Source organism: Impatiens glandulifera, chromosome 7 (assembly GCF_907164915.1).
Source record: "Impatiens glandulifera chromosome 7, dImpGla2.1, whole genome shotgun sequence".
In the NCBI taxonomy this organism is placed as follows: domain Eukaryota; kingdom Viridiplantae; phylum Streptophyta; class Magnoliopsida; order Ericales; family Balsaminaceae; genus Impatiens; species Impatiens glandulifera.
The window spans coordinates 48902400-48956511 of NC_061868.1; the positions used below are offsets into that span (position 1 = coordinate 48902400).

Sequence of the window (54112 nt, forward strand, 5' to 3'; positions counted from 1 at the left end):
TTAAAATATTAGATATATATATTTTTTAAAACTAAAATTTTAAAATAATTTATATATTATTTTAAAAATAATAATAATGAATTATCCGTGTGAATAAAAGAATAAATAATTTTTTATTAACAAATAAAAATAAAATCAATATTTATTTTTTTAATTGTATCAAATGATGTGACTGTTAAAGTTTCAAAAGAAATTCATTGCCTCCTTCACTAGTTAACAGACCTGAAAGAGAGAGAAAGATGGCGACAACAACGAGGAGACATTCTCGCCGGCATTTTCTAAGCGATGACGAAGAAGAAAACGAAGAAAGCTTGCCTCAACCGCAGTTAGTGCGTACGCAGAAGCCAGAACACCATGGGAGGAGGAAAAAATTGAAGCTCGTAGACGAGGATGACGAAGAGGAAGAAGTGGGAGATAAGAAGAAAAGTAAGCAAATAGAACCGTCAACGTGTGGAATCACTGGAGATGATGATCAGGAAGAACATTTGGAGGACACCAAGCCTATAGGAGAACCGATTAGGGTTTCTGGAAATGACCGTACAAAGCGAGATCACTTCAAGTCTTTCCAGCATGAAGGAATCATCTTCGAGCTTGTGAGTCTGTTTTCTATTAACTGTTTGGTGGAATGTGGTATGGTACACATATAAGAACTTCTATATGACTTATTATCTTCATTTTTTCAGTTGAGGCTTATTGGTTAGTATTGTGTTGTGTTTTTCTCTTAAAAATAATATTATTTTTTCCCTTGCAGGAAGATCATGTGCTTATAACTCCTGATTCGGAATTTGAAAACCCTGGTGTGGCAATCATTAAGGTAAGTACTAATAGAAGTGCTTCTTCATCATCTCAAGATGGTAACATATTTTTGTTTCTACTTCTGTTGGTTAAAATATATATGTTAATATTATGGGACTTCAGATCAACGTTCATTTCTTTTGTGGCTAGCTTGTCTATTTAAACCGTATACATTCCTGATTTTGATTTTCACTGCACACTTGCACAGGATATTTTTCAAACTGTAGATGGGAGTATTATGATTAACAGGCAATGGTTTTATCGCCCCAAGCAAGCAGAAAAAGATGCAGATAAAAGTTGGAAATCATGTGACAGGAGGGAGCTGTTCTTCAGTTTTCACATTGAAGAGATCCCTGTTGAATCGGTTATGCACAAGTGCATAGTGCACTTTATCCCTAATAACAAGCCGATACCACCACGTAAACAACATCCCGGGTTTATTGTGCACAATGTGTATGATACGAAGGAAAAAAATATATTCGAGCTCATTGATAAACATCATGAAGTATCGAAACAGCATGAAATTGATCTTCTTGTTCTGAAAACAATGTCTCGGTTTGGGGAACCTCCTGATACTGAGATGCAAAAAAGGGTTTGTGAACATGAAGAGCGGAACAAAAGGCTTCTTGTGGAGAGAAATGTGGCACCACATGCTGTTTCAGGGGATGATAAAAGGAAAACTGCATATGATCTACGTTTAAAATCAGAAACTTCGGGAAGTGTTAGAAGCAATGAATCAGAGTACTACGATATTTTGTTGAAGTTTAAAGCCCTGACTGGTGAAACACAACGTGACAAATGGTTAGTGAAGCATCTTCAAGGAATTCAGTTTATCTGTAGTCCAAAGGACAATGGAGGCATCGATGCAGAAAATGATAATAGGTTAAATGTAAGCAACTAGCAGTGTGAATTATGTTTGCCTAATTTGAATTTTTAGTCATTCTGGCCATTAACAAATGTTGGTTTCTAAGTTTCAAGGCTGAGCAGTATCTGATTAAGAGTTGCTACTTTTTATTTCGCAGAATGCTGTAACTTTCCTGTGGCCTGATGCTGCTGTTTCGGCTGTGACTGCGCTTGAGAGGGCTGCACATGAGACATTTTCTTCAAATTTCTTGAAGTATAACCAGAAGATGAGGCAGCTTTCGTTTAATATGAAGGTCAGATGTCTGTTTTCCTCTGTGTATTTGTTTGTGTTGTCTGTGGTTGACAAGGTGCACGTTTCATATGGTAAAGTATGCCCATGATTTATTCATGGATGACTTTTTAGATAAAGTATGAATTTTAGTCTTCATGTTATGTAGTTTATCTGTTTTTTTTTTATCTAAGTTCTGGAGAATGTATTCAAATATTGTAGCTTGTTTGATATTATATATATATATATATATATATATATTTGAAATAGTCTGATTATTTGAAAGAATAAACCTTGTTTGATGCAAGAATTGGATTATATGGGTTAAATGAGTAAAATATCTTTTGCATTTTTTTTAAATGTTATAAAAAATAATGTAAGGGTAATTTAGTATTTCGGTCGATGATTTGATTGTGAAGTGATTGATTATGAGATAAAATCCTTCATCAAATAAGGGCTTAATTTTTTTATTGTGTAGTATTTACTGACCTTTTATGCTCCTACTGTATGATCTTATGCCAACTCTATGGTCTGAGCACTTTATTTAAACACTGCCTTGTGTGATTTTTACCCTTCATTTTTTCTCATTTATCCAGAAAACTGTGTAAATGCTTCTAAAAAACTTTGATCATTGTCAGATCTAGCTAAAAGTCAATTTGTTGTTGTTTCCGTCCAATAAATAAGACTATTTTTCTTGTATCAGTTCATCCATTATTTGTTAATTTAAAATGTGCTAACATTGCTTTATTTCCAAATCTGTCTGACAGGACAATACCATGCTAGCCCAGCGTATGCTAAAGGGAGAGTTAGAACCTTCAAAGATACTGAAAATGAAATCAGATGAATTGAAGGTATGTTTTTTCATCACCATCAAATATTATTCATGTTTTTTTGCCACATGAAAGACAAATCTCCACTTATTAAATTAAGTTTGTATCTTCTCATTTTAGGCGATGACTCGTTTTAGATTTTATCAATAATATGGGTTAATGCCTATGTTGCAGTATGATTGTGATTTCAAGGTTATTTAACTCCTTCAAGACTTAAAACAATGGGCTATTTATCTAATAACTCTTTGTAATTTCAGTAGTTACAGTTGTCCGATGCTCCAACCTTGTTTGATGAAGGCCAAATAACCCCTTAGCTCTTAATGAATCAAATCATCAACTAAAAATACTACTTACTATATTTTGTATTACATTTTAAAATATTAAATACAAAAGATATTTTAGTCATGTAACCCAATGATCCCAATTAATCCACTTTCTCATCAAACAATGTCATTTCAAAAAAATGAATTATTGCATAAAAATCCTACATCAAACAAGCTCTAAGTTATGCAATCTGAGTTTAAGGTATCGTTTGTGGGACAGGTAACTGACTGTTCAATTTTAGTCTTGCTTATGGATTATAGGAGTAATACTTTTGTTAGCCTCTGAAGTAGAGAAGCTTTTACTTCACTGGTATAAATTTGGAATTTTAACATTATTTTATTTTTTTGAGAATTATTTTTTGAACATTATTTGGAGTATCAAGATTTACATTACAACTATTATTTGAAGGAAAAGTGTGCCAGCTGCTTGATAAATCATATGCTAACTATTGTATTTCAGAAAGGTTTATTAACATCTGAAGAATTTGCAAGCAAGGAGCCTGAAAAGCCAGAACATTTGCGGGTACACTTAAAATTTTCTTTGGATTATGTGGTTTAAGAGAAACTTAAGAGTTGTTTTTGACAGTTTGAACATTTGCGGGTACACTTAAAATTTTCTTTGGATTATGTGGTTTAAGAGAAACTTAAGAGTTGTTTTTGACAGTTTGGTCGCTACTAATAGTAAAAGTTGAGATTTTCAAATTTGAATAGTAAAGATTGAGATTTTGGTTCCCACGCTTGTCAAACAACAGATGACTGAAGCCCGCTGCAGGAGATGCAAGGAGAAACAAGTAGCTATTAGAGATGTAATGAAATCTCAACGTGGTGAACGTTATCAGGTATACAAACATACATGTTTTGTTTATGAGATTAATTTATAATATGACAAATGTGATTAGCCTATTTATATATATATATATATATATATATATATATTTGAAAAATGTCAACTTTTATAAAAATAACGCAAGATGCGTTAATATATATATAATCAGATTTTGTTTTTAGGAAAAAACCTTGTTTGATGAAAAAAGTTGATTATGCGGTTTAACTAAAATATTTTAGTTGATGATTTGATTGGAGTAACTTAGAGCTTGTTTGATGTGGGTTATTTGAGGCCTTGTTCATTTTGGATTACTTGTCCGATATAAGTTATTGAAAAATGAGCTATTTTGGTAAAAATAACATTATGGGTATAAATATATTTTTAAGAAGAAAGAAATTTTAAGTAAATTTGGTTTATGATTTGAATGATGTATTTGATGATGAGGTAATTATTTCCAAATAACCCACTATCCAATAATCAATTACATCATTCAAATCTTAAACAAAAAATACTCTCTATTTATAAATTAAAAATATATATTATCATTATATATTTAACCCTTAATATCTTTTTACTCAAATAACTCTAAATAACATGGTTTTGTTAAAACAAAAATTCAAATAACTTAGTTTTTCATTACCTACATGAAACTGTGGCTACTATTCAAATAACCCCAGATGAAACAAGGGCTTATGTATTTGCTCTTATATTTAGGCCAGATATATTGTTACTCACAACTAATGTGTTATTTAGCTAAATGGTTATTTTTTTTGTTTAATAACAAACACCACGCAGTTTGAATGCATTGTTTGTGGGAATACATGGTATGGTTCTTGGGACGAGGCAACTTCAATGAGTATAGATACGGAGGCAACACAACCAGGTACTGTAGGCACTGTTCCACTAGCAACAGCCAAGTTTGAAGATGTTGAGAAGGCTGCCAATAAGTCTGCTGGCGACATTTTCAGAAATTCAACTAAAGCGTACATGCCAGTCATAGATCCACAAAAAATATCAGTTCCCAGAACTAGAACCGGAGGAGGAGACAATGGTCCAACCACTACCAGATATGCAAAGAAGTAGTTTTGCACATTTTAGCACACATTTTCTCTCTAAGATTAGAAGGTATGTTTTGTGCTGCATATATTTTCTGGTTCTATAGACTATAGTGGGGGAGATTACAGATGATTGACTTGACTTGACTGATTGGTAGTGTCTTTTGTGGTAAGGAGCCAAATATTACAAACTTCCATTAGTGGCAAAAAATGCTCTATAAGCCTAAACTTAAGTGCTATTCATACTGTTTGTTTGTTTGTGTTTTATTAACTTCCTAGGCTCCAGCCTTTCTTGCTCCCCCACCAATTTTAGATTTTTTGTTTACGCTAAGATAAAGCCCTTTTTATCGTTTTTTAAGTTAAATAGTTATGAAGTATCTATCGAACCCACAACCTTGTGTACCCTAGCTTTACAAATCCTTCAATTTGTTATTATTTTGTTTCTATAACCTTTTTTCAACTATAGGATTTTGATACATCTCTGATTCTCTATTTCAAGTAAATCTCTAAACTTTTTAATATTTTAAAATATTATTGTTTGTGTTTTATTAACTTCCTAGGCTCCTGCCTTTCTTGCTCCCCCAATTTTAGATTTTTTGTTTATGCTAAGATAAAGTCCTTTTTATCGTTTTTTAAGTCAAATAGTTATGAAGTATGAATCGAACCCACCACCTTGTGTGCCCTTAGCTCTACAAATACAAATCCTTCAATTTGTTATTATTTTGTTTCTATAACCTTTTTCAACCATAGGATTTTGATACATCTCTAAACTTTTTAATATTTCAAAATATTATTGTTTATGGAAAGAGCCAATTATTTATAACTTGACATTAGTGAAAGGGAAAATCTTTATAAGCGTTGAAATGCTTTTTACTTATCTGTTTGTTTGCCCTTTATTAACTTTTTCCATTGAATCCATCTTTCTTTCAGACAAGTTTTATATATTAAATCAAATAAAATTTTAGTATATTTGTTTATATAACCTTTTTCTTCAACCATTTGAAGTTTATCACTAGACTAGACGGGTTTAGTGTTTAACAATATTTGTTTGTTTAGAATCAATTTTATAAGGTTAGTTTGAAGTAATTTATTATTATTTTGTTTAATATATAAAACTACTAATATGGAAGGAAGGAGCAAACAAAAGTAATTTTATTTCAATTTTGTAGTTCAAATAAAAATATAAGATTTAGAGGGGAATTTGATTAGATGACACTAAAGAATGGGTTATTTGTAAAAAAAAAATTGGTGACACTTATAATTCTTTCCGGACGATTTTGCCCATGTCGCGAGACGTCCACAATCGCGAGATGTAATCGATATTCGTGAGACGATTTTTTTTTAAAAAAAGTGTCGCGAATGCCGGTTGCGTCTCCCAACGGGGGCATTTTCGTCCAAGAAAAATAAAAAGTGTCACCAACAATTTTTTTTATGCGCCGATACTTTTTTCAAATACACTAATCTTTAGTGTTATTTGCTTCAATTTCCCTTTTTAAATGGTTTTTAAAAAAAGATTCCTTAATGAAATTTGGATCTCGTTGTTAGGGGTGTTCAATATTTGGTCTGAACCGAATATCCGACCGAATTCGAATAAACTGAATTCGAATTTCATTTTCGGTTTTCGAATCGAATTTCAAACCAATTCGAATTCAAATACGGTTTTCGAATTGGTTTTCGAGTTTGGGTTTCAACTCGAAAACCAAACCGAAAACCGAATTCATTTTTTATTATTTATTATTTATTCTTCCAAAGTTAACTTAAAAATAAGTTCAAAATAATCAAACTAGAATATTTTCAATTAAGATTTATAATAAAAGAAACAAAAACACTAACTAGAATATTTTCAATTAAGATTTATAATAAAAGAAACAAAAACACTAATGGTCTAGTGGTAAATAGTACCTTACCATGGTATAGACCCTGGGTTTAATTCTTAGTTGATACATTTTATTTTGAGTTTAAAATAAAAGAAAATTGAATTCAGTTTGAATTCGAAGTTCGAACCGAATATAAAATTCGAATTCGGTTCGGTTTTCGAATTGACGAAAAAAAATAAAAAATTCGAAGAAACCGAATTGAGGAACTCGAATAACTCGAAACCGAACCGATGAACATCCCTACTCGTTGTATTCAATAAATAACTTTATTTTCCTAAAAATAAAAGGTATAACTAAATTCGAATTCGGTTCGGTTTTCGAATTGACGAAAAAAAATAAAAAATTCGAAGAAACCAAATTGAGGAACTCGAATAATTCGAAACCGAACCGATGAACATCCCTACTCGTTGTATTCAATAAATAACTTTATTTTCCTAAAAATAAAATGTATAACTTTTACCGTAAATATTTAAAAAACGAAATTGAACCTGAGTCACCCGGCGTTATAAGTAGAAATACTTACCACTATATTCCAATGACAATTTGAAAATAATAATTATTTATTTAAATAGAATAAAGATAATATACTTTTAGTTTTTAATTGGAAAAGGGCATTAATTCGATTTACTGCTTTCCGAACAATAGATTGGAAGTTATGGAAGCCGATGAAGAGACGAAAGTAGCGTCGTCGGCATCACCGCACGGTGGAGCTCGAGTCGGCGATGGTGATGGCGATGGAAGAGTTGATGGACTTGCGGATGCTGCGAGGACGACGGTTTTGTCGGATCAAAATGGGATTTTAAAAGCGCTTCAAGTCATAGAGAAAGATTCCTTTGCAATCGCCGAAAGCTATACCTCTCTCTTCACTTCTCTCCGTCTCGCACTCTCTGAGGTTAGTCATTCTGCTTCATAATCATCTTAATTTCAACAATTTGTTCGTTTAGCTACTGTAATTCTCTCAATTAAGCTTAATGTTTGTTTAGGATCTTCTGATTCTTAATTTTTAGGGTTTTCCGTCAACATATATATATACCCCGTAGATTCTGATGATCACTGACTGTAGAATTCATAGTAAATTAATAAAGTGATGATGTTTGCTCGAGAAATTTCAGAATCTCTTATCAAGCTGATCATATGCAGTGAATTTTTTCAGATAACTGGAAGTTCAGCTGATCATATGCAGTGTTTTGTTGATGCTGCAGGGCGTGTTCAGGAATGTGGTTAGTTTTCTTCTGATGTTTTTTAGTTTTATTTCTAGGGTTGTTGTTTGAACTAGTAACAATTCTTTATTTGGGTCTGAGCTTTTACTATATAAATAAGATCTGAAGATAGAATAAGAAGAAAAGAAGACGAACTTTCTTGAAATGATTGATTTTTCCAATGTAAGAACTAAAGCCTAAACCGATTTTCAATATTTTGGTTCAGCACTTGATGCAGCAACAAAGGGAAATCGGCACATAAATTCCTGTCTCAGGTAATCATTGCGAGTAAGCTTATCCGATAATGAATCCAAATTTCAATCTTCAATCCTTTTTTGGGTATTTTACTTGCAGATTGAACGAAGAAATGAAAGGCATCGACCCTTTAGCAAATCAATTGTATCCTTTTGGATATATATAAAAACGAGTTAGTTAGTTAGTTAGTGTTGACAGTTTAAAAACATTTTGAGCCAGTGTTTCTGTTTTGCTCCTTTTATACATCAAATCTTATAGGTTCTACTCTACCTTCTTCTACCTTGTGTTTAATACCTTAATAAATACCTGTCTTAGAAAGGTATTGAAGAGGAATGTGGATGTTCTAGACTCCGCTGTCAATAAGCTCCTTCGACTGCCATGATCCATTAATAGAGCACCCGAGAGAAATCTTGTTAATCGTATTGGATATTGAATCTGTCGTGAATTAACTATATGTTGGAAATGAACAATCATTTGGAGCGCATTTCTGGTAAAATATCATTCATTGTTATTATGCTGTTTTAATTTGATATTTATACAAGTTAAATTAATATAACATGGTTCTTACGCATCTTGATTAAATCATGATATATAATGTATAATGTAACCAGAAGAGTCCTTATGGTCAAATCTGCAATTTTTTTGCTGCCATCTATCATCTTATCAACAAGGGTTTCAGCTTTCTTGACATCTCCCTCCCTACAATAATAATATCCACACAAAAGTGCTGTATATGTAACAGTATCTGGTTCCAGACCTCTCTCAATTATCATATCATCAAATAAGGAAATAGCATCCCGAAGATTGACCATTTTACACTTATTGTTAATCAATACAGTATAAGAAACAACATCTAGTTTCATTTTCTCCTTCTCTATTTCCTTTAGAATACCTGCATCTGGAGGGGTAGGTAACCTTTTCTTAGCCTTGCCGATTCCATCAAGCAATACTGTATAAGATAATAATATCAGGTCTAATACCATTTTTCTTCATATCTTTGAAGAGATCAAACGCATCCTTCAAACAATACACCTTACAGTATCCATGAATAATAATTGTGTACTAAGCATGGCATCAAAAACCCTTTGGGCATTTTTCATTTGACCAGACCTAGAGAAAGTAGCTATCAGTTTGTGATACATTATCTCACATATATTATGGATCTAGCTGATTTGCACCATTTCATATTCCTAAGGTTTTTTCTGGTTGTACATTGTTTGATCACAGAAGAGTGAGTTCAGAAGAAGGCTTGAATTCTAGATCCAACATGTTTTATGTGCATGGTTGGAAAGGAAATAGTTAGGAGAATATTGAATGGCAAATAGACCTATAAGAGGTCTCTTTCCTCGTTCTGCACAGTTGTGTCAATGCAATATTTTGATAAGAGTTCAAACTCTAGGGTTTAAACAATTTAAGAAATGAAAGTAAAAATTTAAGGCGAGAAGTATGAAGTCCTTTCGTAATGGTATTGAATAATTACCAAGTGAAGTCCTCTAATCCTAATCTTAATCCTAATCTAAATCTAAATAAAATATAATTATAATTATAATTCTAACACATAATCACTATAATGCTAATCATAGTTTTCCTAATCAACTAATGCAAATAAATAATAATAATAAAATATATTTAACACTATTAATTTGTCCATCTGGTTCTTCGTTTTCGTTTCCTTGCGTAAGGTAAATTAAATTTTCTTACATTTAATCTCTTTGTTCTACGCTTGTTATTGTTGATCCTTCTGGTTCTTCGCTTATTTGCGTAAGGTAAATTAAATTTTCTTATCTTCAATCTCTTTGTTCTAAGCTTGTTGTTGTTGATCCATCTGGTTCTTCGTTTTTCGCTTCTTTGTCTAAGGTAAATTAAATTTTCTTATCTTCAATCTTTTTGTTCTACGCTTGTTGATCCATTTGGTTCTTCGCTTCTTTGCATAAGGTAAATTATATATATAATGATTAAAGATAATACATATAAATTATTTTTAAACTTTGTTTTATATATATATAAAAAAGTAAATAATATATATATATATAATATTTAATAATTTTATAAATATAAAAATTAATAATAAAAGATATATATATATATATAATATTATATATAATATTATATATAATTATAAAATATAAGATTAAAGATAATATATAAAAAAAATATTTTAAGTTTAAGCACCTCTCTAAAAGTTAAAGGACAAATTATTTCAAAAATTAATTTGAGGGCTAAAAGTGAACGATCAGAGTAATTTGAGAGCCACCCAAGTAATTTGCCCTTTTTAATATAAGATCATTTCCAACCTAAGTGCAAACTCATCTTTAGCACTCCAACGCAACTTCAAACTTCTGGAACGCACTTTCAAACTTAACTGCATTTTGAGTTTTTCTGCAAATTCTCTCCTCCAAAGGACACTATTCACATACTTAAAAGTTTTTAAAACTTTCATTTCAGTCATTTTAGTTTAGTTTGTTTTTAATTAATTTACATAACTTATTTATATTTTAATTTGTTTACATATTTTATTTATTTATATTAATTTATATTTAAATTTATTTATATTTATATTTTATATTTTTTAAGTATTATAAATTTATAATAATAAACAATATTGATAAAAAAATATAATAAATAATAAAAACAATTTTAATAAAATAAAACACGTAGAAAAACCGAAAAAAAACAATAATGTATTACATAACTAAGAAATTGAAAAAGACATTTAAAAAGACATTCCGAAAATTGATAAATTGTCTATTTTATGGGTGGAAAGTATGTTTTAATAAAGTTTGTTTGTTGTATTTTTTTGTTTGTGAAATATAATTTGTGTTTGTTTAATAATGTTTAATTTGTTTTATGCAGTTGTATAAATAATTGATTTATAGTTAGAATTTAATTATGATCCATAATTAGAATTTAATTATGATCCATAGTTAGAAGAATTTAAAAGTAATTAATAAGTTTTTATAAAGTTATAGATTTTAAATAAATATATGGATAATATTGAAAAAATTAAAAATTATTATAAAAATGAATATTCTAAACATATTCTTTTTAATTTGAGTTTGGGATTTAGGTTAAAAAATAATATTGAAATAGGTATTTGGGCCTAATTAAAAAAAAAAATTATTTGAAAAAAATAGCTTCTAAAGTAAATTAAGAGAAAATTTTAGAAAAAGAAAAAGGAATTTTTTTCCAAATAATATATTTAAAATGAAAATATTTTCCAAATAAAAAACAATAATATATTTAAAGTTTTTTTATTTGGTAAATATTTTTATTTTCTTATTTTTATTTTCAAATAAATAAATAAGAAAATATTTTTCAAATAATATATTTAAAAATAAAATATTGAAATAAATAAAATTCAAAATAATTATTATTTTTTTATTTAGAAAATATTTTCAAAATAAAAAAAATTCAAATATATTATTGTTTTTTTATTTGGAAAATATTTTTCAAATAAAAAAACTTTAAATATATTATTGATTTTTTATTTGAAAAATATTTTCTTATTTTTATTTTCAAATATAATTTTTTTTCTAAATAATATATTTAAAAAGATAATATATTTGAAGTTTTTTTATTTTGAAAATATTTTTTTTAAATATATTTTTTAAAAAATATTTATTTATTTATTTATTTAAAAATAAAATTAAAAAATCCTGTAATGTTACCTATCACCATCTACACTAAACTCCTGCAATGCAATGTTATTTATTTATTTATTTATTTATTTATTTATTATTTATTATTTATTTTTTATTTTGAATATTTTTGTAAATATTATTTTATTTTTTTTATTTTTATTTTCAAACATTTTATTTTTAAAATATGGATGCAATTCTCATAATCATGAAATGTGAATGGTTTAAAAACCATTTTTATTATTGATGTTTTGTAAATATTATTTTGTTTTTATTTTTAAATATTTTTTATTTTTATTTTCAAATATTTTATTTTTAAATATATTTAAAATAATATTTGAAAATAAAAATAAGATTTTTTTTTTCAAATAATATATTTAGAAAGAAAATATTCCATATAAAAAAACTGGAAAACTGGAGAATGAAATTTTTATTAATTGATAAAATATTTTTTATATAAATATTTTAAAAAGAAAATATTTGAAAATAAAAAAAATATTTTTCAAATAATATATTTAAAATGAAAATATATATATATTTTTTTTATGTTAACCGTTGTTATAAATATTAATACAAGAAGACTGGTACGTGTAGTTAACTAATCATATATTAATATTTTTTTTTTTTTTCAAATATTTTTTTTTCAATTATATTTAAAAACAAATCTTTTAATATATATATATATATATATATATATTTATATATATATATATATATATTTTCTAAGTAATATATTTAAAAAGAAAATATTTTCTGAATAAAAAACAATAATATATTTGAAGTTAAAAAAAAAATTTCTATTTAAAAATATTATTTTAAAAAAAATATTTTTAAATATATTTAAAAAGAATATATTTAAAAATAAATACAAAATAAATTGAAAATAAAAGTAAGAAAATATTTTCAAAATAAAAAAACAATAATATATTTAAAATATATATATTTAAAAATAAAAATAAAAAATATTTTAAAATGGAAAATATTTTTCAAACAAAAAACAATAATTTGAAAAATATTTTCTTTATAAATTTTTTATTTAGAAAATATTTTTCTTATTTTTATTTTCAAATATTTTCTTATTTTTATTTTAAATATTTGTTTAGCTTCTGTAATTCTCTCAATTAAACTTAAAGTTTGTCAATTAAACTTAAAGTTTGTTTAGCATCTTCTGATTTTTTATTTTTAGGGTTTTCCAGCAATATATATATATATATCACCGTAGATTCTGATTATCAGTAGAATTCATAGTAAATAATAAAGTGTTGATGTTTGCTTTTATTGTGAAATTTCAGAATCTCTTATCAAGCTGATTATATGTAGTGAATTTTTCAGATAACTGGAAGTTCAGCTGATCATATACAACGTTTTGTTGATGCTGCAGGGCGTGTTCAGGAATGTGGTTAGTTTTCTTCTGATGTTTTTTAGTTTATTTCTAGGGTTGTTGTTTGAACTAGTAAAAATTCCTTATTTGGGTGTGAGCTTTTACTATATAAATAAGATATGAAGATAGAATAAGAAGAAAAGAAGATGAACTTTCTTGAAATAAGTGATTTTTCCAATGTAAGAACTGATGCCTAACCGATTTTCAATATTTTGGTTCAGCAGTTGATGCAGCAACAAAGGGAAATCGGCACATAAATTCCTGTCTCAGGTAATCATTGCGAGTAAGCTTATCCAATAATGAATTCAAATTTCAATCTTCAATATTTTTTTGGGTGTTTTACTTGCAGATTGGACGAAGAAATGAAAGGCATCGACCCTTTAGCAAATCAATTGTATCCTTTTAAAAATGAGATTTTGATATATATATATTACTAGTTAGTGTTGACAGTTTAAAAACATCTTGAGTCAATGTTTCTCGTTGCTCCTTTTATACATCAAATCTTATAGGTTTTACTCTATACCGGAAAGAATTGTGTCCTTTAATTTGATGTGCAATGACTAAATTTACATAGGACAAATTAACAGATATAATTTATTCCGATTATTTTAGAAGTCGTAGTGCTTTGCTAGAAGCCAACTACGATTAATGGGGTTAAACCTATAACTATTATAATCGGGTCATATGAGGTCACACACTTAGAGTTGACCGACTAGATAAACGAGAAAGATGGTTAATTATTAATACATATTAGATATTATTAATAATAAGAAATATTATTTATTTGTGAAATAAAATAATATATATAATTAATACATACTAGCATTTAGCCCGTGCATTTGCACGAGTAATAATATAAAAAACCGTGAAAAAAATTACGGATAACATTTTTAAAATGAGGAATATATATGAGGAAATAAAATGAGATATTTCTGGAACTGTTGAAGAAAGGTTGAGGAGAAAGATGAATGTCAAGCTTATTGCAAACATAGCCGAAATGATGAAAGAAATAAAAATTTCTTGAATTTGCAAGAAGTGAGAGAAATGGAGGAAAGTGTTCAGAAAGTGAAAAGAAGAAGATTAAGAAAAGAATGTATACATTTATTTTTGGGAAGAATGTCAATTTTATTTACAAAGTTGGATGGAGGTGTCAAATTTATTTATTAAGTTGTAAAATTATATTTATGCATACTAACTCGTAAAAAATGTCAAATTTATTTAACTTAACATAAATCTCTAACTGTATTTAAAATGTAGTCCAGTTGTGCTTATCAAATCATATATACCTGTATTATATATATATATATATATATAAATTTTATAGCCAAAATTCTTATTTCAAATTGACCTTATAATTAAATAACAAAACTAAGTAAAATTAAAAAACTAAGTAAAATTAAATTAAACTAGCATTTAGCCCGTGCATTTGCACGAGTAATAATATAAAAAACTGTGAAAAAAATTACGGATAACATTTTTAATTTTATTTTTAACCGTTTTAAATTTATGGGTGGGTCAACACATAATCCGACCCAAGTATTCATTTACTCAACATCATTATATATATTAGTTAGTTAAAAAGTTGAACTTATATTAATATTAAAACGTCCCGCATTTATCAAATTTGGTGTTTGAGTTTAATATATAAAGTCTTTGTACCCTAGTTGGTTAAAGAGTTGTACTTGTTTTGTTAGGTTGCAAGTTCGAAACATACCTCTAGCATTTTTAATTTTATTTTTAACCGTTTTAAATTTAAAAACGGGTAAACCCACAATCCGACCCAAGTATCCAAATTAACCACAGCTCTCGACCCGGCAATCCGGACACTTTAAAAATTAAGCATCATTATATATATATAGATTAGTTAGTTAAAAAGTTGAACTTATATTAATATTAAAACGTCCCGCATTTATCAAATTTGGTGTTTGAATTTAATATATAAAGTCTTTGTACCCTAGTTGGTTAAAGAGTTGTACTTGTTTTGTTAGGTTGCAAGTTCGAAACATACCTCTAGCATTTTTAATTTTATTTTTAACCGTTTTAAATTTAAAAACGGGTAAACCCACAATCCGACCCAAGTATCCAAATTAACCACAGCTCTCGACCCGGCAATCCGGACACTTTAAAAATTAAGCATCATTATATATATATAGATTAGATATTATTAATAATAAGAAATATTATTTATTTTTGAAATAAAATAATATATAATTAATGGTTAATTATGAAGTTAAGATTGTGAAATAAAATAATATACAATTAATGATTAATTATGGAGTTAAAATTGTGAAATAAAATAATATATAATTAATACATATTAAATATTATTAATAATAAGAAATATTATTTATTTGTGAAATAAAATAATATATAATTAATGGTTAATTATGGAATTTTATTTAATACAAAAGAATTCACTTATTTGCAAGAAAAAGGAAGTGAAGAGAGAGAATTGTTCCTCTTTTAAAACGGCTTTTGCTATATTACGGTGAGAACTCTAAGAGGAAGAAATCATCTTTTAATCTAGCAATTGGATTGCTTCCCCTTTGTCTTTTTTTCGTCCTAGCAGTCGAAAGTAAAGAGATCTAGTCGGGCTCGTGTGGACCAAGTAGAGGAGCAACATGTGGGGCTCTCGACTATTCATTACTACCAGATCTGATCCGGTTCACGCATCAAAGGTATATATATTTCTATAAACTATATACCATGATTCTATCAATTATGCATGATCATATGATTAGATGTTTAGATTAGATCTATAAATTATTCCGCTGCGAACATCTAATTAACCAACAGTGGTATCAGAGCGCAATGTTGCATATATTGAAAGGATAAATAAATTAACTGTTAATTTTGATGCGGATCTATATCGATGATATAATTTTACATAGATTAAGATGTAAAACTATCTTTAAAAAAATAAAAGAAATATTTATTTTAATTGGATTATATAAATATTTGGATCAAATAAATATGATATATTTGTTTTCTAAAAGTTAGGAAATCCCACTTATTAAAGATTAATATTTTTCTAGTATGGCCCAGAAATACGATCTGAGCATCGTTATATTTTCTTATAACACGATCTACGTATCGTTATGTATTTTGTAATTTATTTTGATAATTAGATTATTATAAATAATTATGTAATACAAATAAGAACCATGAAGTTCAAGGATGGAGATCCATGAAGGGTGCAAGCATGGAGACCAAAGAAGTCTATATCATCAAATAAGACATTAAGAGACAAAGGTATCTTATATTGCACATTAAGAGTGCAACCTTGCGCTCTGATACCAATGTTGGTTAATTAGATGTTCGCAGCGGAATAATTTATAGATCTAATTTAAACATCTAATCATATGATCATGCATAATTGATAGAATCATGATATATAGTTTATAGAAATATATATACCTTTGATGCGTGAACCGGATCAGATCTGGTAGTAATGAATAGTCGAGAGCCCCATGTGTTGCTCCTCTACTTGGTCCACACGAGCTCGACTAGATCTCTTTACTTTCGACTGCTATGTCGAAAAAGACAAAGGGGAAGCAATCCAATTACTAGATTAAAAGATGATTTCTTCCTATTGGAGTTCTCACCGTAATATAGCAAAAGTCGTTTTAAAAGAGGAACAATTCTCTCTCTCTTCACTTCTGTTTTCTTGCAAATAAGTGAATCCTTTTGTATTAAATAAAATTCCATAATTAACCATTAATTATATATTATTTTATTTCACAAATAAATAATATTTCTTATTATTAATAATATTTAATATGTATTAATTATATATTATTTTATTTCACAATCTTAACTCCATAATTAACCATTAATTATATATTATTTTATTTCACAATCTTAACTCCATAATTAACCATTAATTATATATTATTTTATTTCACAAATAAATAATATTTCTTATTATTAATAATATCTAATATGTATTAATTATATATATTATTTTATTTCACAAATAAATAATATTTCTTATTATTAATAATATCTAATATGTATTAATAATTAACCATCTTTCTCGTTTATCTAGTCGGTGAACTCTAAGTGTGTGACCTCATAGGACCCGATTATAATAGTTATAGGTTTAACCTCATTAATCGTAGTTGGCTTCTAGCAAAGCACTACGACTCCTAAAATAATCGGATTAAATTATATCTGTTAATTTGTCTTATCCAAGTTTAGTCATTGCACATTAAATTAAAGGACACAATTCTTTCAATCTCCCACTTGTCCTTAAACAAGTGTGCAATATAAGATACCTTTGTCTCTTAATGTCTTATTTGTCGATTGGGTCACATTAGTGCGAATCTATATGATTCGATGTTTGAAAATCAAGTATGGGACTTGATAGATTTGCCAGATGGGTAAAACCCATAGGAAGCAAATGGATTTTCAAACTCAAAAATGACAATGATGGAAATGCATATGTTTACAAGGCAAGACTAGTTGCAAAAGGTTTTAGACAAATTCATGGTATAGACTATGACGAGACATTTTCACCAGTTGTCATGATTAGATCCATTAGGATAATCCTAGTTATTGCTGCATATTATGACTATGAGATATGGCAAATGGATGTCAAAACTGCTTTTCTAAATGGTTTTTTTGGAAGAGGATGTGTACATGACACAACCTGAAGGTTTTGAAGATCCAAATCATGCTGGGAAGGTATGCAAGCTTAAGAAGTCCATTTATGGACTTAAGCAAGCATCCAAGAGTTGGAACTTTCGATTTGATGAAAAGATCAAAGAGTTTGAATTCATTAGATGCGAAGAGGATCCTTGTGTTTACAAGAAGTTTAGTGGGAGTAAGGCAGCCTTCTTAGTCTTGTATGTGGATGACATACTACTTATTGGGAATGACATTCCGATGCTAGAGTCCGTAAAAGAATGACTGAATAAATGTTTCTCAATGAAAGATCTAAAGAGATCTAAAGAGATGTTTAGATTAGATCTATAAATTATTCTGCTGCGAACATCTAATTAACCAACAATACCTTCTACCTTGTGTTTAATACCTTAATGGCTTAATAGTACCGTTCTTAGAAAGGTATTGAAGAGGAATGTGGATGTTATAGACTCCGCAGTCAATGAGCTCCTTCGACTGCCATGATCAATGAATAGAGCACCCGAGAGAGATCTTGTTAATCGTATTGGATATTGAATCTGTCGTGAATTGACTATATGTTGGAAATGAACAATCATTTGGAGCATATTTCTGGTAAAATATCATTAGTTGTTATTATGGTGTTTTAGTTTGATATTTATACAAGTTAAATTAATATAACATTGTTCTTGCGCATCACTCAATTAAATCCTACTATGTATTTCTCTTGCCAACTTTATGCTGTCTTATAATGTGGGAGCTAAATACTTAACAAACCCTAAACCATACATACTAAAGGACATGAATATACACTATATTTCTGCCTTCCATGCTCAATCTTTTATAAAAATTTATTATATAAAATAATATATATATATATATATATATATATTCTTCTGAGTATTGATTATGATCTATTAATAAAATCAAATTTTAGATATTAAATAATATAATTTATTTGTAATAACTAAAATTTTAAAAGATAATTTCTAATAATTTTGCGAAATTTGATTATTCAGTTAGAAAGAGACATACACAACTCAAGAAATGTAAAACCTTTCAATAATCTGTTTTAATAACTTTAAAAATGAAAAATATTCTAAGTTCAATAACTTCATTTATTTTGTTGCTAAGAAAGAGACATATACACACTCTAAAAATATCATCAACACAATAAAAGGTATGAACAAAAATCGACTCATCAATTGATGAAAAAAGTTTATGATTATAAAAATACAAAATGAAAAATTCGATCCAACAGATATCGTATCGAACAAAACACAACACAAACTCAAATTTGAATGATGGAAAAATAAGACACCATTCCACACTAAAAAAAAGTCACGAGAATAGAATGACTTTACAACTTCTCTATGAGGTTTTTGTAGAGAGCAAAACATTCACCGGTTGACCAGGAAGAATATTTGCGTTTTTTTCTCAAATAATAATGACACTTAAATATATAATATTACTAATAAAATTATTTATTTTTTATATTTTATAAAAAAATTAAAAAAAATTTAGTATAATAATATTAGTTTGTAAACAATTTGTTTTCTTTACAAAACTATTCTCCTTAAACGACAAAGCTTGGACGTCTCTTATGCTACATAACGACACTATTCATCACTTAGATTCTCACCTAACAAATGGTAAATATAACCATTAAATTGGGAGAGGATCTGCTCTTGCTGTCTCATTTATCAAAAACGATCTAATTTAATAAAAAATTATATATAGAAAATAAATCATCAATCCTAAATTCTAAACTTTAAATCATAAATTCTAAACCCTAAACCTTAAATTTTAAACCCTAAAAAATTATATATATAACATTTTATTTTAATATTTAATTTTTTCTTTCTTCTCTCCTCTCTATTCTCTCCTAAAAAACAGCAAATGGGACATTATCTTTAGGACAGCATATCCGAATTCCATTAAATTGAACACAGTTTTAGAAATGTTTGGGACATGCGGTTTCCCTGTTTTGCATTAACTAGGGTATTAGCATATTAATTTTATATGGGTATTAGTGAATAACAATACTATTCAGTTAGAGATAATTTTGTTTATTTGGATTTATTTTTAGGGTGGATACAGCTCATAACCTTCTTTAAATCATTTTTTTTAGTGAAAAAAACTTATATAAAATCTTGAAAGATGGGTTGTCACATAAATGATATTTTTATTTTTTATAACCAAAGAAAAGGAATGAAAACCGGACATTGTGGGTTGAGTGGGGAATTAGGATGGTGGTTTCCCTTTTTTTTCTTTCTTCTTTTTAGGTTTTCGATGTTGCAAATGTGGTGGTAGCTTACAACTTTTCACATGGCCTTCTTATCAAAAATAAATAAAATAAAATAAAATAAAAAAAAAACACATGGTCTATGAATGAATGGCTAGTGACTGCTGTCATGTGATTGTGTCACGAGACATGCATATGATCTTGTACTTGAATAAAAAAAAATGTCCCAAAAATGTTAAGACTTGTTTGGATTGAATTTTCTTATTTAAATAATACAATTCTCCTTTGGTGGTCAAATGAATATAAACATATTTTCTTTTGAGACAAATTCAAACTATGGTGATCATTTTGTGTTAGTTGTTATAATTTTGTTTAATGATTAAGTTTTTTTTTTCAATAGATTAAGTTAGTTTTTTTTTTTAAATAAACGAGAACATAACACAACTATAGTCATGACCCTTCAAAATCATTATAATCATATTAATTTTAGATATTTTTAATGAATAAAACCTAATAAAATATCTTACTTATTGAGATTTGATTTTGGAAGAAATGTATAATGTAAAATATATATTCATCATCAATATTTATAATTCATTTGAAAGAAGAAGAAAAAGAAAATATATATATATATATATATATATATATATATATATATATATATATATATATATATATATATATATGGGACCATCTTTCCAATCATTATTTGGATTGTGATAAAAATAATGGAGCATGCATGCGCAGCATCATTTAGTGATTGACATTTTGGATTTTTTAGTCTTTTTGTGAAGTTTAGAATTTGTCACATATGCTCTATAATGTAAATGTAAGGGTAACATACAAAATTAATCTATGTAATGTTATTATTAAATAAAAATTTAATTTATAATGGATTTTAATAATATCACTTTTATTTCTCATATGAATACATATTTATATTAGATTTTCATTAAAAATAATTGTGTCAATTGTTTTTAATTAAATAAATGACAGGATTCCTCTCACAAAATTTCCAAAGAGAAATGGACAACATCATCATTGAAGTTGATATCTGTAAATAGAAATATATAACACGTGATTTTTTTTTCTCCCATGTAAAGTGGAAATACAGCATCTATAATAAGAAATTAAACCCTTTTCTTCATACAGGATCGTGCAGTTTTTTTTTGCTTAATAAATTATTTGAATTTTTTTTTGTGACATAGTTTATTTTTGGGTGGAACTCCACTCCCTTTAAATCATTAATTGCAATCAAACCTCAAATAATTGATCCTCTTAAGTGATTTGGACATTTCTAAGATTTTACTACAAAAGAGAAGTAATTAAATTAAGGATGACAATGATAGAATACTACTAATCGGGTAGTATTGTACCCGATCCGGTATCCAAGTTCAATGTTTTGGGGCCGGTTATAAACTATTATCATTCCCGAATTTGAAACCCGACAGTTTACTCTCAGTCATTGATTGGAACTTGATAGACTACATCAGATACCAGCTAGTATTAAATTTTTGGGTGATGATTGTCAACCCTAAATTAAACACTTCTCTATTACTACAATTATAGAGAAAGTATATTTCTTTCTAAAAAAAAATACAAGATATTGCATTTATATCTTTGGGTTGAAGACTACATTGTCATGTCACATGTGCTAAATTGAAAATAAATTGTATTCATACATCTTCAATGATGGAATATAATTAGGGATTTCGAAAAAGAAATGAGTAATCACCAATGATAATTTTAAATAGTTCTATATTATTTGTATTTTGGTGTTGAGTGAATTTATAAGTGTGACTCTCTTCATTCTTTAAATCTTTAGATAATCTTATAATTAAGATTATCTGAGTTTCAAATCAATCATAATAGTTTAATGTTCAATTCACACTAAAAATGTTCTAACTAATGAGCATTATTAAGAAAAGTTTTTTTTCGTACTTTTGTTAGGTCTCATGTTATTTGTTCGTAACATTATTAGTCAATTCAAATCAGAAGGGATCTAGGAACTGAAATTGAAAATGATTTGAAAATAATTTGAGGATCGAGTTTTAATTTTTGTTTGAAAAAATTATGAATAAAACGAATAAGTAATTATGTTTTTAATTACTTTAAATAAATAAATAAAAATAAATATATATAAATAAAAACAAACGGAATAGTAATTTTTTTTACATTTTTTTTTTCATTGTTTTTGTGATTGTATATCTACCCTAAGACTGTTAGGTAGTAATATTATATATAGGACAAACACATAGCCTTCACACCCATCAATGCTCTTTGGACTGGTATATTCTGAAATATTTATTTATTCAGATTTTTTTTTATATCTGTATTATTTAATTTTTTTAATTTAATCCAAAATTAGAACACATATTCAGCCAATTTTTTAAAAAAAATGGGGTTTCACTTCATTTATTTTTAAAAACCTATAAATTTTCATTTAAAGTGAAAAAAGGTGATATATAATTGATTTTTAGTATTAATAAAAAAAACTATTATATAATATTATAACAAATGTAACAATGTTCGTAAATCAGTTATAACTTATAAATCGATGTTAAAATACATAAAGAAAATAACATTTTAAAAATAGAATCATATATATTAATACTACACTCAATCCAAATTGATGTCTTTTATAAAAGAATTTATCTTGCATTTTTTTTAAAAAATAATTAAGTAATTATAGATTAATATAACATATAACCAACTAAACTACAGTTACTTTGTTAAAAAATAATATAAATTTATTATATTTATTTAATAGAACACAAAATATAACTATTAAATTGAAAAAAATATTTCTTTTTCCGCTTCTATGTGCCGCTAATGATTTAGATTGAGACCCATAAATTTAATTTATTTTTTTAATAATAACAAGTATACATATCAAACCTATAAATAACTATAATTAAGAATGAACTAGAAAACTAAATTATTTGTAAGAAATTAGTGGTTTTGGATATTAAAGAGAATCTCTATGAAAAAGACTTATCAACTAATTATGTAGGAAACAATAACATGTTTTAACCCTGAAGTTTTTCAAATAGTTCAAATTAGCTTTTAAATAACAAATATTGATTTTATTTTTATTTGAAATAAAATAAAATAATAATTTATAAAATATAAAAAGGACATGATTGGAGACCGGATGGTAACCGCCATGCATGGGCGCTGACTGATCGATCACTGTCTCCTCGAACTAACCGCCTTCTACATTTGACTGGTAAGTAGATGAAGAAGAAGAAGTATCCAATTCTCTTTTTTTCATAATATTAATAATAATAATAATAAAAATCATTTCAAGAGGCCAATCATAACGAAACGCTACAAAAAAATAATAACAAAAGCTAAAGACCAAACCACAATGCGTCAACAAAGACTACGACGTCGTAGTACCCACCCTTCTTTTACAAATAAAAAATTTAATTATACAAATACATAAATTATCTTACATTAAACTTATTTATTGTCCAAGTGTATCTTGCAAATTTTCTTTATTAATATAATATATGAGAAGTAAATTATTGTAACTGATGACGAATTCAATAATTATGAGTAGGGCAGGCTTAAAAAATAAATTAAGCCACATTTAAAAATTTACAAGAAAAAATATGTATAAAATAAGTAGATGAACGTGAGTTTAAATTAAAATAATAAACATGAAATTTACATATATTCAACCAAAAAATATTAACTTACATTGTAAGGAGTTTGACAATTTATAAAATTTTGAAACTAATATTGTAAATTGATAGGAACAGACTAGCTTATAAATACTAAAATAGTTACACCTTTAGATAAGACAGTAGATATTTAAATTAATTAATAGGTAGCAGTTTATATTTAAGTCACGTGACTTTACCAAAAATTGTGAAGTTATTAAATATACCACGAGTAAGTATATATTATATATATTATCAATGATAATAAGTAATCAAAAGATATTCCACGTCATTCTTTAACTACTAATGTCTAGAATTACAAATTTTGCAGTATTGTACAAAATTAATATAATTAATAATAAAAAACAGAAGAAGAGGATGAATGATATTAATAAAAAAATAGAAGATTTGGAGACAAAAAGATACCTTGCGGACATATGTAAATTAAATCAGTCTATATTTTAAAAGTGGGCAAATTATAAATATTTAATTATTTGCTTGATTGTGATTAATAATCAACTAATGAAATATTTAATAACACACAAGGCCTACAGTCAAGAGATTTGTGTATAACTAATTAATTAATCTAATAAACTTAATATATTAATTAATTAGTCTCAATCAATATATATATATATATATATATATATATATATATATATAGGAATAAATACAACAAGTTGAAATAAAAGTTCATTTTAATTTATTTAATATAACAGAAAGACCAATACAAAAAATTTAAGAATCTTAGTAGACTTAATTAGGCTATAATTAAGGAAGAAAACTTGATTTAATAAAGCTACGTACTTTTAAAGCAGAGAGAGAGATATAGTCACCCACATAAAAGTTAATCTTTGATTAATATGTTATACACTATTTATAAATATATATACTTATTATAAACCTAAATCCATTATAGGAATAAATACATAAATTTTAAATAAATTAACTAATTCAAATGATACAAACACCGATAAATATAGCTCCAAGGTTATTGATGCATCCAAATTAAAAGTGAACAAAAATATTAATAACAAAAATAAGATCATAAAATAAAATTCATATATCTATCAAAATAAATTGTTAGCTAGAGCCTAACATAGGTAGAGGACCATTTATTGTATATACAATCACCATGCAATAAAGCCAAATTAATAAAAAAAAAAAAATTAGAAAATATTAATAAAGTTAATTATCATTAATTGAAAGAGGAGTTATATTTAATAATGGGATATAATTTCTAAAAAATCAAAACGTTAAATGATAATCTAGACATTAAATAATATATAAAATTACAATGAAGACGATCAAATAATATTTCAATTTTTAAGGGTGACTTCAAACACAAACTCATTTAAGTTTCATAAGAATGATTGAGAAAGTAGAGCAAGTCGAACAAAACAATTTAGTAGTGTCGAAAGAATCTCTACCAAATATTATGGGCGGTAGTGAAAATTGTCTTTGCCCGTGGGTTGGTAAATAACCTTGAAAATGGTTCTATTAAGTGATAACTGATTATCTACATATATGGTTAAAATAATGAAAAGTCTATAAAAAAACATGTGAGGATAACTCATTATTGAAAAAAAAAATGAGAAATAACTTTAGATCTGACAGCTTCATCATCTTTGTTGCTGAAAAGGATGAAGATAAACTCGAGAAAATATGAATATAACAATCGGCATATATGAGCAGTAAATGATCCACAAAAAATTGTAAGTATTATTTAAATTATAAAAATTCAAAACGACAAATTTAATTCAGCTAAACAAACCAAATATAACACTAACTCATGTACAAGTGTTCGATACCAAAAATGCCACCGGAGAGAACAAGAAGATAAAATGGTTTTTCACCTCTTTTAGATTTTGTTTTTTTTTATCGAGAGTTATTTGCTTGATGTTATAAAAAAAACTTTAATTAGAAATATATATATATATATAGGGGCGGAGCCACCCATGGGCTAGAGTGGGCTCCAGTCCCACCTAAATTAAATTCCTAAAAGAAAGTTTTTTATATATTTGTTTCACATGTGAGCCTTAGCCCAGTTGGTTATGTTACCTCATGTGAATATGAGGTCAGGTGATCAAACCCTGGCCTCACCCTTTAATTTATTATATTTTATATATAAAATTTTGTAAATAATATAAAAATAATAATAGTGTTTTATATTTCTTAATTTTAAACTATTTTAAAATTTTATAAGAAAATATAAATTAATATTAATAAACAAGTTAAAATAAAGAATTTGATATCTCTACTCAAGAATTTAACAAATCTTCTAGAATTGATGTTGATGTAAATTCTCTTAAACTTGATCCAACATTACGTATTCCGATATGAAAATATCCTTTTAATCAAAGGGATGAAATTAGACGAGCTTATATCAAGATGAGGTCATATCAACATATTAAGGATGAGTACCCGCCGACCAAATTTGGAAATCAAAATCGACGAGTCCAAAGTCATTGGTTTAAAATTTTACTTGGTTAGAATACTCTTATTTGAAAGATGCTGCTTTTTGTTTCCCATGTTTCTTGTTTTAACATAAGCAACCCCAAAAACCTACATTTACAATAGATGGATTTAAATATTGAAAGCGAGTTAATGATGAGGATAGATGCTCTTTTGTTATGCATATAGGATATAATATTTCACCACATAATATGGTAGTTGAATATCTTGATAATCTAATGAATATTCTTGTCATATTGACATAGTACTAAATGCACAGTCTTCAGATGAAAAACAAAATAACAGACTACGGCTTACAACAACTATTGAAAGCACTCGGTGGCTCACTTTGCAAGCGTGTGCATTGAGAGAGCATGACGCGTTTCCATCTTCTAATAATCGTGGAAATTTTATGGAAAAAAAACGGAACATAGAAAGTTAAATCTGAGATGCAAGTTGGAGTCAACCCCATATATATATATATATATATATATATATATATATATATATATATATATAATAATGGCATTTGACTCTTTGGTGACGTGGTTCACCGTGGACGACTAGTAATTTTGTCGTGATGTTTATTGATGTTTTAAATGCGCAATTATTTCATCATTAGAAACTTAATTGCGTGCAAATTAAGTGTCATCAACTTAATTAATAATTTAAATATATATAATTATTCCACAGAAAACCAAGCTCAACTATTTGAATAATTTCAACTTGACAACTTGACCTATTTTTTAGATTTGTACGAGGCAATGGTATTTATTTATTTTATTTTGACTGTTAATATTATTTTTTTATAAATATATTACTTGTCTCTTATAAATTAATTTTTTTTGTCAATTAAGTTTTCTCTTGTAATTATTTAACTTTTAAAACGTTCAGTTTGAATTATTTAAATAACACCAACTAATTAAAATCATTTCACTGTCTCTTTTATATTCATTGTCACTCAAATAATTATAAAAATATTAAAATACATCTATTTTAAATTATTATTTTTTCTTTTTTCTTTTTTCTTTTCCTTTCTTAAACTATTAGAATTAAATGGTTTGAAATATATTTATAATTATCTTGAACACATATATTAATGTCATCCAAAAGTATAACATTAAGGAGACAAGAACATCATCCCACCGACTAGCTTTAATATCTTCACTGAAGTCTGAATAAATAGAGAGTAAAATCAACCATGAAAAGACTCACCAACAAATATTAATCATTATTTCTATATGAGTGCGGAAAATAAATGAAATAAAATAATAGAAAATATCCCATGCAAATTATTATATTATTGTGTATATTTTTTGCACCCAAAAAGGCATGCAATTATATCGATGATTGTATGAAATCTATGTGATTTAAATATGGATAAGATATTGCTAGCTAGTTCTCTATTAATATATCAAAATAAATAAATAATAATAATTGCCCATTACTTTCAAACAAGATCAATAACTAGTCTAGCTTTTATTATATCGATTAAGACACATTTCTTATCACTTACAGCTAAGTGGTCCTTTTTGTTCTGATTTTATTTTTCCATGATATTCATGATTTACTTACAGTTTGTTAATGGACCATTTACTTTTGCATGCATCACGGGAAAAATGTATATTTGATCTTGTAATTAGATGTTATCTAATTAATTCACTATCTACTCATCAGATAACTAAAATATTAAAACTTTTTTGTTTTAAAAAATATATATTATTATATATTAATATTTATTATAAAATTCACTTTATCAAAATTAACACTTATCAAATTATTTTACGAGCTCCATAACCTATTGACTAATATTTTTTATTTTATAGTTTTTTTTTTTATGTTATGTTTTTGTCGTTGTGTTCAAACGATTTTCATCATTTTTAATATACATAAAACTTTTTTTAAAATAAATAAAAAACACTTATCAAATTATTTTAATAAAAAAATAAAACAAATTCTTATATTAAATCTTACTTCTTCTCATAAATTCAACCACTTGTTCTTTTGTAACTAATGTTGATTGAGGATGATTTGATTCTAAAGTTTTTTTTTTTTTTTTTTTGGTATTAAAAGGACTTAAAATATGGATAATTTATTTTTAATATATAATAATAAATATATATTTTTTTAAGTGAAAAATATTTTAGTATTCTAGTTATAGATTGAGTGATGTTTGATCTTAGCTAAATAAAAAACAAAAACAAAAAGTACTATAAGAACTTGTTAGTATATATAACAACAATCAAACATCATTCTATCATTTTCTAATTAATTACGTTATTTAATTCATTAACTATAATACTAATATTTTATATTTAATTTCTTATTTTTTAATTATATATAAAGATAAATTATAAGGGAAAAGAAAAACATTGAATAAAAAATGGTAGAAAATGATGTGACATAGATTGATAATTTAAGAAGGGAGATTTTCAATCCTCTCAAATCATCTATGCCAAATCATTCTTACACTTTTCTTGTAAATATTTTTCAACATATCCTTTTCTTATATTAATATTTTGAAGTTTTTGAAAAAAAAAATAGACACATCCTCAAAATCAACATTGTTTATAAACTATTTTTTGCTTTTTAAAAGTTACAAAACAAAACTCTTCTACGGTTGGATTTTTTCATATAATCAAACATAATTTAATAACGTCACTTTAATTCATTAAATAGAATACTAAAATACACTCTATTTGATTTTTTATTTTATCATTATATATTAATATAATAATAAGAGACCAAATATCACTGCTTAATTCCCACTAAAAACATTTTAAATAAAAATAAAAATTATAGTTATAAAGAATCACACTAGTTTATAATATTAGAAAATATATATATTATTACTTTTTAAGTTTAATTTAAAAATATTTATCATTTCAAACACAAGATCAATCAGCATTATTTTTTAAAAATCCTATAAAAACTCACAAATAACCCAAATCAAAGAAGCCCCAAGATAATGAGAGAAGGAATCTTATCATTTGATCATTTTATTAATTACCCATGTTTCCTCTCCTCCATTTCCGTGTTTTTACGTCACTGGAATTGTATTTATTCTGTATTTATTCTATTTCAATTTAATATATATATATATATATATATTTTTAATCGGTGGAGTCATCTAATTAAATACCCGAGCACGTTTCCCATGAATATTTTAAATAAAAATTAGTTAAAAAGTTTTTGCTAAGAGTTTAATGATCTGATCTAATGTAATGAAATCTCAACCTTGTCTGACTTCTGTTTTTGTTGGTTTTGCACATCAACTGTTCGACAAAAGTCTTTCAAAAAATGGATCATCAATTTTAATTTCTTGCAGTGGTAAGTGGTAGGTCCTATTATTGATTTCAATCAAAGCCTGTCTTCATTCATAGCAACAAGACAAATTTTCATTTAATTTTCCTTTCTCATCGATCATCATCATCATCATCATCAGTACGGTCTCTCTCCAACATGTATGAAAGATAATTGATTTGTTTTTGATTCATTTGGCTGAATGTTTTCCTATACTTTCTTGGTAAACGGTAAACGATACAAACACCCAGCTAAAGAATTCGGTCTGTTTTAGTGAAAGCAATCTGTTCATATTTACAAGTACATAAAGGAGCAATTAATTGTTTCAGTTTTTTCCTCATTTCATTCATTAGTTGATCTTACAGTCATCATAAATCATTACTCTATCTCTTTCATCATTCCACCATTAATTTCAAAAAGATTGTAGTAGTAGAAGAAGACCCATTAATTTTAACACAGTGTCAGCTGAAAAAATGGAAACTTTTTCCCTTCTTCTTCTTTTGGTCTGAACTTATTAAGTTGTGGGTTTTTTCACCTGTCTTAAAAACAGAATCTTACTACTAATGGCTGCCGGAGATGATATCCGGGAAGGAATGTTGCCGGAGAATCTTAAAACACAGCTTGCTATAGCTGTTAGAAGCATTCGGTGGAGCTATGCTATTTTCTGGTCGATTTCGCCGTCTTCAAACAACGAAGGGTATTATTCAAATTCAACATCATTGATTAAGATTTCAGTTCTGTTTTGGGGATCTTTTTATAGATGTGTTTGTTTATAATGACAGAGTATTAGAATGGAGAGAAGGGTATTACAATGGAGACATTAAAACGAGGAAAACAGTTCAAGCTGTAGACTTTAACACAGATCATATGGGTTTATTGAGAAGTGAACAATTGAAAGAACTTTTCCAATCTCTATCAGCAAATGAGACCAACCCACAAACCAAAAGACCGACAGCCGCCTTATCACCTGAAGATCTCACCGATACAGAGTGGTATTACCTCGTTTGCATGTCCTTCGTCTTCAACATCGGTCAAGAGTACGATTTCTTAATCTTCCTTCTTTTTTCTTTTCTTTTTACTTGTTTTGTTCTGACCGTTAATTCTTCCCAGGTTGCCGGGAAGTACATTTGCCAACGGTCAGCCCATTTGGCTGTGCAATGCTCATTCTGCTGACAGCAAAATATTCGGTCGATCTCTGTTGGCTAAGGTAGCTAAATATGCAATCTTTCGTTTATAATTTTAATATCTTGTACCATCTTTAATCTGAAGTTCTGAACCTTTTTTGATTTTTCGATCTTTGGCAGAGTGCGTCTATTCAGGTATGTATATATACGAGATCTTGAATTCATCCTAATCCTAATTTCATGCGACAAATGACAGACAATATTCATGATTGTTTTAAACATGTTTTGAATGTGTATAGACTGTGGTGTGTTTTCCATATTTGGGAGGTGTCATTGAGCTGGGCGTAACCGAGATGGTAAGAGCAAGTTCTTTGAACTAGATTCCTTGTAATTAGTCGAGTTCTTCATCTGGGTATTTTTTTTTTTTAATAATTTTGTAGGTTCAAGAAGATTCCAGTCTGATTGAACATGTTAAAACAGCCTTCTTGAACAATTATCCTTCTAGAAATGTTGGAAGAAATGAAGACATGATGATGATAGTTGATAGCGATGGATTTCCATCGGACTGCTGTGATCTAGCAATGGACCGCTCGTTCATAGTTGAAGAAGAAATCAGCAATTGCATGCACAACGTTACGAGTTCGAGCGAGTGCATATCTCACGGTTTGAAGAACACAAACGACTTCAGTTGTTATTCAATCAACGAAATCGACGAACTAGATCTTATCGAAACTCGCCAAGATAACCACTACAAAGGTGTCGTTGCGTCCTTGTTGAATAGCTCTCGTCGTTTTAGAAAACTTAAAAATCAAGAATCTAGTTTCGTCGGATGGAACAAACTACTCCAGCCAGATCATATACCTCGAACCGGAGTTTCCCAAAGAGTATTGAAGAAAATTCTAATGGACGTGCCACAAATGTCGTCGAAGAAAAACAATGAAAACAATTCTAGCCATACATTATCCGAAAGGAGAAGAAGAGAAAGAATAAACGAAAGATTCTCTGTTCTTGAATCATTGATCCCATCTACAAGCAAAGTTGACAAAGTTTCTATACTCGATAACACTATCGGGTATCTAAAAGAACTCGAGAAAAGGGTGGAGGGATTAGAATCTAGGACAAAAAGGAAGCACAGTGAAACCTCAGAGAATACATCCGACAACTACGAAAACAACAAAAGGAAACTCGGGGCTATAACAGAAACAACGTTTGAAAATTGTTCAAGCGATAAAGTAAAGGTAACCGTGGAAGAGGAGAAGAAGGATGTGGTGATTGAGATAAGATGCGTGTGGAGGGAATCTTTGTTCGTCGAGATTATGGATGCGATGGGGCGTCTCCATTTGGATTCTCGTTCAGTTCAATCTAGTAATACCGACGGTTTATTGTCCATGACCATCATTTCCAAGGTTTGTTTACTTGTTACTATTAACATAACTTCATTGTTATCCATGTTTGAAATTCGAACAATTTTTCGTGTTTTTTGTTTGTAGTTTAAAGGATCTATGGCTGGTTCAGCAGGAATGGTGACAGAAGTACTTCAGAGAGTTGTATGGAAGAGATGAAGATCATCACTAGCTAATTACAACTCTTAGATTTGTTTATCTTGTTAGTTACCTTCTGCATGTAATTCCTTGTTACAATAATAATGTTGAGCTTTTTCTACTAAATAAACCCTAGTTAGGAGAGATTAATAATTTAGTGTTTTTGACTAAAAATGGATCTATTTGTGTGTTACACTATTGTGAATAAACCCTAATCCCTAATACTAATGCATTTAAGAGCTCAATGTAAAAATAGAAATAAATATACACTTCCAAGATAGTGGGCTTCTTTTGTCTTAGACAAATTATCCAAATTTAGGTTTAAAGCAAAAAAAAAATTATAGTTAAATTTGGACTAAAATAATTGCAACCCAAATCAATAAGTGGGATAATGAGATTTTGTCCTTTGTTTATTTTGTCTATTGAAAAGTTGGACATTTGAAAAGAAAATAAAAGTTATTGTTAAAATTAAATAATAAAAATTTGTTTTATTGAAAGAGCTGGAATTATTTGACCCAATTTCAGATTGAGAAAGATGCATTGAATTTGACAATGATTTTGCATAATTTAGAAAGGCGAAAGCTACATTGGCTATGACAATGATATTTCATATTTTTTCTAGAAGTTGAAAGTTATAGATAGACTAAACAAGTATCATATTTTAAAATTTTAATTCATTAGGTACTTCAATTAAAATTCAAATGAAAATAATCTAACTCAAGAAATCTAAACTTCAAAAGGTTCAATTCTCACCAATAATGTTATGAATAAAGAACATAATCATGGTCAAATAAAAGCATGCATCATTCCCACTCAATAGTGGATGGAGGCTTTGAAGTAATATCTTGCACGACCCGATTAACTCCACGAACGCTATTGCATATCTTTCTCGAAACATTATCCAGGAACTTGTGCTCAAAGTTATACCTGGAGAAGAAGAAATAGCAGTTATTTTCCATATTGAAAAATACAAATTCTTGCCAATAAACAATTACCAGTCTGCAGTCATTCCATCTTGACTTGTAACTGCTCTCAGAGCCACCACATGAGAATGTGTCCTTTGATCTCCTTGCACCCCAACTGATCTTATTGGTAAGAAAACCGCAAAAGCTTGCCATATCGAATCATAAAGCCCTGCTTCTTTTATAGACTGAATAAATATCTCATCCACCTGAAAAAAAGACAATCCATATTATCATTAGATTCATCCCGAAATCCAACAAACAAACAAACCATGATTCACCTGTCTTAGTATTTCCAAAGCATTCCCTTCAGTTACATCGCCAAGAACTCTTACTGCTAATCCAGGTCCGGGAAATGGGTGTCGCTTCAAAAATGCCTCTGGAACATTCAAAATCTTCCCCAATGAACGGACCTTCAACAAGAAAAGAAAAACACGTTTACATAAAGTTAAGAAAAGCAAGAAAGCACTAGTTTAAGCAAACACCTCATCCTTAAACAAGAGCTTAAGCGGTTCAATCAGCTTTAGTTTCATATCCTTGGGTAACCCTCCAACATTATGATGGCTCTTGATCATATGAGAATGAGTTTTTCCGCTTCCTGGAGGTGGGCACGATTCAATCACATCTGGGTATAATGTTCCTTGAACTAAATAAGCCGGTCTTCTTCCCAACTTCTGCTCAAGATCCTTTGCAAATTCATCAAATGTGACGATGAATTCTCTTCCTATTATTTTCCTCTTCGCCTCTGGATCAACCACGCCTTTCAGATGACTTAGGAATTGCTCGGTTGCATCGACGCAGGTTACAGGCAAATGAAGATCGGTTTGGAAAGTTTCCATCACACGCTCTTGCTCCTTATACCTCAATAAACCATTGTCTACAAATATGCAGTGAAGCCTATCTCCAATGGCTTTATGAACAAGAGTAGCAGCTACAGTTGAATCCACACCACCAGATAAAGCGCAAATAACATGATCTTCTGGACCAAGCATGTCATTGATAATCTTTATTTCTTCTTCTAGAATATCTTCCATTTTCCAATCTGCAGCCACTCCACAAACATCAAAAAGGAAGTATTTCAATGTTTCCATTCCTTCAGGCGAATGAGTCACCTGCAGAAACATTGATGTCATTATATAGGACACATCACATGCAATCATCTTTACAGATTGTAAACAGAAGAGCATCTAATTAATTACCTCAGGATGATACTGAAGTCCATAAAATTTCCTTGCCGGATTCTCCACGGCTGCAACAGATCCCTGCAAGCTTCTTGCCACGACTTCAAACCCATCTGGCAATCTAACAGCCTCATCGCCATGGCTCATCCAAACAACCTGCTTATCACCAATACTTTTAGAACCAAACAGGCTGCTTGATCTCTCAACCTTAATTTCCATCCTCCCATACTCTTGCTTCTCCCCAACTTTAACCTCTCCACCCAGCTTCTGAACAATCAACTGAAGGCCGTAGCATATACCCAGAACAAATATGCCATTAGACTCCACGTATTCGACGAACCCTTCAGGAAAGCAGGGAGCTTTTGAGGTGTGGACGGAATGAGGGCCGCCGGAGAGAATGATTACACGAGGATTGAGGTCGGTTATGGCTTTAAGAGAGGAGGTGCCGGAAATGCAGAGAGAAAATACAGATAGGCTTCTAATCCGGCGAGTAATGAGGTGGGTGTACTGTGAACCGAAGTCTAGAATTAGGACTAAGTTCGATTTCACGGCCTGGGCATCCATTTTTTGGGTGGCGTCGCGGTCGAGAGAAAGAGGTGCGATATGAATACAAGAGAATTAGGGCTTTTGAGGCGTTTGGCGGGAATATATCGCCGGTTCTAACACGGTCGGCGACTCCCAAGAATACAAAATAAAATAAAATAAAATAAAGGCAACCAGCCGAATTTGACCATATCAGTTAGCGGCCCAATATTTTAATAACTTTTGAAAAACTTTTAGCTTACAAGATTAAATAAATATAAGCCCATGATCACATAAACTCGAAAAATTTGATAAAATGACTCTAATAATTACAATTATTATTATTATTATTTTTAAAATGAAGTCTGGATAAAGTTATAAAAATGATTTTTTCGATTTGTTTAAAGATGAAAATACTCCTTTGCGTCACGAGATGCATGCGAGGACATATTTACAAGCATTATCGGGCAGTCATTTCGCGTCCCGTAAAGGGGTATTTTCGTCCGAAATAATCATTTTTGCAAATTTTATCAAATTTGGATCATTTTCCAAAATAATGTCATTATTAATGTATATATAATAATGTTTAAAATCAACAAGCACTACATTAATCTACATCGTCATGTGTTTTTTCTCCTCTCTCCTACTCTCTCTTTTTTAATTAAATTTTGTTTTCCATTATCATATTTATATATATATATAATATATTTCCTTACCATATATCATATAAAAAAGTATCTATATTAATTCAAGATATAAATTTTATTTTATTGAGTTATAAATGCAATTACCTTCATAATTTTTTATATTTATTTTATTTATATATATATATATATTTTATTTATATATATATATATTTTATTTATATATATATATATAAATATATATATATAATTTTTTTTTTTGTTATAAATGCACAATTTCATCATTTATATTTATTGGTTACCTTATATATATTATATTATTTTTCATCATTAATTTTATATAAATACATTTTATCTTTTATTATATATTTTTTCTATATATATTTATAATATTTTTTTATGAGTATAAATATTTTTTATGTTAATATAAAAATTAATTAATTGATAATAAATATTAAATACAAAATATATATACATACCCAAAATAATAAAATTATTTCAACAATCATAAGTGGTCTAACGGTTTAAGTGTTCATATTTCATGCTTAAGATTGAGGTTTGAATCCTAAAACATACAAATTTATATTTTTAAGAATGTATTATTGACTATAATATATGGTGGTCTAACTTTTAAGCAAATGATAGGCATCTGAAAGTGTGAGGTCGAAATTAGTGGTTAATTTGGTGAAAATTTGAAAGTTTGAGGTCACGAGATGAAGGTCGAGTGATGGGTGCTTTGTCGAGTGTGAGGTCAGAATTAATGGTTGGTATAATGAGCATTTGGAAGTGTTAGGTCACAAGATGGAGTTCGGGTGGTGGGCGATTCGTCGAGTGTGAGGAATTAGTGGTTGGTTTGACGAGTATTTAAAAGTGTGAGGTCACGATATGAAGGTCGGGCTGTGGGTGGTTTGTCGAGTGTAAGATTGAAATTAATGGTTGGTTTGATGAACATTTGAAAGTGTGAGGTCACGAGATGAATGTCGGGTGGTGGTTAGTGGTTGGTTTGACGTTGGATAAGAGGTATGTGATCAATTGGGGATTGGTTGTTGATTTGTTGAAGTGAGAGTGAAAGAGATGTTGACTAAGATTGGTGGGTGGTTTGTCGAGAGATAGAGGCATATGAAAATGTGTGAGTCACAAGATTATGGTCAGTGGTGGTTTGTCGAGAGATAAAGAAGCATATGAAAAAGTGTGAGTCACAAGATGAGAATCAATTGGAGGGATAGTGATTGACTTTGACGAGATATAAAGGGTGTGACATCAATTGATGTCGACTAAGATTGGTGGGTGGTTTACCGAGAGGAGATACAAAATACATATGAAGAAGTGTAAGTCACAATATGATGGTCAATTGAGGGATGGTTAAATGTGTGCCGAAGGAATAAAATATATGTATTATACTTAATTTTTACAAACTAAAACTAATTTTAAATTAATTAAATTTAAATAATATATATTTTATATATTTTTTATCCATGCAAATGTTAATTTAACTAAACTCTCAACTCAATTAAAAAGAAAAACTATTTGCTATTCATATTTTTCTCTTAGGAGAGTACTTAGTAATACTGTATAATAATAACAACAACAATAATTCAGTACAAAATCAAATAAATTTATTCAATCTTCGAAAAACTCAGTTAAATTATATCGAATATCAAGTCAGCGAGAATAAAATCAGCTATCCGAAACGCAACACAGTCAATATCGAAGCCAAGATCCATCCATTTCCACGTCTTCATCACATCGTCCGTGACAAGATCTTGCAAAGTCTGTGGCATTGGGTGATGAACAAAGTACCTGTTTACTCTTTCGACAACCTCACGATCAACAACAAACAAATCTTTGTTAAATCCCGAAAGCCATGCAAGTGAGCTGAAATGGGATCGACATGTATCCAAGAAAGCTTCATTTGTACAATCAAACAGGACCTTGTGTTTCCAATAAGAATCTGTAGGACAAAGTTCCAATTCATCGAAGAACATTTGGTCCAACACATTTCCTGACATGTCCATTTTCAAGAAGATATCTTCCCAGTTCATTGGGCAAGATCGCAGAACTGATTTAACATACTTGGAGATCCTATCAGATTCGCCACCACCATCGTCATCTTCATAGTCATCCAAACATGTTCCTAGAATGCCACTCGGAGCTGGAGATGAAAGGATAGTAGCACTAGAGTATTCTTCAAAGTCGAGGCGATGAGGCAGTAACAGCATGGAAGAATTAGCTGCAGAAATTCAAATCATTATGTGCCAAATTAGTAAATTATTTATAAGTTGATTTGATCAAAATTGAATACTATTTTACTACTTGTAGGAACATAATTTGATTAATTTACAGGGATAGTTAAAGTTATCTCCATATTTTCTAGCTTAATTTAACTGAATTTGATGGAATGGTAAAGTTTCAATAAACAAGAACAAAAATTGAAGTGTACCCGATTGAGATCCAGGAGTAGAGGGGCTACTGAGATAGTCAGTGAAGAATGGCTCAAGAATAGAAACTGGACTTGGATGCTCTTCCCTACCACCACTTGCCCATTCTTCAGATTCTCGTTTCCCCATTCCTGAGCTTAACTTGCAGCTGCTACTTGAACTGCCATTTTCGTTCACAATCCTCTTCTCCTTGTCTGTATCCGACACTCCTAACTGATCATCAGCAGCAGCAGTTTTGGTGGGATCTTCTAATTTTTGTTCTTTGGGAGGATGATGATAAGTGGGGGATTCCTGTTTGGGCAGAGAGAGTATCCTCCTTAGGGTTTTCGGCTGTTCTTGGCTTGAAGAGGCGCCATCTTGGACCAAATTCCTTAGTCTCTGAGACATGTGCCTTTTGGCCTCCAAATATATGTCAAATTGTTTTTGTTTGGAATCATTGACAATTGAAAGAACCTGACATGCATTTTCTGTCTTCTTCTTATTCTTCTCAATAGTGGAATTTGATTTATCTTCCATTCTAATGGCAGTCTTCCAAGTCTCCTCCTCTTTACTGCATTTTTTCTTGATACTTTTCGAGAATGTAACCGGTTTAGAAGATTGCTGTCCTTTACGCAAGCTATGGTGAGTGTTGATAGAGCAGTTACATGATACATCTTCTGAAATAGCCACAGTTCTTGGCCTTGGCTTCATAACCACAACTGCACTGTTATGTTCATGTTTATCATTCTTAATCTTCTTCAAGAGATTGTCATACTTAATCTTCTTCTCTTCCTCCACCTCCTCGATTCCTGCTTTTGTTTGTAAATCCTGCAAATTGGGTGAGTTTGGATCTTGGAGTAGCTTAAGACATAACTCTTTGTTCCAGTTTAGAACCTCTACTGCTTTCGAGAATTTTTCGGTAGAATTATGAGTTGCCTCGTCTCTGCATTGATAAACCGGTAACTCGAGATCATCTCCTCCACGAGAAGCCCTTCTTACCTTCTTCTTTGTCTTGACTGATTCCTCCACTTGATCCGATTTTACACAAGGGTTTGGCAAATAAACTTTACTCTTCAAGTCTCCTCCTCCTGAAACAATGAAAGCAAAACTTCAATTCATTAAAGAACCCTAAAAAAAACTCCACCCATAACAGTTATTGACATCCTTACGAGTGAAACCATCCTTGTTATTAACGACGCTGTTGCGGCGTTTCTGGGTTGAAAGCAGGTTCTGATTTAGACGACGTTGGCGGCGGAAATCGAGCATACTGATAAGCCCCATCATGCAATTGAACTGATCTTGTTCACAGATTACTGGGTGTTTACGCAATCTCTTGTCCATTTTAGGATCGATCTTCAAGTCTGAAGTGATCTATGTAGAGTTATACTAGCTAGCTACATGATAGATACCCGTATTAAATAGAGAGAACATGGGTGGTCGGGCATAAATGTGCTTAATTATAACTAACTTGCTAGAATTGAATTGAAGGGAGTCTACATAGATACATACCTCTTTGGGTTCTACTTCTGTTGAAGATGGATGAACGGTGAATCATCATGAGTTTGCATTTGATCTATTTTGGTTTGTTCAAAAAGGGTAATAATTAACCCAGATAGATAGATAATCTTCTCTTCGACGAGGAATCTTCCTCATCATAGCAAATTGCTTGAATGATGAATGATGAATGAGACAGAGAAAGAAAGTCTGTGGTTTTGGTTCCGTTTATTAAGTGTGATATTGACTATGAAGCCAACCCCATATAGGACAAGTTGCTGGTTTTGCCCTCTCAAATAAGCAATTCTTTTTTTCTTTCTTAGAATAAATTTATTGTTTTTTCAATAAAATAATATATTTTATTTATTTATTTTATTCACCCACCTCAATTTCTTATATTAAAGTGTATTTCTAGTTGGTAAAAAGTTATATTATAATATTTTTAATTGTGAAAATTGAACTTTAGTCACTTTAATTACTTCATCAAATTAAAAATATATATATTATTCAAAAGTAGAATATATATATATATATATATCATAATCAAAATAAATATTAATTAATTTACAAAATATTATAATAATTAAATATTTGTTAGTAAAAATATTTATAAAATTAAAAATATTAATATATAATGATAAAAACAAAATTTTAAAATAATGCTGAAAATTAATATGTCCCAAAATTATGATTTTAAATTCAACTGAGAATAAATAAACTCCTAATTTTTAACACTTATACTAACTTGGTAAGTTATGGTATTATTTTACTATTTTTACTAACGATTTGGTTATATAGTTGAAATTAAAAAAATCAACTCATAAAGTTGATTAGTGTCTTCCTCTCTTTGATAATTTTATTAAATATATAAATATATATTTTAAAGTGGGATATTTTGTATACATGAGCAGGGTTATAAAAATAAGATATTTACATGATTTTATAGATAATTGAAATATTTACTAAATCAAAATATAATTTGATTGTTAAACAAAAGAGAAGATAATTTTTATTTTTAAAAAATTTTAAATTATATATTATTATTTTTAAATAAATTTATTTTTGTTTGATAAATAAAACATATCTAAATGACAGACACAAAGTTAAATTTATTTTAAAATTTTTGAAGTTGAAGAGAAGTTTAAAATTAAAAATTTAAGGCTAATTAATTACCCTTCCATTTGTTTGTTGATTTTAGTCTTACTTAAAAAATTATCTTTAAAATAATAATTTTTATTTGTTTATTAATAAAAGGTTCATCCTTTCTTTAAATAAATATTAAAATTAACCAGATGTCAATGGTGTGGATGATAGTTAATTAAAATAAGTAAAACCTAAATGTCAACAAAAATCGTATCCTAATAATGGTCTACGTCACCATGCACAGTAGTACTAGATCTCATCTTAATTAGAGATATTACTTATTTAGCATATGTATAATCTTTTATAATACTAATTAATTTATTTAATAAACAGTTACAAGTCTATAAATAGTAGGGACTATGTGTTTAATTTTTTAAAATTTATTTATGACTTTTTTTTTTGGTCCTTTAACTAGTACCTCTGGGCCACTTAAATATATATATATATATATATATATATATATATATATATATATATATATATATATATATATATATATATATATATATATTTTAAATTATACTTATTTTTACTAATTTAAATACAAAATTATTATATATTTTCAATTTAAACATAATAAAAAATAAAAATATTTGTTTTTTGGCTGGGTATTAGGATGGTTGTGTTACTTGTGTATGTTGATTTATTAAAATAATTATAATATTCCAACCCATATGATGAAAATTTTGTTTCATGTAACAACCTTTTGGTCAATTATTGCATTTGGTGGATCACATAAATATGGTTTTGCATGACCCAACCCCATCCACTCTAAATATTTTTCTTCTTTCCTTTATTTAGTCTTTTTTTTAATATATATATATATAAGTTTAATTATTATATATATTCAATAAATACATTGAATGACATGCAGAAATTTATTTCTATGCTTATGCTTCATTCTCTTGTCTTTGTCGGTGTACCTCAAAAATTGTAATAGAAGTTTTTCTTTTTTAAGGTGTATATATATATAATATTATATAAACGAAAATGATTTAAGTTCAATTACACAAATAATAAAAAATTAGTCACCCAAAATATACCAAACATGCTAGTATATGTATAATTATATATACAAATATATTGAAGTTAATTAATTATCCTCAAGATATTAATATTAGTTGTGTGTAAATGGTTGGTGCATATAATTATGTTGTTTGCAACTAACACATATGATTAAACAGAATATTTATTTGATGTGATCAATATTAATAAACCATAATTACATATTAAGAATAAAAAGTACATCTTAATATTAATAAGAAATAGTCCTTGTGTGAGTTCTTTTATTTTATATCATAATTGATCATTTAAGATGTCATTTTAAAGTGAGTTTATTTGTTTGTTTTGGATAAGTAAAATTTAATTATAATCTAAAGTAGTTATGTGATTAAAATTATTGCATAAATTAAATATAATATATATTTTTAGATAATTATTGTTGTTGAGTTAATAAAGTATATTAAAAATATATAATATTATTCAAATTTGTGTATGATGGGTTACATTATATTAATAGCCATTGTCATTTTTACATTGGACAGCAACATTTAAATCCTATTAAAATTTGTATATTGGTACTAAGCTAGTTTTCACATTAGACATGAAACATCACTATAATCCATATTATCATATTTTAAACTTTTCAGATATTTGTATTGCATTCTATAAGATAATTGTAACATTAAAATATTGCTATTGTTTTAACACAGGTGTTTCATTTTTTTTAGTACCCTATTTTTAATTTATATAATACTAAATTATACTTTTATTTTAAGTATAGTAATAATTAATTTGTTAATTAATAATGGAGAGTGAGTGGCTGAACATACAATTCCCCACATGCTTGTAGGTGGATGATGTATAATAAATGAAGTGTTTATTTTTATTGCATTTTTTTCTATATATTTTATATTTTTTATATTTAGAAAGATAGATTATTTTTTTTACTTTAATTTAATATTTTTTTAATAAATCAAATTCATAACATTTGGTCTCTTAAATACGCCTTTTATCGCTTAAACTACTTTTTTTTTTCCTAAAACAACTTACGTCATTTCATTAAAGGAGAGAAAAAACCTACATGAATTTAGTATTAAGATAAAACAAACATTTGTCTTAACAAACGGAATTGACAAAAATAAAATTCTCACACACTGAATAAATAAACATGAGTATAACGATCAAAAAATCAAACAGTCGAACAACCAAGCAACCATGAGTTTTCATCTCGTATTGAAATCGCAAAGATGAGTGACTTCATTATAATCAATGCTCTTATTTTGACATAAACTCCTATTTTCTTCATTCTTGAGTATCCGCCTCCAAATACGAAAGAGGGTATTGCAATAAAAAATAATGCTTCTCCAAACTTTATCAACTTTGCATCTCACTCTAAAAAACGCCATTGAGTTTCGTTCCCGACCAAGTATGCTATATACATACGCAAATCAACATTTGAACACATTTATATATATAATTGATTACCCTTTACTTTTATAATAACAACTGCCTAATATTTAATTTTTAAAAAAATTATATAATTGTCACAACTACAATGGATAATATTTAATAAAAATAATAATTATACAAATAAAAACAATGTTTATGCTAAGTAAAAGAGTAAAACTATTAAAATGCAATAACTTCATTTAATATATATTATTTTTATTGACTAACATCAAAACTTAGTAATACCATTGTCAATTCAAATTGATATATATTTTACTGTCCAAATTCCCAATCTATATATTAGTTTATCAAATATTAAAAACAAATTCAAACAATAACAATAGTGAAGATGAAAATAGATATCATATATATGGATCAATTTGTGTTTACATTGGTTATTGTTAATAAGTGACTTAAACTTAAAACATGACTAATATTAAAAATGACATGTAAATTAATGTTCTTAGAATCCGGTCCTGACAAACTAGGGCAGCTCACATATCATAGCAGTCTATTTAATAGAAAAAATAAGATTCTTAGTTAAATTTATTAAGATGTGGTGTTTATGAGTTCTTATTTTACTAAAAATCAATTTAAACTTAAAATAGGGTAGTTAAAAAAAAAAATCACTTTTTTTTACATGGGAATAGGGCAACCCAATTCTTGAATTGAACTAACAAATATTTATACGTCAAATTCACTCAGATTTTTTTATAACGAGGAGATAATAATTATAAGAATTAAGGTTTAAATATTAGCAGTTAAAAATCTTTATTTTATTTATAGATTTGTACATATCTTTTATTTATTTTCGTTCAAAATTTATAAATACCAATCCCAATTTTTATAAGTAAACAGGTACGAAAGTCTCGAACTTCCAACTTTAAGGTTTTTAATAAAAATAGTCTAACCAATTCAATTAGTAATCATTTGTACCTAAAATTTAACAAAATTGCAAAAATGAGGGAGTAAGGATTAAGGCTCTACTCCCGTAGTTACAAATTCTTCATAGTTTGCTTATAAATTTTTACAACTCTTTAGTTTATTTAAAAAAAATATATTTAGAACTCTAAAAATCAATCATGTAGTATATTGGTTAATTTTATTTTATTTTAAATATATATATACACAAAAATATAAATAATAACAAACTTGATTATTACTATTCTATATAGGGGAGCATAGTTAAATATGACTGAGAAAATTTTAAATGGCTGACACAATTCAATTCATGAGGCCACCAAATCATCCGAAACTATTGTATTTTTTTTGTAAATTTAATTGAGTATAGATAATCCTAAGTGAGAAACTTACCCAAATTTTCCATATGATAGCAATAACAACTATATTCAAGCTTAAATAAAAAGAAATAATAATAAATAAATAAAATTCCTCGTTTTAGCATGGCTTAGAAAAAAAATTTGTGATTATTCTCCCAAAATCCTTTTAAGATCAAATAGCCCATAAACGTTCGGATAATATTTGATAAATTAAAGAAAATGGGGTTATTATTTGTTTGGCTCGAGGTTAGACCGACTTTAACGAGCTTCAGAGGTGATTTTGAGCAACCCATTGAAGCTAACTGTATCAAGAGATTACTCTTGAACCTACTTGCTAATTGTGTACCTTTTTTAGATTTGTCTGTAGCCGCACATTCTTATAAATAAATTATCAAATTAAACCCATGTTTAAATTTGGATTCACAGTTAAATGCATGTTTTACAATAAAATAAATAAATAATATGTAAAATAATATTATTTTAAATAATTAATATTTAAAATATAGACAGAATACTTCAATATTTTTGAAATGGATAAATAATTACTGAACTAATAACAAAGTCTTTAAAATGCGTTTCACTACGCAAAATATTTTATTCATTTAATATGTTTTGACTCGTTTAATAAGTTTTTAGTTTTAATAAATATGTAACTCGTTTTAATTCGTTTTAATTCATTTCACACGTTTTTGATACGTTTAATACGTTTATGGACGTATAACACATTTTTTACACTTTCAACACATTTTTTACATGTTTAACATGTTTTCACATTTTAAAATTGAGATGAAAACAAAAATTTTGCATTAAATTACAACTCTGCAATTCCATCCAAAGTACCAAGAACACAAATAAACATAAAGATGAATCAACCAGAACAACACTAGACATTTGTAATTGAAATTAGTATTAATTATTGAGTTGTTTAAATCTTGAAGAAATTTGAATACAGTTACATTTTTAATACTTGCATTTTCATATTTTATTAGTTTTATTATATGTTAGTTTAGTTTCTCTATTTTTAATTCATTTAAAAAAAAATATGATATATATATATATATAATTTTAAAAGTAAAATCTTGAAGTGAATTTATTATTTTATTAACACAAAAATTGTCGTCGTTTTTTTTTTCTGTCCGTGAAGGTTATTCTTTGTAATAAGGTAACTTAATTTCGTATTTCTTTAGTTGTGTATGATCATAATCAGTTTTTTTCTGGTGTTTATCATGTACAGTTTATATTTTGATTTAAATCATGAATTAATATATTTGAAATTTTCAAATAATATTTTTTAAATGTTATTTTATTAGGAAAATATTTTTATTTTATTATTTTTATTTTCAAATAAATAAATAAGAAAATATTTTCCAAATAATATATTTAAAAAAAAAATATTTTCGAATAAAAACTTTAAATATTTTCGAAATAAAAAAACAATAATATATTTGAAATTTTATTATTTATATTTTTAAATAAATAAAAAAAATCAAATAATATATATATAAAAAGAAAATATTTTCGAAGTAAAAAAACTTCAAATATATTATTGTTTTATATTTGAAAAATATTTTCGAAATTAAAAAACTTTAAATATATTATTGTTTTTTATTTTGGTACAAATAAAAAAAACTTTAAATATATTATAGGTTTTTATTTGAAAAATATTTTTGAAATAAAAAATAATAATATATTTGAAATTTTCTTATTTATATTTTTAAATAAATAAATAAAATAAAATAATATATATATAAAGAAAATATTTTCAAAGTAAAAAACTTCAAATATATTATAGGTTTTATTTGGCATATTTTTATTTTTAAATATTTTTTTAAAAATAAAATATTTGAAAATAAAAATATGAAAATATTTTTAAAATAATATATTTAAAAAGAAAATATTTTTCAAATAAAAAAATTCAAATATATTATTGTTTTTTATTTGGAAAATATTTTTAAAAAGAAATATTTAAAAATAAAAATAAAAAATATTTTCCAAATAAAAAACTTCAAATATAAATATTTTTTATTTTTCTTACTTTCATTTTCAATTATTTTTTTAATATATTTAAAAAAAATATTTAAAATAAAAATAATTTTTTTTGAAGGGTTAAGGTGATGTTGCAGTATCATTATTTAAATAAAAAACAATAAAATAATTGAATTTTTTTATATGGAAAATATTTCTTTTAAAGTTCAAGTATTTGAGAATAAAAGTAATAAAATATTTTTTAAATAATCTATTTAAAAAAAAAAATTCAAAAAAAATAGAAAAAATAGTGAATGCTACTATTGAATTGGTTACAGAAGTATTTGAAAAATACTGGTTAACAATTACCAATATTTTTATTTTCAAATAATATATTTAAAAAGAAAATATTTACAAAATAAACAAACTTTAAATATATTATTGTTCTTTTATTTGGAAAATATTTTATTTTTAAATATATTATTTGGAAAATATTTTTCTTATTTATTTGGAAATAAAAATAAGAAAATATGGTTTAAATAAAAAAAATTTAAATATATTATTGTTTTTTATCTAGAAAATATTTTCTTTTATTTTTAAATATATTATTTGGAAAATATTTTCTTATTTATTTGAAAATAAAAATAAGAAAATATGTTTTAAATAAAAAAAAATTAAATATATTATTGTTTTTTATCTAGAAAATATTTTCTTTTTAAATATATTATTTGAATATTTTTTTCAAATATTTTTTTTTATTCGTAACAAAAACAATCATGAGTTTCATGAGTTTCATTCATTTGTATTTGTGAATATTTTCTTAATTTTATTTTAAAATATTTTCAAAATAATAATATATTTAAAGTTTTTTTATATAGAAATAAATATTTTATTTGAAAAATATTTTTTTTATTTTTGTTTTTAAATATATTTAAAAAAAAATATTTGAAAATAAAAATAAGAAAAATAAAAATAAAAATAAAAAATTCATAAGAAGCTAAGAACAACGTAATAAAATATGGAAAAATAATTATAGTAATAAAATATGGAAAAATAATTATAGAGAATGGAAAATTAATTAATTTAAAAAATTATATTTAATTTTTTATTCTCTCAAATATATATTTATCCAATATAATATATATTTGATAATATATTTTTGTTATTTAATTTATTATTATTACTATTAATATTTAAAATAAATTATTAATGAAGAGAAGAAAGATAAATAAATTTTTGAAATTTTGCTTAGTCATTTGACATATTTTAAAGAATAAATTAAAAAGAATGAAGAGTAAAGGTGATATGTTACATTATGAGAAAAAAAAATTAACATATTTTTGTGAAAGTGGTACAATCAAAAGTAAGTAATAATGAAGAGGGAGAAAGAAAAATCAACATATTTTGTGAAAGTGTTACAAAGTGAAACATATCATTTGGAACAATAAATCTCATCTTATTATTAGGGTTCAATCCAAAATAATATGTTCCATTATTCACCACTTTTAAAAAAAATAATTATTTTAAATAATAAATCAAAATATTGAAAAAAGAGAATGAAAAAATTAACCTATTTTGTTAGGGTGGCACAAGAGTGGAACAAATTATTTGGAATAGCAGATCTCAACAAAATAGCCATAATAGTGAAAGGATCATCTCGATCATCCAGACATAATCAGATTTATACATGATTGAATTTGTTTTTTCAACCAGTTGTTTATTGACTCATATTAAGCTAATCTAGACGCATAATCATTATTGAAGATAAGAAAATTAAGTTACCTGGACCATGAAAACCTTGAACTGACAGTCAATTTGTTTGATTTGTTCCATAACATTTTTTTTTTTATTTTTTTTTTCTAATATGAGGAAACAAAATCCACCCTTGTCTCTCACAATTCAACGATTTTCAAATAACCTTTCAAACCCTCCCGCAGCAGCAACACTTTCACCTTTTTAAATTTCTCTTAGCATTTCTCTCTGTATCTATTGCCTTCTTGTAAAGGAGAAGCTCTTGTTGGCGTCGGAATCAAAAATTAGTTTGTGTGCATGGAGGTATCTTTTCTTCTTTTTTATTTAACTTGAACACTGATGTAAATTACTGTATCTGTATTGATTGGTGATATTAATATTTTAAAAATAAAAATTTTCCTATTATTAATAATATTAATTCTTATAATAAGATATTTTATAATGAAATGAAAACCTTTATTAGAACAAGTATGAACCCAAATAGTCTATATAGTTTTGCAGCATTTGGAAAAGTATTTTGAGGCTTTGAAAGATTTTTGAGATCAATCTTTATGTGATAGAATAAGGCAACTTGATTAGATTATGGGATGACAATTGGATTGAAAAGCTTAGCTTAACTAACATTTATTTGAACTTGTTATTTGTAAAGAGGCATTGATTGAGATAAATGTTTAATGTTTCACTATCTTGTTATATGTACTTCAAATAAGCAAAATCCTTTTGGACTAAGCTGTGTAAGAACATTCTATATTTAGTTTTTTAGGTGGTGTTACTAATGGGTAATTTTAGGTGGAATGTTATTAAAGGGAATTCTTGTTGATGATTGTTGTACCGTACGTGGTGTAAAGATCGATGATGATGATGTGGAGACGGTTTCATACTTTCTTCGTATTACAATGTTATTGACTATCAATATTGGTCATCTTTATAGAAAATAACTAATTATTTAAATTAATGAAATTCAACTAAGGATTGAACATTGACAAGGCAGATTAACATGTACAAAATAATGTCACATCACGTATTGAAAAAAAGACGTGAATGGAAAGTTTATTAACTTCAATTTACATGAAATTTCACAAAACAAAATATGCCAAGAATAATACTAAGAAATATGAAAAAAAATCAGATTGGCGGGTATCCGACTGACTGATCCGATGTCGGATAGGATAGTGGTCGAATACCAAGTCGGATACGGATCGCAATTTTTTTTAAAAAAATACAGGCGGATATCCGATCTTAAATATCGAATCGGATCGATAGGTTTGTCCAATCCTAGTTAAATCTAGTCGACAATTTTAAACATTATTTAATAACGTAAAAAATGGTTGATTTTTAGAGTTACAAAATAAAGAAATATTCATATTAATTATTTGTATAAAATAAAATAGTAGAAACAAAAACATTTTACAAAAGAGTAGGTCTTCCTTTTTATCACTTGGAAGCTAAAACCCTCTTCATACGGTTTCTCTCTTCAATGGCTCTGAATTTCCTCTCTATCCCGCCCTTCTCGCCATATCCATCTTCTAGAATCTCTCTAAAACCCCAATTCGCTCTCTTCAAACCCTTTCCATTTCTTTCTCTTCCCCCATTCCGACAACCCTTCCATAACACTGCCGCAATCGGACCGGATGGGAAGTTCTACCCAACACCCGCCGACGACGACCCACCTGAAGCTCAAGAGGATTCAATGCACGGAGTTTCCAAGTTTCAGCAGATTCAACGCCAAGCCGACCGAGCAAGGAAGTTACAAGAAGAGGATTTCAAGAAGCACCAGGCGACCTTCCTCAATGCCATAGCAGACGTTGAAGATGACCCTGATTTGCCCAATTCGATCAATTCGGATGCGTCTGGGGACGATATGTTTGGAGATATTGATAAAGCCATTGCTATGAAGCGGAAGGAATTCGTGAAACAGGGTCTGTTGAAACCTAACCCAAAGATCGAGATTCCTCAAGGAATAGAAGAATTGGAGCCGGAAGAAGTCGTGGATTTGGAGGAAATTGAAGAACTACATGGGCTTACTGTAATATCAGATGATTTAGACGAGGAAGATTCGGGAAAGTTGGATGATGAGGTAAATGATGATAATGAAAACCCTAAATCCTCTGATTTTTCATCGTTTGATATTGATCTTGATCAATTGGGTAAGACTAAAACTAGAATCGTTGAACCCAAGTTTAAGATGACATTAGCTGAACTATTAGACGAAGTTAAAGTAGTACCAATATCAGTTTACGGCAATCTAGAGATTGATATAACTGGAATTCAACATGATTCTAGACTAGTTGAGATGGGTGACCTATTTGTTTGTTGCCTTGGTCGGAAAACAGATGGCCATTTATATCTAACTGAAGCTGATAAAAGAGGAGCAGTTGCAGTTGTTGCAAGTAAAGAGATTGATATTGAAGAAACTTTAGGGTGTAAAGCATTAGTAATAGTGGAGGACACAAACAATGTTCTTCCTTCGTTAGCTGCTGCGTTTTATCGTTACCCATCGAAGAACATGTCAGTTATTGGAATCTCGGGAACTGATGGAAAAACAACCACATCCTACTTGGTTAAAAGTATGTACGAATCCATGGGATTAAGAACCGGCATGTTCAGCTCGGTTTCGAGTTATGTTCATGGCGATAACAAACTCGAATTGGAAAATACGAATCTGGACTCTGTTTTAGCTCAGAAGCTGATGGCAACCATGGTTCATAACGGAACAGATTCCCTAGTCATGGAAGCTTCTTCTCGCGGGCTAGCCCAAGGAAAGTACGACGAAATCGATTTTGATATTGCAGTTTTCACGAATCTGACCAGCGATAGTTTAGATTTCGACGGGTCTGAAGAAGAAAATAGGGAAGCGAATGCCAAGCTTTTTTCGAGGATGGTGGATCCTGAACGGCATAGGAAAGTGGTTAACATCGACGATCCTAATGCTGCTTTTTTCGTCGCTCAAGGGAGCGGCGACGTGCCTGTGGTCACGTTTGGAATGGAGAATAAGAATGCTGACGTTCATCCGTTGAAATTTGAACTGTCGTTGTTTGAGACACAGGTTTTGGTTAATACGCCGGAGGGTATATTGGAGATTTCGTCTGGATTGCTTGGTAGACATAACGTGTACAATATCCTTGCTGCTGTTGCGGTTGGAATTGCAGTTGGAGCGCCATTAGAGGATATTGTTAGAGGTGTTGAGGAAGTTGACGCTGTTCCCGGTAGGTGTGAATTGATTGATGAAGAACAAGCCTTTGGAGTTATAGTGGATTATGCTAAAACCCCAGATGGTTTGTCTAGGTTACTCGATTCGGTTAGGGAACTCGGCCCGAGGAGGATCATAACCGGTATGTATGTCCATAATTAGGTTAAATTTGTTTTCTTATAAAAAAAAGTGAGATTCTTTTTCATAAACAACCAACAAAACCAAGTCAACACTAAGTACAACAACAAAATAGAAGGCTTTCTAGGAGCAACATCATAAAGAGTCTTAAAATCTCAAAATAAAAATGAAAATTAAGTGTTTGTTGAATAAACCAAATGAAAATATCTTAATTTTAAGTACTTGATAGGTATAATTTGATCAAATGTGGAACTAATGCTGGGAAACTATACCCTTCTAGTGTCGTGTACGTTCTTATAGCTTAATTTGAACTGATACTAAATATCGAATGTTTGACATGAATGAAGTGTTTGGATGTGTCGGTGAGGGTGACAGAGGGAAGAGACCCGCGATGACAAAGATTGCTACGGATAAAAGCGATGTTACCATCTTGACATCTGACAACCCGAAGAGCGAAGATCCGTGTAAGTTTTTGGATCTTTTGTTATTTTGACGAAAGTAATGGTTGTATTGACAGCAGATGGATGTTTTTTTGGTAGCAGTGGATATATTGGATGATATGTTGGCTGGAGTTGGATGGAGTATGCAGGATTATTTGAAATATGGAGAGAACGATTATTACCCGCCACTTCCAAACGGTAACAGGCTTTTCTTGCACGATATAAGAAGAGTAGCTGTTCGTGCTGGTGTTGCCATGGGTGAGGAAGGAGATATGGTTGTAAGTAGTCGCATCTCTTTACTTTAATTTACTCTTGTTATTGTAATTAAATAGAATGAAGTGAAAAAATATATATTTTTGATGCGATATTATGAAGGTGGTTGCTGGTAAAGGTCATGAATCGTATCTGATTGATGGCGACAGAAAAGAGTTCTTTGACGATCGAGAGGAGTGTCGAGAAGCTCTGCAGTATGTTGACGAACTTCATCAAGCTGGAATTGACACAAGCGAATTCCCATGGAGGTATGATTAAAATGAATTGATTCCTATTAATAGAAGAGAGGTTCTTTTAAAGTTATTCATGGTCTTAAGTTATTTTACAGGTTGCCTGAGAGTCATTAAAGAGCATACGGAATTGAATCCATTCGACTCGATCTGTTCTTTTCCCACGTTTCAAGCAAACTTCGAATCGCGAAACAGCTTTTTTTGGATCAAGCTCCATATACTTGATCCTCGAAAGGTATTAAGTTTTGGCATGAAATTGGAATGCTTTCATATTCTTTTAACATTGATTTCTAAATGTGCTCAATTACCCATTAAAAAAAATAAAGTTCTTCATTCCATTGCAGATTTCTGAACCTGCTGACTAAAGAAGGAAGAACAGCTTGACGAGAGATCAAAATTGTGTAAGTTGTTACTTGAGAGTAAATTTTTGTGTGTAAAATAACTATGTGAATTATGTTTCAATAGTCTAGTTTCAACCACTCTCATTTTTTGAATTAATTTGCATGTTTTACTATATATAAATTGCGCAAATAAAAAAAACAGTTCGGATTTTGTTTAAGTGAATCATTTGAATAATATTATCAAATTCCTTATTATTTAACGTTATAAAGAATAAGTAAAAACTAATTTAGTTTGATTAGTAAGTTAAATTGAATAATATAATTTTAAAAAGTGATAATAAATTATTTGAAAAGATAATTCTTTCCAAATTTAACTATTCTATCATATTTATTTTCAATAATTAAATTACTCAATTCATAAAAGTATAAATAATAATAATAGAATAATTTAATTGATTAAAAACTAGAATATTTTGTTTAACAAAAATCATCAAAATAATATTAATAAAAAAAGTTTTAAAACACTTCTTTTAAAATCTGGTATAGAAGAAATTTGGACTATTATTGAAAACAATATTGATAGTGAATCTCAAAATAGTTTATGACTAAATCCTCAATATATATGAATCTAATTCGTAAGACCTGCGGAAATATACCCGTTGGTGTCATCTCTAATCCACTCATCTTTATCAAAATGTATTTTAATTATAAGAACATAAAATGGATGATAAAACGCATCAAACAACTAATCGAAGTGAATTATAAAAGAATTTGCAGTTTAGTGTGCACGTTATCAATGGCTGCTTTTTAAAAATTCATTCACAGTTACTGCCGGCTATATAGTTTTGACGACAATGCAACTCCTCAGAAACCAGGCTGCGAAAATGCTTTCACTACACCTCATAGAATGTATGCATAATGTAATGTTTTCATTGTTATTCTTAAAATGTTTAATCTCGTTGTGTTTTGAGTTTGTTTGATAAACATGGTAAAGAAACGTCCGAAACTTTTTAAAAAATAATGCATGCATAATGAGTTATCAGTGGTAGGAGGAATCAATAACCTTATTCGCGTTTTTGGATGATTTTTCTTCTCAATGATTTGGTGGGTTAATGGACCAAGGAAAACAATGCAAATCAAGCCGCTCAAATCAGCGTGATTGTTTGTTGTGTATGTATTTGGATTCGTTTCCACATACATAAACGTTCAAAATTTTATTTACTTTTGTTTTGTTTCTTATAATCAGAGGTACCATCTATCTTGTTTTAGCTATCTTGTTTTAGCGCACTTCTATTTAAGAAGTTCTAAGTGGGAATCGAACCCGACCCGTGACCTTACAATAACTGTCTTTCTCTCCTTCATTCTTACATAGCATTTGTATAAAGTTGTATGATTTTTGGATTAAATGTCTTCAAAGTGG

The 54112-nt window shown here is 28.0% G+C and overlaps 6 protein-coding genes across 7 annotated transcripts; 4 read left to right on the plus strand and 2 right to left on the minus strand.

Annotated features, from left to right (window-relative positions):
- Positions 1–223: 223 nt before the first annotated feature.
- LOC124944443 lies at positions 224–5320 on the plus strand. Its single transcript, XM_047484696.1, has 8 exons — positions 224–593; positions 752–814; positions 1004–1684; positions 1818–1952; positions 2695–2778; positions 3541–3603; positions 3833–3919; positions 4702–5320. Exons 1-8 carry the CDS (start codon positions 240–242, stop codon positions 4987–4989), a joined length of 1755 nt encoding a protein of 584 aa, XP_047340652.1. The 5' UTR covers positions 224–239; the 3' UTR covers positions 4990–5320.
- Positions 5321–7453: 2133 nt separating this feature from the next.
- Positions 7454–8861, plus strand: LOC124946178. The gene is made up of 5 exons (XM_047486748.1): positions 7454–7730; positions 7992–8058; positions 8264–8312; positions 8392–8436; positions 8608–8861. The coding sequence occupies exons 1-5, from the start codon at positions 7494–7496 to the stop codon at positions 8672–8674; spliced, it is 465 nt and encodes a 154-aa protein (XP_047342704.1). The 5' UTR covers positions 7454–7493; the 3' UTR covers positions 8675–8861.
- A 20986-nt stretch (positions 8862–29847) lies between these two features.
- LOC124944996 (transcription factor EGL1) lies at positions 29848–32549 on the plus strand. The gene is made up of 7 exons (XM_047485354.1): positions 29848–30301; positions 30387–30641; positions 30715–30811; positions 30909–30923; positions 31028–31084; positions 31169–32134; positions 32219–32549. The coding sequence occupies exons 1-7, from the start codon at positions 30168–30170 to the stop codon at positions 32288–32290; spliced, it is 1596 nt and encodes a 531-aa protein (XP_047341310.1). The 5' UTR covers positions 29848–30167; the 3' UTR covers positions 32291–32549.
- Positions 32550–32965: 416 nt separating this feature from the next.
- LOC124944933 (GMP synthase [glutamine-hydrolyzing]) lies at positions 32966–35060 on the minus strand. The gene is made up of 5 exons (XM_047485280.1): positions 34431–35060; positions 33717–34343; positions 33513–33644; positions 33265–33440; positions 32966–33196 (listed from the first exon to the last, which is right to left on the minus strand). Exons 1-5 carry the CDS (start codon positions 34974–34976, stop codon positions 33073–33075), a joined length of 1605 nt encoding a protein of 534 aa, XP_047341236.1. The 5' UTR covers positions 34977–35060; the 3' UTR covers positions 32966–33072.
- A 2012-nt stretch (positions 35061–37072) lies between these two features.
- Positions 37073–39711, minus strand: LOC124946126. 2 transcript variants are annotated; one of them, XM_047486691.1, is made up of 4 exons: positions 39505–39711; positions 39165–39356; positions 38019–39083; positions 37073–37808 (listed from the first exon to the last, which is right to left on the minus strand). In XM_047486691.1, the coding sequence occupies exons 1-4, from the start codon at positions 39551–39553 to the stop codon at positions 37219–37221; spliced, it is 1896 nt and encodes a 631-aa protein (XP_047342647.1). In that variant the 5' UTR covers positions 39554–39711; the 3' UTR covers positions 37073–37218. The 2 variants fall into 2 exon arrangements, with proteins under 2 accessions (XP_047342647.1, XP_047342648.1); XM_047486692.1 differs by having other exon boundaries at positions 39165–39389; positions 39505–39686.
- Positions 39712–49507: 9796 nt separating this feature from the next.
- LOC124944663 (UDP-N-acetylmuramoyl-L-alanyl-D-glutamate--2,6-diaminopimelate ligase MurE homolog, chloroplastic) lies at positions 49508–52585 on the plus strand. Its single transcript, XM_047484976.1, has 5 exons — positions 49508–51412; positions 51756–51872; positions 51951–52126; positions 52224–52369; positions 52450–52585. Exons 1-5 carry the CDS (start codon positions 49558–49560, stop codon positions 52466–52468), a joined length of 2313 nt encoding a protein of 770 aa, XP_047340932.1. The 5' UTR covers positions 49508–49557; the 3' UTR covers positions 52469–52585.
- The last annotated feature ends 1527 nt before the right edge of the window (positions 52586–54112 follow it).

Bases quoted from the DNA above. Each gene is read 5' to 3' on its own strand.
- LOC124944663 (XM_047484976.1), top strand. From the start codon at position 49,558: ATGGCTCTGAATTTCCTCTCTATCCCGCCCTTCTCGCCATATCCATCT. The intron at 51,413-51,755 runs GTATGTATGTCC...ACATGAATGAAG, and splicing joins CCCGAGGAGGATCATAACCG to TGTTTGGATGTGTCGGTGAG. The intron at 52,127-52,223 runs GTAAGTAGTCGC...GATATTATGAAG, and splicing joins GTGAGGAAGGAGATATGGTT to GTGGTTGCTGGTAAAGGTCA.
- LOC124946126 (XM_047486691.1), bottom strand. From the start codon at position 39,553: ATGATGATTCACCGTTCATCCATCTTCAACAGAAGTAGAACCCAAAGA. The intron at 39,084-39,164 runs GTAAGGATGTCA...TCATTGTTTCAG, and splicing joins TAACAAGGATGGTTTCACTC to GAGGAGGAGACTTGAAGAGT. The intron at 37,809-38,018 runs GTACACTTCAAT...GAATTTCTGCAG, and splicing joins TACTCCTGGATCTCAATCGG to CTAATTCTTCCATGCTGTTA.
- LOC124944996 (XM_047485354.1), top strand. From the start codon at position 30,168: ATGGCTGCCGGAGATGATATCCGGGAAGGAATGTTGCCGGAGAATCTT. The intron at 30,302-30,386 runs GTATTATTCAAA...TTATAATGACAG, and splicing joins CCGTCTTCAAACAACGAAGG to AGTATTAGAATGGAGAGAAG. The intron at 31,085-31,168 runs GTAAGAGCAAGT...ATAATTTTGTAG, and splicing joins AGCTGGGCGTAACCGAGATG to GTTCAAGAAGATTCCAGTCT.
- LOC124944443 (XM_047484696.1), top strand. From the start codon at position 240: ATGGCGACAACAACGAGGAGACATTCTCGCCGGCATTTTCTAAGCGAT. The intron at 2,779-3,540 runs GTATGTTTTTTC...ATTGTATTTCAG, and splicing joins TGAAATCAGATGAATTGAAG to AAAGGTTTATTAACATCTGA. The intron at 3,920-4,701 runs GTATACAAACAT...AACACCACGCAG, and splicing joins AACGTGGTGAACGTTATCAG to TTTGAATGCATTGTTTGTGG.
- LOC124946178 (XM_047486748.1), top strand. From the start codon at position 7,494: ATGGAAGCCGATGAAGAGACGAAAGTAGCGTCGTCGGCATCACCGCAC. The intron at 8,059-8,263 runs GTTAGTTTTCTT...ATTTTGGTTCAG, and splicing joins AGGGCGTGTTCAGGAATGTG to CACTTGATGCAGCAACAAAG. The intron at 8,313-8,391 runs GTAATCATTGCG...TTTTACTTGCAG, and splicing joins CACATAAATTCCTGTCTCAG to ATTGAACGAAGAAATGAAAG.
- LOC124944933 (XM_047485280.1), bottom strand. From the start codon at position 34,976: ATGGATGCCCAGGCCGTGAAATCGAACTTAGTCCTAATTCTAGACTTC. The intron at 34,344-34,430 runs GTAATTAATTAG...ATGTTTCTGCAG, and splicing joins GACTTCAGTATCATCCTGAG to GTGACTCATTCGCCTGAAGG. The intron at 33,441-33,512 runs GTGAATCATGGT...TCTTTTTTTCAG, and splicing joins CTTTGGAAATACTAAGACAG to GTGGATGAGATATTTATTCA.